This window comes from Amphiprion ocellaris, chromosome 14 (assembly GCF_022539595.1).
Source record: "Amphiprion ocellaris isolate individual 3 ecotype Okinawa chromosome 14, ASM2253959v1, whole genome shotgun sequence".
Taxonomy (NCBI): Eukaryota; Metazoa; Chordata; class Actinopteri; family Pomacentridae; genus Amphiprion; species Amphiprion ocellaris.
Genome location: NC_072779.1, coordinates 34,418,317 through 34,474,615, shown reverse-complemented (window position 1 = coordinate 34,474,615; position 56,299 = coordinate 34,418,317). Strand labels below are relative to the sequence as shown.

At 37.9% G+C, this 56,299-nt stretch overlaps 3 protein-coding genes across 13 annotated transcripts in view; all 3 read left to right on the top strand.

Annotated features, from left to right (window-relative positions):
• Positions 1–12,824: 12,824 nt before the first annotated feature.
• slc13a5a (solute carrier family 13 member 5a) lies at positions 12,825–47,192 on the top strand. The gene is made up of 13 exons (XM_023269470.3): positions 12,825–13,077; positions 21,375–21,503; positions 22,214–22,350; positions 23,352–23,569; positions 23,790–23,915; positions 25,419–25,602; positions 27,340–27,462; positions 29,418–29,630; positions 40,935–41,038; positions 41,331–41,452; positions 42,881–43,042; positions 45,202–45,339; positions 45,435–47,192. Exons 1-13 carry the CDS (start codon positions 12,964–12,966, stop codon positions 45,561–45,563), a joined length of 1,899 nt encoding a protein of 632 aa, XP_023125238.1. The 5' UTR covers positions 12,825–12,963; the 3' UTR covers positions 45,564–47,192.
• A 1,229-nt stretch (positions 47,193–48,421) lies between these two features.
• Positions 48,422–50,882, top strand: med31 (mediator complex subunit 31). The gene is made up of 4 exons (XM_023269486.3): positions 48,422–48,621; positions 49,624–49,698; positions 50,204–50,300; positions 50,432–50,882. The coding sequence occupies exons 1-4, from the start codon at positions 48,612–48,614 to the stop codon at positions 50,643–50,645; spliced, it is 396 nt and encodes a 131-aa protein (XP_023125254.1). The 5' UTR covers positions 48,422–48,611; the 3' UTR covers positions 50,646–50,882.
• Positions 50,883–53,675: 2,793 nt separating this feature from the next.
• Positions 53,676–56,299, top strand: part of LOC111568032 (uncharacterized) — a 21,502-nt gene continuing 18,878 nt past the window's right edge. For 5 of the 11 annotated variants that reach the window (XM_055017521.1, XM_055017523.1, XM_055017519.1 and 2 more), the window contains exon 1: positions 53,676–53,829. The gene's annotated coding sequence lies outside the window, so the exon portion shown is untranslated. The remainder of the gene's footprint in view (positions 53,830–56,299) is intronic. The other 6 variants (XM_055017524.1, XM_055017520.1, XM_055017518.1 and 3 more) reach the window with 4 other exon arrangements.

Genomic DNA, 56,299 nt, shown 5'->3' with positions numbered 1-56,299 from the left:
GAGATGGACAGGAGGATTGGTGCAGCATCAGCAGTAATGTAGACGTACCGAACCGTCATGGTGAAGAGGGAGCTGAGCCTCAAGGAGAAGATCTCAGTTTACCATCCCTCACCTGTGGTCATGAGCTCTGGGTAGGGACTGAAAGAACAAGATCAGGGATACAAGTGGCTGAAATGAGCTTCCTCCGTAGGGTGGCTGGGCTCAGCCTTAGAGATAGGGGGAGAAGCTCAGACATCCAGAGGGAGCTCGGAGTAGAGCTGCTGATCTTTCACCTCTAAAGGAACCAGCTGAGGTGGTTTGGACATCTGATTCAGATCCTCCAGGGAGACTTCCTTTGGAGGTTTTCTGAACACGTCCTCCTGGGAGGAGACCCCGGGGTAGACCCAGAACTCTCTGGAGGGATTATGTATCTCATCTGACCTGGGAACGCCTCGGGATCCCCCAGGAAGAGCTGGAAAGTATTGCTGAAAAGAGGAACATCTGGAATGATCTGCTTCATCTGCTGCTTCCATGACCCGACCCTAGATAATAGGAAGAGGATGGATGGATGGATGATGGATGGATGGATGATGGATGGATGGATGAGGATTTCTATTTTGTTCCCTTGTCTATCTTTTATCTATACCTGGGAGTCATCAATGGGAATTCCGCTGTGTGGAAACTTAATGACAATAAAGATTCTTGATTCTTGACCTTCAATCTTCTGCTGACATCAGAACTCATCAGGAAGTCTAAATCATCCACCTGTCAACTAGACCTCGTCCTTGTCATCTGGTTCTGTCCATCACCTCTCAGATCTGCTGCATTTATTCTACGTTTCCACTGGATCTGTTTTTCCTGCATGTAAACAAACCGCATCTGAAAATGTCCAGTCAGTTAAACGTCACAAATAAACATTAGTTTACATGTTGACTGTTGAAAAAATTATTAAAAATCTGGGGGTAGTAATACAAATATTATAATTTCTTAAAAAGTATGAAAGGTAACTTAAAAATGTAAATGGAATGATTTGAAAACATGTTTTTGAGGAATAGCTGGAATATGAAGTAAAAACAAATTTCATTACAAAGATATTGTAATAAAACGACCTGACTGGATAAGTTTAGACCCATTGATGCATCTAAGGGTTAATAAATTGAAACGAACAATCAGAGCTGTTAAAGTGTTTAGTTCTGATGATAGAATCTGAATAAAACCAAATATTAGGGAGTTTATCTCGCTGTAGAGTTGCTTTTAGAATCCTTCCACACACTAAAGGTTTGTTTAAGTTTAAGCTTCACTGAGCTGCAGCTGAGATCATTTCCAGCCTGTTTATTTTAATAAAAGTCCAACCAGTCGGTGGGTTTTGTCCTCTGGGCGGCAGCAGAGGATAAACTGGAGAACTGGCAGCTTTTATCAACTCTGATGGACAAACGCTGAACAACTGAAAAGGTCATTTACATTAAAAAGATCACAGAACTGCAACTAAAAATAGATTTTAGTTTAGAGTTGACACAAAGAGCTTTACAACAGAGAAATAAGATTAATGTATTAATTAATCAGTGTGTAAAATATTAACACACTGTAATGTTATGTATTAAATAAATGTAGTATTTTAGAATGTCTCCGATTCCTTTTAACATAAAATAAATATAGAATGTTCACTGCAGATCAGTTTTAGACAAAAACTTCAAATTAAAGTTGTAAAATAAAACAATGCTGCAGAAACACACACTGCTGTTAAACAGTTTGGGGTCACTTAGAAATGTCCTTATTTTAAAGAAAAGCAGTTTTAGACATAGTTAATGTGGTAAATGACTACTGTCGCTGGAAATGTTTAATGGAATATCTCCATAGGGGTACAGAGGAACATTTCCAGCAACCATCACTCCTGTGTTCTAATGCTACATTGTGTTAGCTAATGGTGTTGAAAGGCTAATTGATGATTAGAAAAGCCTTGTGCAGTTATGTTAGCACATGGATAAAAGTGGGAGTTTTCATGGAAAACATGGACTTGTCTGGGTGACCGCAAACTTTTGAATGGTAGTGTATATTTTACTGTATTTTAACTGTATTTTTGCTATATTTTTGCTATATTTTTGCTATATTTTTGACTGTATTTTGACTATATTGTTGCTGTATTTTTATCAAATTTTTATTGCATTTTTATTATATTTTTACTGTACATTTATTATATTTTTTCTGTATTTTTATATTTTTACTGTATTTTTACGATATTTTACTGTATTTTTACTATATTTTTTATTGTATTTTTATTATATTTTTTTAGAATATTTTTTACAATATTTTTTGCTGTATTTTTATTGTATTTTTACTGTATTTTGACTATATTTTGCTGTATTTGCATTTTATTTTTACTTTATTTTGACTATATTTTATTGTATTTTTACTATATTTTTACTGTATATTTATAATATTTTTACTGTATTTTTTACAATATATTTTTTTACATTTTTACTGTATTTTTACTATATTTACATTTAAAGTTTAATCATCGGTTTGTTCTTAACCTCCTGTTGGGTTCGTTTCTCAGGAACAGCAATGATGTTAATCTGTCAATTAATTATCTAAAATATCAGAAACCAAAACATCGCAATAAACATAGTTTATATCTCATTATTAACTCCATCAGTAATCATTTTTATCAATATTTAGTTCAGTAGTGTTCTTTAATTCTCACAGATCATGGTTCAATGAGAATTCACTCATTTTTCATTGAAAAATTCATGTTAAAACTTTTTTTAAAAATGTACATTGGACAGAACTACATATAAAATATAGTAGTTTTACATGACATTGATTTTTTTTTAACCCTCGTGTCGTCCTGCGGGTCAAATTGACCCGTTTTAAAGTTTGAAAAGGTGGGAAAAAATATATATTTCACAGTGAAACTTCTGATGTCCACATTTTCAACATTTTGGGGAAATCTTTGAACATTTTTTGGTGGAGAAAAAGAAACGTTAAAAATGTTTAAGAACATTCACAAAAAAATCAACCAAAATCCAGCCAAATTCGCTGGATTTTGGTTAATTTTTATGTGAATGTTCCTAAAGAAAATACCAGAAGTTTTACTGATATATATGGAATCACTTTAGATATCTTTAGGATTTTTCTGGAAGATTTTTACTCATTTTTTGAAAATATTTACAAGAATCTTCTTGCCAAATTTGGGGATGTGTTTTTTAAAATAATAATTTTAAGGGACATTTTTAAGGAATTATTGGAATTTTCTTCCTGAAGGTTTTGCAAATTTTCAGACATTTGGGGAAGTTTTTTGCTGAATTTTTGGATTTTTTTCAGACAAGGAAACAATATTTTTCAGTGTCCGTAAATGAAGACAGCAGGAGGGTTAAACAAATTTTTAAATTTTGATTTTTTTTCTTTTCATGAAGTTGATAAATTAACACCTCTTCTGTTCAGGGTTCGGTTTACAAATACAGGCGGTCCTCGACTTATATCAGAATTCTGTTCCTACGGCGCGATGTAACTCGATTTTTGCCCGAAGTCAGAACTCACATACTGTGACGTACGTGGCGTACAACCGGCGAATGGAAACAAAGACGTCTTCCTCGTCTAGAACCAATGCATTCGTCCATTCCGCTCACCAACTAGCTCCCACGTGAAACTTGTTTTAACGTCGTAAACGCTATACGTCGGATTGATGGAGCAAGATTTTGTTAATAAATTTATGGGAGAATTCAACGTAACCACGAAACGCTGTAGGTTGAGGACATCGTAAACCGAGGACCTACTGTACATGAAAGTATTCCATCAAGGAACGATGGAATTATGTGACGATCGGTGTACGTTTGTCTGTCTGTCCGTCTGTCAGCAACATCACTCAAAAACAGACCAATGGATTTGGATGAAATTTTCATTAAAGGTCAGAAATGACATAAGGACCAAGAGATTAGATTTTGGCAGTGATGCAGCTTATAGTCTGGATCCATGGATTTGTTAAAGATTTCTGTATCATTGCCAGATGGCGACACAGCATTGCTGTAACCATGACAACAAGTGAACACTACGTCAGTTGCCTGCTGATGATCACATGATTGTGATCCTACTACAAATCCAACGCCAAGGACTTACCAGGATTTATCTGTCAGAAATTTTACAAGGAACAATTGATTCTTTTGTCATTTTGTGTCTCATTTTGTAATATTTTGTCTCGTTTTGTTGTTTATTGTCTTTTTCTGACTTTTGTCGTTGGTCTCGTTTCTCTCGTTTTTGTCATTTTGTGTTTTTTGTCTTATTTTTGTCATTTTGTATTTTGCTTCATTCGTTGTTTTGTGTGTCATTTGTGTTGTTTTGTTTCACGCTTTTATCATTTTGTCTCGTTTTTGTGTTTCCTTTTTGCCTCGTTTGTTCATTTTTGTCATTTTGTGTCTCATTTTTTAAATATTTTTGTCTTGTTTTTGTTGTTTTTTTGTCTTTTTTGGTTGTTTTCTGCCCTTTTTTGTCTGACTTTTGTTGTTTTGATCCTCCAGTAAATCCTTTATGGTTCAGTTCCAGATGACTAAATGTTGTGTTCCTTTGTCGACACTGTGATCTGGAAGTTGTGATGTGGAAATGATAAACTGAGGCTGAGTGTTGGTGAAACTGAGTTTATTTTTCTTAATAAATTTCAGGTTGTTCATAATGTTTCGTAAAAAGATAATTCCTTAAATGTAAAAATTTTCAGAATGACTTTTTTTTTTGCACTAAAACAAAGACATATTAGGAATTGTGGTTATTTATAGGTTATTATGCTGTGATTTTACTGGTCACTGGAGATGAGACTGGACTGAGTGTGGAACCTGAACTAAGATGATTCTTATACCCTTCTACAGGGTACAATTCTGCTATTTTTTTACATTTATTTAACATTTACAGTTTTTTTATACTGGAGACTCAGCATTGATTGTTACGATTTCTCAGAGGCTCAGGAACAGGAAAAGAGAGGAGCAGATGCAGATACAATGATTTATTTACAACGAGAAATATGTACAAGGACTACAACTCCCAGCGGAAGTGTTTACCCAGAAAGGGAAACGGAACTAAGAAAACCACAACTGAGAACTCAAGCGCCACTAGTGGCTGGCTGTCTTAAACAAAGGGTTTCTATAAACAAGAGAACTGACCCACAGCCGGTATAACCTGGGCAGGAAAGCAGATAACCAAAGGCTGTCACCTATAAAGGTCACAACTACAAAAATTCTGCAAACACCAAGCATATCTTATAGAAAGGAAACGGAAGAACAACTATGCTCACAAGGAAATACTTCTCTAGGAATAAAATAAGGAACAAAAGAGCGACTACGCTCACAAGGACCTCAAAATAGCAAAATGCCTGAACTAGGTTAAAGCAAAAGCTGCAGGAAATTATGCAACGAAGAAGTGACTAAGCTCTAAGGTAAGTACAGGAACTAGAGTACAACAAGATACGAACCTGAACTGGACTAATCTGGAAAACCAGACAGATCAACTACTCCACTGCTACAACTGGACAAAAATTAACATTATATTAACCTATAAATGATTAACATGACTCTAACCCAAGACTGCTCGTACTGGGACTTAACTGATGGCAGAACAACAAGGGAACTGGGAGGCTGTGAGCTGGACAAGGAAAGGGGTTCTGCAGGCTGGCGACGGATGATCACGGCTGCGACGGCAGATGGAGGCACGGATGGTGTTGTGGACATGGCGCAGATGATCCAGGAGACTGCCCAGAGGTGTAAACTGAAGACTGAGGAGTTAACGGATCCAAAGGGCCAGAATTGGTAGTTTGCAGGAACTGGTGGTGGTCTGGACTATAAAAGAGCAGAAACAGGTTTTACTGGAGGTCTACGGGAACACAGCTAGGGTGAAATGGTCAGAGACTGACTGTTGGCATTCCCGATCCAGCGTCGAATGGTGAACGGAGTCAGGTTATATTGTGTCGAGGTTGTAGATTGATTGGCTCTGGCACACCTGCTACTGCTTCTGCTGATAACCAGGATTGCCCTCACCTGCCGCCGCCTCATATACCTAAAAAGGAAGCAGGGGAAGGAGGGGCCCTACCCAGAGCCTGCAGTGGCAGGCCAGACATTGATACTAGCAGTTGTCCACTAGTTAGTGCAGAAAATGTTGAATCTCTCAGATCGTTGGGTTGAGGTGACTCTATTGATCTAAGGTGTAACGTTTCCATATCGGTTTCTCTTTGACACGTTTTTCCAGTTTTCTCCAAACACGGAGGGTGTTTGTGAGGCTCGGGGAGAATCCATCCTGTTGAAACTCTGCAGGACAACAACAGAACAAACAGAGAGGAGAAGGAGAGGTAACTGTAGGGCAGGAACAGGATGGCTGAGAAACAGAAGAAAGGGTGTTTGATTCCAAGAATAAGGACCTTAAAGACTTCCTTTCTGGCTTGGATTCAGAGATTCTTTGGGAATATATTGGTTATTTGGTGTTTAGGACCCAAAACTAAGATTTATACAAACATTTTGTACAATAATAGGTGATAAACTATCAAAGGATTGATTGGCTCAGCTTCCACATCAATGGTAGCATTTTTATTCCACGTTTTCTGTGTTGTTTGCTAACTCTACTCTAATCCATGCTAATGTGATCTTTTTCTCAGCAGTAGAAGCTAGATATTTAGCTGCTGTTACTGCTGACCAAGAGGACAAACTGACTGATGGAAAACAGTCCAAAGAATTAGTCTGATCCTAATAATATGAAGTAGAGGGAGACATTCAATCAAGACTGACGATGGGAAGAAAAGATGGAAAATACAAGCGAGGACATAGCTTTGCTCTACACATTCTTTAGGAAAACTGTTTGATGATGTAAACCACAAAAACAAGACACAAAATGACAAAAATAAGACACAAAACAACAAAATGAAGACAAAAAATGACAAAAACGAGACACAAAATGACAGAAACAAGACAAAATGACCACTATAAGACACAAAACGATTGAAAAGGAGACATAAAACTATAAAAACGAGACACAAAAGGACAAGAACGAGACACAAAATGACAAAAACAAGACACAAAACGACAGAAAATGACAAAAACAAGACATAAAATGACAAAAACGAGACACAAAATGACAAAAACAAGACACAAAACAAAAATATACAGAAAACAATAAAATAAGACAGAAAATGACAAAAAGAAGACATAAAATGACAAAAACGACACAAAACAAAAAGAAAAAAACGAGAAAAACAAGACACAAAATGACAGAAACGAGACACAAAATGACAGAAACGAGACACAAAATGACAAAAACAAGACATAAACCGACAGAAATGAGACACAAAATGACCACAATAAGACACAAAACGATCAAAATGGGACACAAAACGACAAGAACAAGACAAAACATCGCATTGACATTTTCTAACCCTAACCTAAGCCCCAGCCAGTGCGTTGGAAAAGCATACTCTCCTTCTAAACCCTAAATGATCAACATACCTTCTCTTTGACTCTTACAGGAATCGAACATGGCAGAACCAAGACAGCTGAATGATTTCCAACACTTGATCAGAGCATTTTACCAATAAATCAAGGCATTCCACCATAAGCAACGTGAAAATCTCACCAGAATCCAAAATGCCGGCACGCACACAGGGCATCGAAAAGGGCATTACCCAAGCAAGCCGACCCTATCAACCCATACAGGAACTTAGAGACCTGACAGTAGGAAATGCCAAAAACTGGTCTATAACATCCCTGCAAATCCTAGAACAACACTATAGCAGATTAATGAAGGAGGTTCAATCTGACATCGCCTCCCTCACAACCACCGATTGGGAGCGGGCCCTCAAAGCAGCAATTAGATGGTCAAAAAGAGACCTGAAATCCCTAAAGGTCAAAACTCTGACAGAAGCTATGGAAAAACTCAAACAACTCATGAACCCCGATCAACCTGGACAAACTGAACAACTTGAACAACCTGAACAACCAAGACAACCTGAACAACCGGAACAAAATGAACAACCGAGACAACCTGAAAAACCGGAACAAACTGAGCAACCGGAACAACCGAAACAACCGGAACAAACTGAGCAACCGGAACAACTGAGACAACCTGAACAACCGAAACAAAATGAACAACCGAGACAATCTGAACAACCGGAGCAAACTGAGCAACCTGAACAACCGAGACAACCTGAACAACCGGAACAAAATGAACAACCAAGACAACCAGAACAAAACGAACAACCTGAACAACCGAGACAACCTGAACAACCGGAACAAAATGAACAACCTAACCAAATCGAACAACTTGAACAAACCCTAACCCTAACCCCCAAACTAGGTACCTCACCTACAACAGAACCAACCACATGGCCGGGAAAAGACCAGCTGGACCAAGACCAGTCCACATTGGGTTCTTGGAACCTGGACGAATTCTTTGCCCAATCCGGAGGTCCGAAAAACCCAGTAAGAAACGCAGCCTTAGCCCATCTACAGTCAGATTGACACCTAGACTGATCCTGTTGTATAAAAAAACAGTACACCTTGCCTAAGGTGGAAGAACCAACAACTTCAAGTGGATATACTATACCAGAATAACTGAAAACTTCCCTTTATACACTCCACGACCACTTGGGAGACAAGCTCTGCAACTGGAATCTAACACCGAACAAACCCACGAGCAAAAGATCCCCCTTTGCGGCTCACCTCACGGAGTATCACAGGTGAATAAAATTATGCGGCCATTACGGTCCCTCAACACCAACAGCCACAAAGTCCTTCACTCCGAAATCCGCCTGGGAACCTGATCCAACTCAACTGCCTCCACAAATATTAGACCTTATAGAGGCAGACCAAAAAACAACCAACGGACTGAGACCATCTGGAGACAAGGAAAACCTGACAACTAAAGAACGAACAGTCTGGGAAGAGCTTAGAAAAAATACATCCATTGTCATCAAACCAGTAGACAAGAGTAGCGCCACCGTGATAATGGACAAGGTGGACTATGTCCAAGAAGCCCTACACCAACTAAATGACCGCAACTATTACATACCACTCCAAAAACCCATCTACCAACAGACAACAGGCTGAATTCGAACCATTCTGGACACACTACACCAAAAAAAATACCTTACCAAAAAACAATGTACATAAGAGGTGAAGACACTCCCAGGCCAAGATACTTCTATCTATTACCAAAAATCCACAAACCCCCTGAATCATGGACAATACCTAACAAAATACCAGCGGGATGACCTTTTGTGTCCGATTGCAACAGTGAAAGCTATACATTCTGTGGCAGAATATCTGGACAGCTTCCTCACTCCCCTATCAAACAGGCACCCAAGCTACATAAGAGACACACAGGATTTCATCCAACACATTCGGAATATGACACTATGAGAACCATGCCTCTTGTTTACTATGGATGTCACCAGGCTATGTACAAACATCAACACAAACCTTGGATTGACAACAGTGAATAAATATCTTCAAAGATACCCGGCGGAGAACCAACCACACACAGAAATCCTTAAACGACTTTGAATTCGATGGAAGGTTCTTCTTACAATTAAAACAAACAGCCATGGGAAAACGATTGGCCCCTGCCTACGCCAACATTTACATGGCAGATTGGGAAGAGACAGTCTTCCAGAAATGTAGTAAACTACCAACGCAGTACTACAGATTTCTGGATGACATATGGGGGGGTCTGGACCCACACCAATGGAGATTTCCAAGCCTTCGTTAACACCCTAAACAGTCACCACTCCCTCATCAAAGTCAAACCCGCAACTCACCACACACAAGTGGAATTTTTGAACACAGTAGTCTTCAAAGGACCAGACTTTCAACAGACTGGAAAGTTAAACACCAGGATCTTTTTCAAACCAACGGACACCTATGCCCAGCTGCACAAAAAATGTTTCCACCCTAAACACACCTTCAAGGGTATACTAAAATCCTAACTGCTGCATTTTGACAGGATCTGCTCACAGAAAGAAGACAGAGAGAAGGCAATAGCTACACTCTTCCAATCCCTGAAAAGAAGGGGATATCCCAGAACCCTCCTGAGATCGACCCTGAAGGAAACCTAGGCAAACAAACCAGACAGTTCCACACCACCAGAAACCAAAAAACAGGCCATCCCACTAATTTCAACCTACTCCTTGTACACCAATCGGGCAAATTTCGAAATCAAAAAGAACTTCCAGACAATACTTGAAAACACAACACTCCCCACAAATTTCAAAGTAGTCTCAGCCTTCAAAAGAAATCCCAACGTCAAAGATCTCCTAGTGTCAACTAAATTAACAGACCCCAACAAAAACAAAAAAATCACCTTGAGTAATGAACACGATTAGAAACAGAATGACTGGGTCCACCTACCCCCTACCAAGGAGCATCCCACTCAACCGCACCAACTGCATATACATCATACAGTGCAAAACTGCCCCTTCCAGTACATTGGGGAGACAAAGAACACCTTTAGACAACGCCTCTCTAAGCAGATACAACATCAGAACTGATAAGAAGACACATACCCACCTAGTATAGCATTTCCAACAACATGGCCTGAACAACTATATCTATATCTGCGAGGACTACAACACAACCCACACTGGACAACCCCACAGAGGAAACACATGGAAACCCAATGGACTAGGAAACTGGACACAAAATTTCCAAACGGCCTCAATCACTGACTCCATACCAGATGAAACCAAATGAACTGACCACAAACCAGAACAGGAACACTACATAGTTATTGTTATTGTTATTAAAGTTTGACTCCAATTGAAGTGGTTTAATCGTTCAATGTTTCACATATAGAATGTTCAAGAACAAAAATCAAAAAATGAGTAGGGGGATAGAAAATGATGTCAAGAAAAGGGGTCTAAATTCAAAGGCACTAACCAAATGGAGACTCTGGAGTCTCCTTTGGGAGCCAGAACTAAACCCTGACCTGATTCATCCCATTATATACTCCAACAACTAACTGACCTCTCCTACCTGCTCCTCCCCAGCGCTTGGAGGACTGAGGGGTAGGTAGGGTAAACAGCCTCCTAATGGCGGGGGAGGGTGAATCCTACCCCAGGCGGCCCTCCCTGACCCTACCTCCTCAATCTGTCTGATTCTATCTGGGAACAACACTCACATACAGAAATACCTGAAAGAAAGAATAAAATCAGAACAATTAGACCAGGGTGATACTAACAAATAAATTACTTATTAATTTGTAACACTCACCTTTCAAAATAATAAATAATAAATACAAATAACACACAAAAACAAAAAAAGCTTTCCTTTTCTTGCAAGCATCAGAAGATGCGCTTGGGAGCCGTAATGAAGGGCTAAAAGTTAGTGAATGTAGGACAATCCAAGGTGGCGTACAACCAGAGAATGGAAACAAAGCCGTCTGATAGCGCCCCATGATGATCCATTCGCCAACTAGTTCCACGTAACCAGTTCTGACGTAACGACGAAATGCTGCAAGTTGATGATTTCGTAAACCGAGGACCACCGTACGTATAATCGTCACCACAGTGGAACCAAAGATATTATGGAGGTAAACAGACGATGTAACTTTCTTACAGTTAACCCTCATGTCGTCCTCCGGGTCAAAATTGACCCGGTTTAAAGTTTGAAAATGTGGAAAAAAATATGTATTTTCACAGTGAAACTTCTGATGTCCACATTTTCAACATTTTTGGGAAATCTTTGAATATTTTTTGGTGGAAAAAAAGAAATGTTAAAAATGTTTCTTAAGAACATTCACAAAAAATCTATCAAAATCCAGCGAGATTTTTTTGTGACTGTTCTTAAAGAAAATATTTGAAGTTTCTCTGATATAGGCACTATATGTAATCACTTCAGATATTTTTAGGATTTTTTGGAAGATTTTTACTCATTCTCTGAAAATTTTTAGGATTTTCTTGCCAAATTTGGATGATTTTTAAAAAATAAAACTTTTAAGAGAAACTTTTAAGGAATTATTGGAATTTTGTTCCTGAAAGTTTTGCAAATTTTTAAAAATTTGGGGAATTTTTTGCTTAATTTTTGGATTTTTTTCAGACAAGGAAACAATATTTTTTTGGGTGTCCATAGTGAAGACAACAGGAGGATTAAAACACAATATGGTGTATTTAAACCAACACACTGTAAGAGAACGACAAACAGGAGAATCAAACGCTGTCATCTCCGCTGATCCCAACTCCGACTACAATGGAACGTTGCTTCTGTTTAGCGTGTTAGCATGCTAACAAGAAAGTCCCAAAACCCTGGGACACATAAATGTTTAGATGGTTGTTTAGGAGGAGGAACACCAGAACTCAGAGCCGGTCGACTTTCTGTCCAGTTTGATCATGAAACCTAAAAACATAAATCAGTCAAAGCTACTTTTAGTTCAGCTTGTTCCTGTTTTAAAGCTGCAGTTCAGAGTTTTGCATTCGAAGTTAAAACTGTAATCAGAAGTTAATACCAACAATAAAATTATTTCTTTTTTCCAGGTCACTCTTGAGCAGATCTGTTGATTCTCTGGAGATCAGAGGTGAGTTCAGCCTGACGCAAACAGATCTGATTTCCACTTCTCTGTTTGTTCTGGTGAGAGTTTAGATAAAGTCTGCAGGGGCACAGTGTGTGTGTGTGTGTGTGTGTGTGTGTGTGTGTGTGTGTGTGTGTGTGTGTGTGTGTGTGTGTGTGTGTGTGTGTGTGTGTGTGTGTGTGTGTCTGTGTCTGTGTGTGTGTGTCTGTGTGTGTGTGTGTGTGTGTGTCTGTGTGTGTGTGTGTGTGTCTGTGTCTGTGTGTGTGTGTGTGTGTGTGTGTGTGTGAGGTCACACACTTAAAGTTAATATTTAGTGTCGGCCGTGAAGTGCATCACTAATGTGTTGGACGGAGCAGCAGACGGAGCGTGAGCAGTAGAGGTTCTCCTTTGACCGGTTTCCTTAAAGGATCTTTCAGATTTCTTTGTCTTCATCTTCGTCTTGGTCATCCTCATCCTCTCCTCATGGCGGTTCTTCCTCTGCGGGTCAAAATGCTGCGGCAGGTCTGGAGGTTGAAGGGCGTCGTCATCCTGGTGTGCAGCCCGTTCATCCTGCTGCCGCTGGCTGTCAGCACCACGGTGAGCTTTAAAAACCAGTATGAACAGTTTACTGAGGCCTAACCAACCAGTATGACCTGTTTACTGTAGGCTAACCAACCAGTAGAACCAGTTTACTGAGGCCTAACCAACCAGTAGAACCAGTTTACTGAGAGCTAACCAACCAGTAGAACCAGTTTACTGTAGGCTAACCAACCAGTATGACCAGTTTACTTAGGGCTCACCCACCAGTATAACCAGTTTACTGAGGGCTAACCAACCAGTATGACCAGTTTACTGAGGCCTAACCAACCAGTATGACCAGTTTACTGAGGGCTAACCAGTATGACCAGTTGACTGAGCAATAGCCAGTCTAAAAAAACAGTTTATTGAACAGTAACTAACTAAAGCAGTCAGTTTATAGAGAATTAACCAGTCTAAATGTCACTGACCAGTTCAAATAACCAGTATACTAAGAACTAACCAGTTTATTGATCACTTACCAATCAATAGCACCAGTTTACTGAGTTCTAACCAGTCTAAAGAACAAGTTTACTGAGAATTAACCAGTTCAACGAACCAGTTTACTGAGGGTTGACCGGTCCAAATAACCAGTTTACAGAACAGTAACTAACTAAAGCTACTAGTTTATAGAGAACTAACCAGTGTAAATGTCATGAACCAGTCTAAAAAAGCAGTTTACTGAACACTAACCAGTCTAAATAACCAGTTTCAGTGTTTTTAATATTCATTTCCGTCTCATATAAAACAGTTTTGTGCTCCTCAGTGATAAATATAAAGTTGAATTTATTAATTAGTAGCTTTATTGTCTGTATTTATTGACTGTGTTGAATCTTGTCCCCTCTGGGCCTCCGTATAAATCCTTCGTACAAATCCTCCGTACGAATTCTCCGTACAAATCCTCCGTACAAATCCTCCGTACGAATCCTCATACTCTCATTGATCAGTAACTCTAGCAGCTGGTCTGACCACTGATTGACTAACTATTAGAAAAGGTCGCGGTCAGGTTTTATCTGGGAGGAAAAGAGTTTGAAGCATATTTATTTACCAACGTCTGGAAGTCTGTTTTATTTAGTTTTACAGATTTTATTTAATGCTCAGTATTCATGAGCTTCTCTGAATAAAGTCTTAAACAAATTTCAACAAACAACTTTAAAATAAGAATAAACCATTTTTTCTTTAAAATATCAGCAAATATCTCTAAAATAACTCACTTAGGAGCATTTAATTTGAGAATTGTTGTCAAAAATGCATCTAATTATTGTTCCAAAGTGGATATGTTTTATGTGGGAATAATTTAAAAGTGTTTTCTGATTTGTTTTATTTTATAAAAAACATTTTTTTATAAAATGGTTTCTTTAAATTATTAAAGCTACACAACTCTGCAGATTTAATTATATTTATATAAATATAGATTTTTGATGTTGACGTACAGTTTTGTAAATTATTACTTTTTACTGTGAATTTATTTGTTGTTTTCTGAGATTTAAATGAGGGAATCTGTAAAATAACAGTAACAATTATTTTTCAAACCTTAATATACACAATTTTCCTTTCAAATAACGAGAAATATCTGCACAAACCCCTTAACGTTACAGTTTTGGCCTGTTTTTGTTTCACAGTTAACATGTAAATAACGTGTCAGTTCAGTAATATCTAAATAAATAGCTGTAAAAATAGTTTTTATTATTATTAAAAACTTTAATTTGCATTTTTAAAATTCAAATTACAGCAAATTTCTGTCAGAATAATTCAAATACAGATTTATTAAAATAATGTGGACTTTATTACACTTTGGTCTTTTTATTAAGACTAAATTATTTATGTTAGTTATGTATATTTTAATATTAGTAATATAAGTAATCTCTACATTAACTACAGTAAATTGTGAAAGAAAACAAACTAAAAAATGCAGTTAGAAACCGTTTGAAACAATATTTTAGAAAAATATTTTTCTCTTATTTTTTGTTGTTTTTTTATTGTCTCATTTCTCTCGTTTATTGTCTTATTTCACTCATTGTGTTGCTTTTTTCTCATTTTATTTCATTTCTTATTTTGTTTCTTGTTTTTTTTATTTTTTATCAATTTTTTTCTCATTTGTCTTATTTCACTCATTTTGAATCTTATTTTTCTCATTTTGTGCCTCGTTTTTGAAGTTTTTGTCAAATTTTTCTCATTGTTACAATTTTCTCTTATTTTGTTTGCTGTTTTTCTCATTTTGTGCTTCATTTCTCTAATTCCTCTTACTTCACTCACTTTTTTCTCATTTTTTTGCTTAATGTTTCTCATTTTGTGCCTCATTTTTCTCATTTTGTATGTTATTTCTCTCATTTTATGTCCCGTTTTCTCATTTTATGTCCCATTTTCTCATTATTTACTTTAATGTTTCTCATTTTGTTACAGTTTTCTCTTATTTTGTTTGTAGTTTTTCTCATTTTGTGCCTCATTTCTCTTATTTATTGTCTTATTTCATTCATTTTGAGTCTCATTTCTTTTCCTCATTTTGTCTCATTTTCTCTTTTTTGTTGTTTTTTCTCATTCTGTGCCTTGTTTCTCTCATTTTGTGTCATTTGTGTCTCCGTCTGTTGTTGTCAGTTGAGATCATTAACCCTCCTGCTGTCTTCATTTACGGGCACTATAAAAATAGTTTCCTTGTCTGAAAAAAATCCAGAAATTTAGCAAAAAAAATTCCCCAAATTTCTGAAAATTTGCAAAACCTTCAGAAGAAAATTCCAATAATTCCTTAAAAGTTTATCTTAAGTTTTTTGTTTGTTTGTTTTTAAATTCCCCCAAATTTGGCAAGAAAATTCTTGTAAATATTTTCAAAAAATTACTAAAAAGCTTCCAAAATAAATCCTAAAAATATCTAAAGTGATTACGTATATATCAGTAAAACTTCTGATATTTTCTTAAGAACATTCACACAAAAATCAACCAAAATCCAGTGAAATTCGCTGGATTTTGGTTGATTTTTTTGATTGATATTTTGGGAGGATTTTTTGGTTGATTTTTATGTGAATGTTCTTAAGAAACTTTTTTAACATTTCTTTTTTTCCACCAAAAAATGTTCAAAGATTTCCGTAAAATGTTGAAAATGTGGACATCAGAAGTTTCACTGTGAAAATATTTTTTTTTCCACATTTTCAAACTTTAAACCGGATCAGTTTTGACCTGCAGGATGACATGAGGGTTAAACAGCTTTTATTTTGATTTGATGAGATTTTGAGGATTACTCCAATATTGTGCTTCCGTAACACCAAAGAATACCGACCAAAGTGATTTTTTAATTATTGAAGAATGGTTTAAAAGCAGCTGAACAGTTACGTAACTCTGAGTTAAATATTCAACGCTTCAGACAGAAAACCTGTTTTTGTTTGACATTCCTGCAGCTGAAAGATTTTAACTAATATTTAGTTCAGATTTGGTTGTTTTCAAATCACACGTGGTCACTTCAAGGACCATCAGAAAGTTAAAAATCTTCTAGTTTCTTGTGTTTTTAAAGTTTCTGGCAGATAATTAGTAGAAGAAAACGTTATAAAACGTTCTATCGTGGAAGTTCAGACACAGAGACTCACTGGAGACTCAGATGACTGAGGTTGAGAGGAAGGTTTACTGATATCGACAGAGCAGCAGTACATGTCAGCATCAGTCCTGAGGATTCTCTCTGGTCTTTGGCTTTATATTGTAGTTGGAAGAAGGTCAGATTTAGATTACAGACCAATATGGAGACAACTAGTCTACTTAGTCACATCAGAATCCATAATGTCTAACCTCCTGCAGCGTCTTCCCATCTAAAGACCATTATGACCTGAAGGTGCATGTCCATACGATCCGACAGTTTCCTGCATCCCATTCACTGTCTCTAGTAGAGAGGTAGAGATAGAGGGGTAGAGATAGAGGGTTACAGGTAGAGGGTTAGAGGTGGAGGTAGAGGGATAGAGATAGAGGGGTGGGGGGACACAAGGACCATAAAACAAACAGTTTAATACATGCATGATAAGACAGATGATACATGCAAAGTACAACTAACATGGAAACTGATTATAGTTTACTGCTATGGTGTACAGCTCTGGCATTAAATATACTACATATATAGCTGGTGGTAAATTCAAAAATATGTAGATGAGCAAATCAAGTACAATAAGGGCAATGCAGAGTACGTCAGTGGAAATGGGCAGCTGGAGGTGGAAGAACAACCACACATCTGAAGCATCCAGCTCTGGGACCAGGGACACTCAGAGAAAGGACACAGAAAGAAACAGAGTGAATGTAATGCAATAATGGTATATATAGTAAATACATAGGTAGTTAGAGAAGGGCTCAGTGCATCAAGAGAGGTTCCCCAGCAGCCTAGGCCTATAGCAGCAGAACTAGGGACAAACTAAAGGGACGTCAAGAGGGGAAGTCAGTTGTGCAAATGAAAACACCAGCTCACCCCGTCAGGGTCCCTCAGTCAGCCCCAACTATAAGCTTTGTCAAAAAGGAAGGTTTTAAGCCTGGTCTTACAAATAGAGAGGGTGTCCGCCTCCCGAACCCAAACTGGGAGCTGGTTCCACAGGAGAGGAGCTGATAACTGAAGGCTCTGCCTCCCATTCTACTTTTAGAGATTCTAGGAACAACAAGTAAGCCTGCAGTCTGAGAGCGAAGAGTTCTGCTAGGATAATATGGTACTATCAGGTCTTTAAGACATGATGGAGATTGGTTGTTAAGAGCTTTATATGTCAGAAGAAGGATTTTGAATTCTATTCTAGATTTAACAGGAAGCCAATGAAGAGAAACCAATATAGGAGAAATATGATCTCTCTTGCTAACTCCCGTCAGTACTCTGGCTGCAGCATTTTGGATCAGCTGTAGATGTTTCAGAGAGCTTTTGGGACAACCTGATAATAAGGAATTACAGTAGTCAAGCCTAGAAGTAACAAATGCATGGACTAGTTTTTCTGCATCACTCTGAGACAGGATGTTCCTGATTTTCACAATATTTCTCAGGTGGAAAAAGGAAGTCCTACAGATTTGTTTTATGGGTGAGTTAAAGGACATGTCCTGGTCAAAGATAACACCAAGGTTCCTCACAGTAGTACTGGAGGCCAATGTAATGCCATCCAGAGTAACTATATGCTTTGAAAACAATTCTCTAAGATGTTTGGGGCCAAATACAACTGTTTTCATACTTAAAGAGGAAGTTTGTGCCACCATGTTGGTCCAACGTTTCAACCAGACTGAAGCTCAAGTGCTGTCATGTGACCACCTGGTAAACCCAGAAAGAGGAAAGAATCGTTTTACCTTCAGTCATCCGAGGCTTAGATAGCATCTGTGGAAGGTTTTTTGATTGTCAGTTTGAGAACTTTCTTCTATTGTTATCATGGAACATAATGAGAACGTTTTATAGAAGAATGCTCTTTAATGCAGGGGTGTCCAACATGCGGCCCGCGGGCCAAAAGCGGTCCTCCAGAGGGTCCAATCCGGTCCTCAAAGTGTAAAAATTACAGAGAAGACATTAACTGCAGATTGTAAATTAGTAAAACTATACATTTAAAATAATTTCTAGACCATACTAGATTGTTCACTGTTCTGTTGTTGTTTTCTGTCTCATTTTTGTAATATTTTGTCTTGTTTTTGTTGTTTTTGTCTGACTTTTGTCGTTTGTCTCATACTTTTGTCGTTTTGTGTTTCCTTTTTGTCTCGTTTGTGTTTTTTGTCTTATTTTTGTCATTTTTTCTTTTGCTTTATTTGTTGTTTTGTGCATCATTTTTGTTGTTTTGTGTTTTTTTGTCTTATATGTCTCATTTTTTTGTCATTTTGCAACTTTTTTGTCAAATTTTTTCTCTTTTGTTTCAAGTCACTTGTCTCATTTTTTAGTCATTTTGTTTCTCGCTTTTTCCATTTTGTGTCTCCTTTTTGCAATATTTTGTCTTGTTTTTGTTGTTTTTTGTCTTTTTTGTCTGAGTTTTGTCATTTTGATCATAAAGTAAAATACTATATCATTCAGTTTCTGATGACTAAATGTTGTGTTCCTTTGGAGGAACGGTTATTCATAATGTTTTATAAAAAGATAATTCCAAAAATGTGACCATTTTCAGAATGTACGTCTTTGCACTAAAACAAACGTAAACTCTGATTTTACTGGTCCGGTCCACTGGAGATCAAACTGGACTGAATGTGGAACCTGAACTAGAATGAGGTTGACACCTCTGCTGTAAGGTGTTCCCTCAAGAACATCCCCAAAATGTATTCAGAACATTGCAGGCAGAATGTGCCACCTTTGTTTATAAATCACATTAGAGGATCGCTTCATAAAAATCATCCGAGGCCTTGAAAACATCTGGAGAATGTTTTTTGAATGTTGGTTTCGAACATTCTTCCTATAATCTGTGTTCTTGAATACATCTTATGAATGCTGACTGGAAATGGAAACGTTTGATTGGAACATAGTATCATATCTTGCAGGTGACATTTTCTGTATTGTGGAAACGTTCCTTCCCATAGTTCCTTCAGGAGGAGGTGGAGACGAAACATGGAGCTAGAAGACAGAATATTGGACTCGGGTGGATCCAAACGTGACTCCGTGTGAACGTTGTTCTGCAGAGTTCACGGCAGGAGTCTGCAACAACACATTTCCTATTTTATAGAAAAACAGCTCATGTTTGGACAGTTTTATATGTTATATAAGAACAGTGGTGGAATGTATCGATGTATATTTACTCAAGAACACTTCAAGTTCTACACCTAAGTCTTTTCTATTCAGCACCAATATCTCAGGAGCTGTTAAAGACTAAACCCTGATATTTTCACTATTATTTCTCATCATGGTTTTGGTTCAGAATCTGTAATATTGGACAAGTTGATTAAATAATGTCTGATTATGGGTGAGTAGAAGTATGAAAATAAATATTTAGGCCGCCATAAAAAGTCTCATCTTTGAGCTAAAATTAACAAAACGACATTAAACCGGCCTGATTCTGTCATATTTCATTTAAACGACTTTTCAAAGCCCCAAATTGTCAAATAATACACGTATAGACAAATGTAAACATATATGTACATAAAACACATACAATCATGGAAAAATTGACTAGACCACCCTTGTTTTCTTCAATATCTTGTTCATTTTAATGCCTAGTACCACTAAAGGTATATTACCTGAAGAATACAATGAACACTCAGACCTCCAGGACCTTAAAAATGAGTGGACACTGTGGAGAAATGGGACTTGTTGGACAAGGACAGTTGGAAAGCGACTTGTTGAAGCTGGTCTGAAGTCACACAGAGCAGGAAGAAGCTCTTCATCAAGGAAAGGCAGAGGAAAGCTGGTTACTCTTTGCTGGGATCACAAGGATTGGACTGTTGATGATTGGGCTGAAGGTTCTCTTCAGGGATGAATCCAGTTTTCAGTTGATGCCCACTACAGCCAACTTACTGGTTAGGAGGAAGCCTGGAGAAGCTACAAACCAGACTGTCTGCCCCTACAGTAAAACATGGGGGTGGATCAGTGACCATCTGGGGTAGTTTCAGTCTGGGTGGAACAGGGCAAATGAACCAGGTCATGTTTGGGGCTACTCCAGAAAACAGTCTTCTTCCATCAGCTGGAAAACTCTTTCCTGCCTCCAATGACTGGATTTTCCAACAAGACAAGAGAAGGTCAGTTAAAGCCTGGATGGAGAACCAGAACATTGGAACCATGCCTTGGCTGCTCAATCACCAGATCTAAATCCAATTGAAAACCTGTGGAAAATCATCAAACTCTAAATGGAGAACCACAAGTCCAAAAACAAAGCAGATCAGTTAGAATTAGTGCAACAGGAATGGGCTGCTGTCATCAGAAGCTGGTGGAAAACATCCAAGACGCATGGCTGCAGTCATCAGAAACAATGGTTATGAATCAGTACTAACTCCTGAGTGGATCATCGGACTAAAACACACAGTAAAGAAAACATGGAATCCTAAAAGCTGTTTCTGGCAGAACAATGCCATAAATATTGATGGAAGAACTGAAGGAATTTTGGTTATTATCTAGAAAACCATGAAAATGTCTGATACAAGGTCTGAAATTAAACTCTTATCAGCTATTTTTCATGTTATCATTATATTTGTCCAAACAAATAAACCTTTAGTGGTTCCAGGCATTAAAATGAAAATGAAATTGAAGAAAACAAGAGTGGCCTCACGACTGTATGTGACAGTCGACAGAAGCTAAGAGTCTGCTTTGTTTTTTCTGTTTGATAGCCGATCAAGACAAAAGTCACTAAATTTAAATGTTAACGTGTGTGTGCATGTGTGTGTGTGCGTGTGTGTGTGTGTGTGTGTGTGTGTGTGTGTAGGAGGCGGCCTGTGCTTATGTCATCGCCCTCATGGCAGTCTATTGGTGCACTGAAGTTCTACCTCTGGCGGTGACGGCGCTGCTGCCGACCATCCTGTTCCCTGTCCTCGGCATCATGGAGTCCAAAGATGTAAGACTGGAGATGAACACCGACCAATAATAATAATCTATTTAATGTTTACTGCTGAGTTGCGCCTGATCTCCTGGTAGATGACAACATTATTCAGGATTCTAATCATCTCTTCTTGTTGTTCAGTTCAAATTTTGTTTAGTTCAAGATTAATTATCGCAGTTTGTACCTTCAGAGAAGTTTACCTCATTGTTTTTACTGACGAGGTCCAAATATGAAGAGGACAAAGAATCATCAGAGCATTTCTTTTATTTTATTCTGTTGTTTGTTGTTGGATTCCAGTTTCTTCTTATTTTTTAGAATAAGCTTGAACTGTAATAATCTGAGCTTAGAGAACATAGTAAAATGAAGTCATCATGATGCTGCCACCACCATGCTCCACATCATGATGCTGCCACCACCATGCTTCGCATTATGATGCTGCCACCACCGTGTTTCACTTCATGATGCTGCCACCACCATGCTTCACATCATGATGCTGCCACCACCGTGCTTCACATCATGATGCTGCCACCACCGTGCTTCATATCATGATGCTGCCACCACCGTGCTTCATATCATGATGCTGCCACCACCGTGCTTCGCATCATGATGCTGCCACCACCATGCTTTATTAAATACACTGAAGTTTCTGTAGATAAACAGTCAGCTGGTTCTGAGGGAGACTCTGATTGGTTGTTCTTGGACTGACCCTATGATGTGTTGCTCAGGTGTGCATGCAGTACCTGAAGGACACCAACATGCTGTTTGTCGGGGGACTGATGGTGGCCGTGGCTGTGGAACACTGGAACCTCCACAAACGTATCGCACTCAGAGTTCTGCTGCTGGTTGGAGTCCGACCTGCCCTGTGAGTCACCTGATCCACACCTTCACCTGATCCACACCTTCACCTGATCCACACCTTCAGCTTCACTTGATCCACACCTTCAGCTTCACCCGTTCACACCGAAACCACTCATTCAATCATGTGTTTACAGAAAAATGTGTCCAGACAGTGGAAGAAATCCGAAGTCTGTGAATTAGAGAATGATTCAGGAATACTCGTATGATTTTGGTCTTTGTTGTGGTAAAACAACAATCAAAGGTAGCACACAACGCATATTTTACTGAACAATAAGAGAGAGAAGAACAACAAAAAAGGAACTCAGCATGAATAATCTGCAGCCATCTCAGCTGATGTTTTAACTCAGTACTGGAAAATATGTTAGAACTTTAGAATAATGATGGTTTTACTTGATTTAAATGCAAAAAACCGTCACACATTGTGAAAGAACTTCTGTTTCCAATAATACAGATTTTTGACATTAAACACGTCACTGAACTCCATTCTGGGTTTATTTCCAGAATCCTTGAAGATTCTTTTAACACAGTCCTGGCTGGACAACAAATTATTAGTTTTTTTATGGTTGTGAAACTTTAACTGGTTCATTTTTTCATGGCAACACAAACACTGAGAGGATATATAACTATTTTCATTTACTTTTCATCTTGTTTTCTAAAACTTGGCAGTCAGGATCACATCATGATCACTTTTGCTCTAAATAAACCATTTCACTGTCAACTTTCCTTTGAGAAAACAACGTATTTGACTTTTTGTTGCCCAAAGAAAGCAGGTAAATTTAAGAACATCTTTTTTATCCAGGTGTTAGAAGAATCTCTGCAAACTGTGATTAGTTAAAACCAATTAGCATAAATGGCTAAAGTTCTCAAAGCTGCAGTAACAGTTCCTTCATGTGTCTGTAAAGTCAAACATCAAGCGTCTCCTCCTGAGGGTCAGTTTGTCTTTTGTCTCTGGTGTCATTTGTGACTGAGGACGGTCGTGTCATCGTGTTTTCCGTCGTCTCTCAGGCTGATGTTGGGTTTCATGGGGGTGACGGCCTTCCTGTCCATGTGGATCAGCAACACGGCCACCACCGCCATGATGGTGCCCATCGTCCAGGCCGTCCTGGACCAGCTTAACGGCAACGTGGATCCTCAGACCTCCTCCGAAGGACCAAGGAGGAGCGTTGTCCCCCTTCAGGAGAAAACCGTCCTGCCGACTGACGCCCCAAACACCCTGGAGAAAGGTACCAGGTTCTCCTCACCGACTGACGTCCACAGTTCCTTGGAGGTTTCTTTAGTCTCCATGGTGTAGTTCTGTCCAGGAGAACTGGACTTTTATCTCGTTAGTATTGATGAACTTTACTGGAAGCCCCTAAAAAGATAAATTCCTCATTTCAGAAGTGTTTTAGGACACTTGGAAGATGGTAGATTCAGTAAATATCCACGTTTCTCATTTGTTTCCAGGTTCAACAAAGACAGAAGGCAACTCAGAGAAAACCAACAACCAGCAAGACCAGAAGGAGGCTGAGGCGGACAAACAGGAAGTCATGAAACCAACACCTCAAGACAAACCTCCTTCAGACAGTCCTGGTGAGTACAGAGAGCAAAAACAAACCCTCATCGGTTATCATCTGTTAGTGCCACAACAAGTTCATCAAAGTTCTAGTTTTAAAATACAATCTACAGCAAGATTTTAGTTTTCTTCTAAGAATGTTCTAAGAAAGTTCTGCAAAATTCTAGTAACGTTTTCAGCAGGAAGATGTTCTTTTAGTTATAAAGTTCTTGAAAGCAGGAAAATGTTCTCTAAAGGCGTGCTAAAATGTTTGGACTGTTATGTTTTAATGTTCTTGAAATGTTCCATAAATGTTGTTTTGTTCTCATGTGACATCATGGGGAGGTTGTAAAGGAGAACTGCAGGTTAAATGTTCCATTTTTGATAATAAATCACACATACGGGAACGTTTTTAAAGAACGTTCTGTCATCAGAGGACTCGATAACATCTGGAGAACATTCTTAAACTTGTTTTGAGAATGTTCTTTTTATCTTATCAGGTAACATAACCTGACACACAAGCTAAATATGTTAAAACGTGCTGTCTTAGCTCACGTTTAACCTCACAGAATATTCTCAAAACGTTCTGAGAAAGTTCTGAAGAGTTCTAGTAATGCTCTCAGTGGGAGGTTTGTTTATAGTTCCCAGAATGTTCAGAATGAAATTCTCTAAACACGTTCTCAAAATGTTTGGTGATAGCATTCTTGGTCTATTATGCCCAAACATTTTTATGTTGCATTGAAACCGTTTTTCCCCAAAACATCCTTCAGAATACTGGAGGCTAAATGTTCCACCTTTGTTAACAAATCACATTACAAGAATGTTTTACAAAGAATCATTTGAGGCCTTGAGAACATCTGGAAAACATTTTTTGAATATTGCTTGGAGAACGTTCTCCCTTTGTTATCATGGAACATTATCAGACAGCGTCCTCCAAACATCTTCTGAATGTTAAAAATGTTCTGTCTTAGTTTAGATTTAACCTAAAAGGAGCTTTTCTGGAAACATTCTTAATACGTTCTAAGAACAGCCTGTTCTAGTAGTGTTCTCCGTGTTGTTTGTTTTTAGTTCCCAGAACGTTCTTCATAAAGGCTCCTACAGATGTTCTAAACATGCTTGGTGATAACGTTGTTGGACTGTTATGCCCTAACGTTCTTAGAACCAGATGTTTCATTGAGAACGTTCCTTCTTGGTTATCACAGACCACTGTGGAGCATTGTGAGAACGTTCTATAAAGTATTTGCTCTCAGAACATTGGAGGTTAAACGTTCCACATTTGTTAATAGATTACATTATTGGAAGGTTTTATAAAGAATCATCTGAGTTCTCAATAACATTTGGAGAATGTTCTCCCTTTGTTGTCATGGAACACTATCCTCCAAACATCCTCTGAATGTTAAAACGTTCTGCATTAGTTCCCTTTTAAAGGTTTTTAAGGTTCCCAGAATCCCAACATGTAAAGTGTGAACATTTTCGGAACGTTCTCTGTAATATGACAAGAACATAATCTGAATGTTCTAATGATGTGTTTATTGACTCAGCCGTGGTGGACCTGAAGAACGTCTGCTGTCCGATGGATCTGGAGGAGCTGAGCGATGAAGACGAGGAGTCCAAGAGGATGAGTAAAGGCCTCCTGCTGAGCGTCTGTTACGCCGCCAGCATCGGAGGAATCGCCACGCTGACGGGAACCGGACCCAACCTGGTTCTGATCGGACAGATGAACCAGTAAGTCTCACGTCTGAGGTCCAACACAAAGAAGCAGGTCACTCATCTGAGGTTCTCTTCGTACGGAACATTCAGGCAGAAGCAGCAACGAGTCTGGAGCCCTTAAATATGTTCTGGAAACCAGAGAAAAGATCCTTTAACTCTCCATCTGAACTGTCTGTTCACTTTTAACACTCATTATGTTTTTATCTTTAAAAAAGTCCAGATTTTGAAGTTTTTAAATATATCTTTTGAAAACAGGACGCTACTGTAGCTGCATCTGAACATTCTGTGTTTTTTGTCTTAAAAATAAAGACACATTGGTGGAAATGGTTTTGAGCTGGTAGGAGACTCAATTTAGACTGGTATTAAACTGGTTTTGAGCTGGTTTTGGACTGGTTTTGAGTTGATATTGGTCTGGTATTAAACTGGTTTTGGACTGGTTTTGAGCTGGTTTTGGACTGGTATTAGACTGGTTTTGAGCTGGCTTTGGACTGGTTTTGTAGTGGTTTTGGACTGATATTAAACTGGTTTTGAGCTGGTTTTGTACTGGTTTTGAGCTGATATTGGACTGGTTTTGGACTGGTTTTAAGCTGGCTTTGGACTACTTTTGAGTTGGTTTTGGACTGGTTTTGTAGTGGTTTTAAGCTGGCTTTGGACTAGTTTTGTACTGGTTTTGAGCTGGTTTTGGACTGATTTTGTACTTATTTTGAACTGGTTTTGAGCTGGTTTTGGACTGGTTTTGTACTGGTTTTGAGCTGATTTTTGACTGGTTGTTGAACTGGTTTTGAGCTGGTTTTGTACTTGTTTTGTACTGGTTTTCAGCTGGTTTTTGACTAGTTTTGGACTAGTTTTGAGCTGGTTTTGGACTGGTTTTGTACTGGTATTAGACTGGTTTTGAGCTAGTTTTGGACTGGTTTTGTAGTGGTTTTGTACTGATATTAAACTGGCTTTGAGATAGTTTTGGACTGGTTTTGAGCTGGTTTTGGACAGGTTTTGAGCTGGTTTTCTACTGGTTTTGAGCTGGTTTTGTACTAGTTTTGGACTGGTTTTGTACTGGTTTTGAGCTGGTTCTGGACTGGTTTTGAATTGGTTTTGGACTGATTTTGTGCTGGTTTTGAGCTGGTTTTGTACTGGTTTTGAGCTGGTTCTGGACTGGTTTTGAATTGGTTTTGGACTGATTTTGTGCTGGTTTTGAGCTGGTTTTGTACTAGTTTTCAGCTGGTTTTGAGCTGGTTTTGTGCTGGTTTTGAGCTCATTTTGGACTAATTTTGTGCTGGTTTTGAGCTGGTTTTGGACTGGTTTTGGACTGGTTTTGAGCTGGTTTTTGACTGGTTTTGGATTGGTTTTGAGCTGGTTTTGGACTGATTTTGTACTTATTTTGAACTGGTTTTGAGCTGGTTTTGGACTGGTTTTGTACTGGTTTTGAGCTGATTTTTGACTGGTTGTTGAACTGGTTTTGAGCTGGTTTTGTACTTGTTTTGAGCTGGTTTTGGACTGGTTTTGGACTGGTTTTGAGCTGGTTTTTGACTAGTTTTGGACTGGTTTTGAGCTGGTTTTGGACTGGTTTTGGACCTTGACAGTGACGTCCCGCCCGTGATTGCTGGTAAGGTTTGAATTTTTGCTGAAACAGAGGAAGGTTTTGACGACACAGAGGAGCAGCGACTGATTTGTTTCCTCGTTTACATGACAGATAAACAGACATGAAATGTTTCTGTGCTGATTTCTGACGTTGAACGTTCTGGTTTGTTCTTGCAGACTCTTCCCTCAGAACGGTGACGTGATCAACTTTGCGTCCTGGTTTGCGTTCGCCTTCCCCACCATGGTTCTGATGCTGATGCTGGCCTGGTTCTGGCTGCAGTTCCTCTACATCGGGTGCAAGTGAGTCGCTTCACCAAGAGAAAAAAAACCTAAATTTCACCTCAAACTTCTGCTCGACCGTCTCCCATTTGACCGAAATGTTTTTAGTGTTTCAGAATAATGATCTCTGAAGATGTTATTCTGAACGTTTTGGGAACTAAAGGACAAACAGACTTCAACTGAAAACATCACTAGAACTCGGCAGAATGTTTGAATAATGTTTTTAAAAATGGACTAAGACAGAACGTTGGAACTTTAGAGGATGTTTGGAGAATGCTGTCAGGTTATGTTCCGTGACAACAAATGGAGAACGTTCTGAAAGCAATGTTGAAAAAATCTTTTCTAGATGTTCTCGAGGCTTCAGAGGATTTGTTTCATAAAGCATTCCTATAATTTAACAAAAGTGGAACATCCAGCCTGCTGTTTTGGGAAACTTCTACAAAATGTTCCCACGATGTTCCGTGAAAACAGTGGAAGAACATTCTCAGTGCGACATACAGTTTATGTTACAGGCGGGGGAAGCAGGAGAACCCAAGCGCAGACACACAGAACTGGCTGACAGGTGAATAACTGAAAAATTTATTTAAACAACAACTGAACCAATACATTAGTGGGGAACTGAACTGGGGGGAACAGAACTTAACCAACTACTAAAACTCTAACTCTATAAATACAAAAAAGGGAAGTTTACAAAACTGAACTGAATTACAAAACTAAGCTGGGTAGGGGTACTCACGACATGGGGAAACTGAGACCCGAGGGGGAAGACAGGCTGGGGAAAATCCATGAACAGGTGGGAGCAAAATAGAGTCCAAGAAAGGGAAAACCAGGAGGGCGGAAAGCAACAGAGTCCATGGGCTAAAGCAGTCCGGAGGTGGCAGGCTTGGTGGGGGGAAACAGAATTGAAGTAGGATGTGAATCTTTGAGGGCATGTGGGTCGATGATCCGGCAGGGAGTGAATGAATGAGCAGGGTTTAAATAGTGGAGGTGAGGTGGAGAACAGGTGAATGGTGTGAACTGATTGCTGCAGCTGAAACTCATTGTAGCAATCAGCAAGACAGAGTGCAGGCAGGTGAAGCAGGTGAAGCAGGAGGGAGAGAGACAGGGAGAGAGAGAGAGACATGAGGGAGAGAGACAGGGAGAGAGAGAGAGACATGAGGGAGAGGTGACAGACAGAGGGAGCCAGAGAGAGAGACAGGTCAAAACAAACAGATGAGGAACAATGGGAGAAAAGAGAAAAGGAGGAAGAAGGGCAGAGGCTGGAGCAGGATCATAACAGTTTAAGGAATGTTTAAGGCAAAGTAGTCCAGCAATGTTAACACCAAACATGTTTACAACCTCTTTAGAGAATGTTTATCCTGCCTTTAAGAACTCTGCAGGAGTGTTCCTGTGAGATCAACGGTGATCTAAGACAGAACATTTAAACATTTCAGCTGAAGGTTTTATTTTGGTGGCCAGAATGTTCTTCTTAAAGGCAGGATAACTCCACGTTCTAAAAATGTTTGGTGGTAATATTGTTAATGTTCTCAAAACTCAACATTGCACTGAGAACGTTTTTCCTTTGTCATCACAGAACATTGTGGGAACGTTTTATGGGTTCCACAATGTGTTCCCTTAGCAATATCCCCAAAACATCTTCAGAACATTGTATCCAGAGTGTTCCACTGTCGTTAACAGAAGAAGAACATTCTGGGAACTAAAAACAATCTTCCAATTGAAAACATTACTAGAACCCTACAGAATGAGGACGTTAGAAAGATGCTGTCAGATTATGTTCTGTAATAACAAAGAGAGAACATTTTGAAAGCAATGATTAGAAAAATATTTTCCAGATGTTCTGTAAATATCCAAAGTTTACGATAATAAAGTTCCGATCAGAGATGGTGGAGCAGAAGGAACCAGATGGTTCCAGATGATTTAATCTTTAATATTCAGATCATTAATCATACAAAGACTAACATTCAGACGTTCCTCAGCCTGCGGAGAACGTGGGGTTGCGGCGCCGCCCAGTCGGAGAAAGAACGAGCGGCGTACGAGGTGATCCGAGAAGAACACTGTCGACTGGGACGGATGAGTTACGGAGAGATGAGCGTTCTGGCGCTCTTCATCCTGATGGTGGTGCTGTGGTTCACCAGAGACCCCAGGTTCATGGACGGCTGGGCCACCAACGTCTTCAACGCCAAGGCCGAGTGAGTACCAGAAGCACCCTAGGGGAACGTAGAACAGTAGAATGCTGATGCTCAGGATGCATCAATAGTTAATTGATGGTTTTTGATCTTCGGTTCTTAACAGATGTTCTCTTCACAGTCGCTGAGGTTCTTCAGTCAGCGGGACTTTAGGTTGTGAAGCTAAAATTCTTTTGTTATTTAAATGTTCTGAGAAAGCTTTGCAAAGTTCTACAATTTTTTTGTAGTTCCCAGAAGTTCTCCTTAAATTCACGATAACTAAAGATTTTCTACAAATATTTGGTGAAAATCTTTCTGACCGTTCTGTCCTCATGTTCTCAGAACGGACAGAATAGTTTTCTTCTGTTATCATAGAACATTGTTGAACATAATGGAACATTTTATAGGTTCCTCTGAACATTGCAGCCATTATGTTCCACCTTTGTTAATAAATTATGTTACAGCAGTGGTTCTCAAATTTTTTCTGTCGGGCCCCCCTTCGGAGGACAAAAAACTTCCGTGCCCCCCCACCCATAACTTTGTATTTCTTTTTATATATATATATATATATATATATATATATATATATATATATATATATATATATATATATTTATATATATATTTATATATTTATATATATATATATATATATATATATATATATATATATATATATATATATATATATATAAATAAACTGTTTTAATATTAAAACGTGAATATGCAGGGCTGTGTTATTTTATCTGATTCCATTTTGTTGTTTTTCACAGTAAAGATCAGGGGTGTCAAACTCATTTTAGTCCAGGGACCACATAAACCCCAATCTGATCTCCAGTGGGCCCCACCAGCAAATCACAGCATAATAACCTATAAATAACCACAACTCCAACTTTCCACTTTGTTTTAGTTAAAAAAAAGTACATTCTGAAAATGTTCACATTTAATGAACTATCTTTTTACAAAACATTATGAACCTGAAATTTCTTATGGAAAACACGTTCGGTTTCAACAGTAGCCTATTATGCCTCAGTTCATCATTTACACATGCATTCTAACTGCCAGATAACAGTTTATCTACAAAAACACAAAACATTCAGTCACAGGTATCTGGAACTGAACAATCTAGTATTTTACTTTATGATCAAAACAACTTGTCAAGGTCTAGAAATTATTTTAAATTTACAGTTTTACAAATTTACCATTTACAGTAATTTTTATCCGACCTGCGGGCCTAAATGGACCGTCTGGTGGGCCGGTTTTGGCCTGCGGGTCGTATGGTTGACATTGCTGGTAAAAATAATCGGAGGAGATGAGAGGAGTACGTGATGTGATCAAGTACGCTGGTGTTCCGACTGCACATTAACGATACGTTCTCCCGTTCTCAGGAGTCTGTACTTCGGAGTCTGAACGGCCAGTGCATACACCATAGATATATACAGAAGATCATTATTATTATTATTTATATCTATGGCATATGCAGTCTATGGGCCAGCACAATTTCAGTATTGTTGTACGCCGCGAAAAACATGCTGACGTTAAAACAATAGTTCAGCTAATTAGTTCCGTGTTGAAGGACCTTTTCCTCCCAGTCGCTCGTGCCCCTCTTGACATGCCTCTGCGGCCCCCCAGGGGGGCGCGCCCCACTATTTGAGAAACACTGTGTTACAGGAACATCTTATAAAGAAAATTCTGTCATCTGAGGTCTTGATAACATCTATTAAAAAAAATGTTGGAAATGTCTCATAGGACAACGTTCTGTAAAGTGTTGCCTCAACAAAAAGCCAACAAAAAGATGTTCTACCTTTAATATTTTAAATTACAGGAACGTTATAAACATTCTGTCATTTGAGGTGTTGATAACATCTGAAAAACATGTTCTTAATGTTGGTTTGAGAACGTTCCTCCATCATCTGTGTTCCTGAGAACTACTGATGTTACTGGAACATTATAGAAATTTAAAATATTTAGAGCGAACGTTCAAATGGCGACAATGTTCTACCTTTAATATATCACGTTACAGGAAAGTCATAAAACGTTCTGGATTAAAAATATTTCATCTGAGACTTCGAGAACATCTGGAAAACATTTTTGGATTTTTTGAAGTTTGGGTTCTCCTTTGGAACATAATCTGTGTTTCTTAGCACATCCTCCGAATGTTGACGTTAAAACATCGTATTAACTTCATCGGAACATCACTTGAGATGAAAATGTTCTTTAGACATTCTTTAAATGTTTAATTGTAACATTTTCTTTAATAATTATGAGAACTTGTAGGTGATCCAACGTTGTGGGAACGTTCCTTCACTTTTTATCAGACACATTATTGAGATTTCTTTAATCTGTTAGCGTTTTTCTCTGGTTCTCGGTGAAATGTTCCTTCAAACAGAACCGCTGCCTGGAACAAATCCTCTGGTCCTGCATTAATGCAAAGTGGGAATAAAAGAGGAACGAATGAACCTGAACGACGGTTTAACGGCGGCAGACTTTGCCTGGAGGCGAAGAGCAAACAGAGAGAACGTGTTCTGAGTACAAATGATGAACTTTAGCGTCTCGTCAGCAGCAGCCTGATGGACGTTCCACCGACTGGACGGAGTTCATTAGAGCTTTAATCTCACTGTTGTCCTGCAGAACTTTTAGATCCTAAAGAGCTTAAAGTTACTGATTTAATCATCAATCTGGGAATGAAAACATCTGAGTTCTGCTTTAGAACTTTAGTTTACTGAAGTAAAACTGCAGAAATTAACAGTTCGTAGTGTTTTCAGTCGTTCAGGAACCAAAGAGCTTCGATATTTTTGTTTTAGAAATAAAATGAAATAAATGTGACAGAAACAGCAGCTTTATTAAAAATCACCACAAGTGTCCCAGTTAGAGGAGAACGTTCCACAACATCGTCATCTACGAGTTCTAATAACATTTTAGTCTAATGTTTGAAGAGCGTTTTAAGGCTATTTATCAGTTCACATGATGTTCCTTTGAGGTTAAAAGTTAACTGAGGCAGAACAACAGGTGGTTTAAAAAAATAATCATAAAACATTCCTGAAATGTGATCTTCAACAACTGTGGAACCCTTAGCCTGCTGATTTTGGGGAACACTGTACATGATGTTCTTGTTTTGTTGACAAAATGAGTCTTACTTTTGCAGGTCCCGCTAACCTAGCATTAGCATTAGTGTTAGCATTAACAACACTGAGATGTACTTAAGTTTTTGTCTTGAAAACACAATGTCACGGACTAGTATATTAGTGTTTTGTTGACAAAATGAGTCTTACAGGTTCCGCTAACCTATTATTAGCAGTAGCATTAACGTAAAATGTTCTTAATGTTCCGTGAAAAAAAGGCAGAAGCTGCCATGCAAGGCGCTAACCACAACCCATCAGGAGCTGTTAGGGGTTTGGTGTCTCACTCAGAGACACCTGGATATGTGCTCTCCAGAGCGGGATCGAACCAACAACTCTCTGGTTACAAGACGGCGACTCTACCCACTGAGCCATGCTGCCCCTTTATGTGTTAAGAATGTTTCCAGAAATGTTCCTGTGAGATTAAATGTAAACTAAGTATGTTTTTTAAGTTCAGAAGATGTTTGGAGGATGCTGTTAGATTATGTTCCATGATAACAAGGGGAGAACGTTCTCCAAGCAATATTCAAAAAATGTTTTCCAGACATTATGGATGTTATAAATGGAGAAACATCTTCAAGAAGAACGTTCCATAATGTGTTCTCTCAGCAGAAAGACAAAACTGCTCCCCCCTTAGTATATCACATTTCAAAACTGTTCTGTCTAAAAAACTCCATCTGGGAGTTTGATAACATCTGCAAAACAACAATGTTGGTTGTAGAACATTCTTCCTTTGTAATCCTGGAACATTGTGGGAGAACCTTCTATAATGTGTTCGCTCAGTAACATCCCCAAAACATCGTCAGAACATTACAGAAAGAATGTTTCACCTTGGTTAATGTATCACATTACAGGAATGTTTTCAATAACATGTAGAAAGCAATTTTTGAGTGTTGCTTTGAGAACGTTCTTCCTTCATTATCAATGAGCAACGTCAAGAACGTTCTCTCAGCAGAAAGACAAAATATTCTACCTTTAATGATGTCACATTCAAGAACCGTTACAAAACATTCTGCATAAGAAACATCTGAGGTCTCAAAAACATCTTGAAAATGTTTTTTTAATATTTTGTTGAGAACATCCTTCCTTCGTTATTTACGAAGAAAAGTCTTCAAGAAGAACGTTTTCTCAGCAGAAAGACAAAATGTTCCACCCTTAGTATACCACATTTCAGAACCATTCTGTCTAAAAAAAAAAAAAAAAAACATCTAAGACCTTGATGACATCTGGAGAACAGCAATGTTGGTTGGAGAACGTTCTTCCTTTGTTATCCTGGAACATTTTGGGAGAACCTTCTATAATGTGTTCCCTCAGTAATATCCCCAAAACATCCTCAGAACATTGCAGAAAGAAGGTTCCACCTTTGTTAATGTATCACATTACAGGAACGTTTTCTGTATCACCTGGAACACAGTTTTTGAGTGTTGCTTTGAGAACGTTCCTCCTTTGTTATCATAGAATATAATCTGTGTTCCTGTTGAAAAACATTTAATTAATGTTACAGGAACATTTTGGGAAACAAAAACGTTCTTTAAACATTTGATTAAAACATTTCCTTTGATAAATTGCGAGAACATGTCGGTAACGTTGTCGGGAACGTTCCTGTCAGATCGTCCTGTTCCACCCCTGCAGCTGCAGAGATCCCATCCACTGTTTGTTCACGTTCTGTTATCAGAGGTTTGTTTTTTGTTACACCTGGCGTGACCTCGCCCTGGCTCCACCCCTTCACCTCTCACCTGCTTCCTGTCAGTTTATTCATAAACAGAGAACCGGGTCACCTGCAGATGTCACCATCGACCTGTTTGTCCGGTTTGGCCTGGAAATAGAACATGAACCTGGTCTGTTTCTGGGAACTGCAGGCGGAACGTTGATGAACTAAACTCACTTTCTAGATTTCAGTCTGATTTTATTTTGAAAGAACTTGGCTCATATTTAGGATTTTCAGGAGAACTGTTCTTACAGAACATCAGAGTTCCTGATGTGACAAAAAATAAACTAAACTCTTCCAGACAAACAGCAAATATTCAGTTTGCTGGGAAGTTTTATTCTTTCAACAAACAAAATATTTGGAGCTTCTGGACGTTTTGATTTAGTTATTGCTCCTCACACAAACCAACGTTCTAAATATGTTCTCCAGATGTTATTGAAAACTCGCACGATTCTTTATAAAACTTTCCAATAATGTAATATTTTAACAAAGGTGGAACGTTTTGCCTCCAATGTTCTGAGAGCAAATACTGTACAGAACGTTCTCACAATGTTCCACAATGGGCTGTGATGGCCAAGAAGGAACGTTCTCAATCAAACATCTGGTTCTAAAAACGTTAGGGCATAACAGTCCAACAATGTTATCACCAAGTATTTTTAGAACATCTGTAGGAGCCTTTATGAAGAACATTCTGGGAACTAAATTGACAACTGCGTTATTAGAACTCTGCAGAATGTTCTCAAATTCTTTAAAAATGTTCCTGTAATGTGATTTATTAACAAAGGTGGAACATTTTTCCTGCAATGTTCTGAGGATGTTTTGGGGAAATACATTATACAATGCTCTTCTATTAAACGTTCCCACAGTGTTCCCAGATAACAGAAGAACAATGTTTTCAATGCAACATACAGTTTGAAGAACGTAATGGGCATAAAAGTCCAATAATGTTATCACCAAACATTTCGAGAACATCGTAGAGAATGTTATTCTCAACAATCTGGGAACAAAAAAAAAAAAACTCCCACTGAGAACATTACTAAAACTCTTCAGAACTTTCTCAGAACGTTTTGAGAATATTTCTGTGAGGTTAAACGTGAACTAAGAACATTTTAACATTCGGAGGATGTTTGAAGGATGCTATCAGATCACGTTCCATGATAATATGAAAAGAACGCTCTCAAAAAAAGTTTAAGAATGTTTTCCAGATGTTTTCGAGTCCTCTGATGACAGAACATTCTTTAAAAATGTTCCTCTAATGTGATTTATTAACGAAAATGGAACGTTGAGTCTGTGATGTTCTGAGGATGTTTATACGACGTTCTGTAAAGTGTTCCCACAATGTTCCATGAAAACAAGAACATTCTCACTATTTTTAGAACATCTTTACAGAACGTTATCCTGCCTTTAAGAAGAACATCCTGAGGACTAAAACTTCCAGCTGAAAACATTACTAGAATGTTTAGAACAGGGTTGTCGGTATAAAGTGAACATGTAGTGGAGAATAAATTTAATTAAATGTAAATAAAGTCCAGTGATGTTCTTTATTTATAGTTTTTTAGTCGTCACATTTATTTCTTTTCTAACTCCAGTTATTTGGATTTCTTTGGATTTGATTGATGCTCAACAACTTCTCGTCTTTTCCTGTAAAAAGTGTTGAAATTGTGAGTTTTTGATGAAACCGATGAACCACAAGGCGACCTAAAACCAGATAAGCCGAAGTCTAAAGGTGGTCGGACATGAAGCGTTCTCCTGACCTGGTTCTGAAAACGCTCTCTGGACCTTTGAGCAAACAGAAGATTTCAACACGTTTCCTGATATTGAAGCTTAGACGCCCTGAACTCCATGAAAATGTGAAAGCGGTTCATCAGCTGACAAATCAGGACACGTCAGGCAGCTGGAAATGAAAATATACGCAGAGATAACTTCTATACTTCCTTAATTCTTAATCTTCTTCTTTAAAGACGTTCAACTGTAAACAGCCACCAATAATAAAACACCAACGGAATAAAACTGGTTTTAATTCACACAATCATCACTGGAAACACATTTAAAGGGACAGTAACCTGCAGGGAACGTTCCCACAACGTCAGAGAATGTTACCTACAAGTTCTAGTATTCTTTTAAAGAAAACGTTTTCATCAAATGTTCAAAGAAACAATATTTTTGATAACGGAGGAAGAACGTTCTCAGAGCAACATTCAAGAAATGTTTTCTAGATGTTATCGAAAAACGTTCCTGTACTGTGATGTATTAACAAAGGTGGAACATTCTGTTTGCAATGTTCTGAGGATGTTTTAGGGATGTTGTTAAAGGAACCCATTATAGAACATTTGTCTATAAAACATTCCCACAATGTTCCATCATAACAAAGAAAGAACATTCTTAAACCGATATTTAAGTAAAGTTTTCTAGATGTTATCAAGGCCTCAGATTACAAAACGTTTTCATTCAGAACATATAAAACGTTCCAGTAATCTGATATATTATAGGTGGAACATTTTGCCTTTTTGTTGAGGGAACATGTCATAGAACGTTCTCGTATAGAACAGTCTCACAGTGTTCTATGATAACAAAGAAAGAATATCTTCAATCCAACATTCAAGAAATGTTTTCTAGACGTTACCGAGGGCTGACAGAACATTTTAAGTGCAGAACATTCATAGCGTTCCTGCAATGTGTTAGATATTAAAGATGGAACATTTTGCCTTTTCATTGAGGGAACATGTTATGGAACGTTCTCCTACCAAACATTTCCACAATAGCCCTATTCGCATGGGATTAGTATTACCGGGGGACCTCTGGTAATTTGTAGTAATTACCGAGGAGGTCGGTGATCTTAATCCTGTGCGAATGTGCCATGTAATTGGTAAAGTAATAATTCCCCCGCTAATTACCTGCTATATTTCACCAAACACCAACGTCCTGGGATAATACTAGTCCCGTGCGAATCTGCATCTCAGTGACTGGGGGGTATTTTAGTTGTTTTTTTTATTGCGCGTATTTTTCTACATCTGTCTCGATTGAATTATGGAGGCTGCGGTGGAAATTATTGACAGAATTTTAGGAGCAAATGCAGCAGTAGGCCGATACACAACAGGCTGATGGAGCTTTCACAGAAACGGCAAAATCAGATCAACAAGAAGAGGGAGATCTGAGAGGATATAGAGATGGATGACATGTGTAGCAGTGTACAGTAAGCATATCCTTGAGCAGGCTGAATCCAATCGCCCTGACGGCCCGTTATCCCAACATCGCTGCCTGCTGTTCAAAAGTCACGTTGCTGCTTTAACATATTTACTGTTGCCATGACGACTACATACCACGTTAAATGTGGTCATTTTATCCCGAACGACAAGCTTTCCATGAACCTAACCAAGTGGTTTTTATGTCCAAACCTAACGACACACTAACAATAGCGTTGTTACAACATAGGCTTTTAATTTTTTTAATGTTTATTCGAGCAACCGGTGTCTGTTTTTTTTTTTTGCCAGTAGCAGCCGACACTTTGCACATGGACATCATATGTCTATGATGGACATCATATGTCTATGATGGACATCATATGTCTATGATGGACATCATATGTCTATGATGGACATCATATGTCTATGATGGACATCATATGTCTATGATGTCCATCATATGTCTATTATGGACATAACAACAGAGGATGTTCCGACCTGCACAGATTTGACATCATATCCAGGCTGTAATGTCAGTAAATTCAAGTAAAATACAGACTTTGCTTATCCCGTGCGAATGCACCGCGAGAAACACTGATGTCCTGGGGTAATTCACAAACTACCATACGTCCCCAGGTGATACTAATCTCATGCAAATAATACAGATGACAACAAAAGAACGATGTTCTCAGTGCAACATTCTAAAAAGAAGTTGTCAAGATGTAATTGTCAGATGACAGAACGTTCTTGTACTGTGGAAGGTGGAACATTCTGTTTGCAATGTTCTGAGGATGTTTTAGGGATGTTGTTAAGGAACCCATTATAGTACATTTGTCTTTAAAACATTCCCACAATGTTCCATCATAACAAAGAAAGAACGTTCTTAAACTGGTATTTAAGTAAAGTTTTCTTAAACTGGTATTTAAGTAAAGTTCTCAGATTACAAAATGTTTTCATTCAGAACATATAAAACGTTACGGTAATCTGATATATTAAAGGCAGAACATTTTGTCTTTTTGTTGAGGGAACACATCATAGAACGTTCTCCTACAGAAGAGTCTCAAAATGTTCTTTCATAACAAAGGAAGACTATCCTTAAACCAACGTTCAAGGATTGTTTTCTAGATGTTTTCAAGACCTCAGATGACAGAACATTTTAAGTGCAGAACATTTATAACGTTCCTGCAATGTGTTAGATATCAAAGATGGAACATTTTGTCTTTTCGTTGAGGGAACACTTCATAGAATGTGCTTCTACAAATAATTTCCATAATAAAATCAAAATAACAATATTCTCTGCGCAACGTTCTAAAAAGAAGTTGTCTGGATGTTATTGTCAGACAACGGAATGTTCTTTATCGGACGTTCTTCTACTGTGATGTATTAACAAAGGTGGAACATCTTGTTTGCAGTGTTCTGGGGATGTTTTGGGGATGTTGTTGAGGGAACACATTGTAGAACGTTTGTCTTTGCACAATGTTCCATCATAAGAAGGGAGGAACGTTCTCAAACCCCTATTTAGAAATGTTTCCGATTTTATCGAGGCCTCTTTATAACGGTTCCATATTGTGATATATTGAAGGTGGAACATTTAGTCTTTCTGTTGAGGGAACACCTTTGAGAACGTTCTTCTTGAAGATGTTTCTCCATTGATAACGACCATAGATGTTCTCAATGCAATTTTCCAAAAACATTTTCAAGATGTTCAGACCTCAGATGACAGAACGTTCTTGATAAGATATTGAAGGAACACATTGCAGAGGAAGGATGTTCTCAGCGAAATATCCAGAAAATGTTTCCGAGATCTTATCAAGACCTTAAGTGACGGGACGTGTTTTTAAACAGTACGTTCTAAAACATTCCTGTAATGTGATGTATTATAGGTGGAACATTGAGCCTTTTTGTTGAACACATTATAGAACATTCTTCTATTAAACATTCTAACAGTGTTCCATGATAACGAAGGAGGAGCTTCCTCAAACCAATAATAGAGAAACATTTTCAAGATGTTCTCGAGACCTCAGAAGAGAGAACATTTTTCAAACAGAACATGTTACAACGTTGATGCCATCTGATAACCTCAAAACAGAACACATTATGGAATGTTCTTTCATAAAACGTTTACATAATGATAAAACATTCTCAATGCAACCTTCAGAAAAGATGGCAGAACATTCTTTTTAAGACATAGACCATTGCAGAACATTTTTTCTTTGCCTTCAGGTCGTCTGTCTGCAGGTTCAGATGGTTTAACTTTTATAGAATAAATAAAAGAGTGAAGCCATGAAGACGTTAAACTAAACCAACACTGAGGTTTGGAACCGTTCCATCTGGTCATCAGGTTCATTCAAACACAATCACTGGTCTAATCTGGATCTGTGACCGCAGCAGCAGAATCTGACTCGATAAGAGTTTTAGAACATCTGGAGAAACAAGTAGCATCTCTGCAGCTTCTTCAGGAGTTTCTTTGTCCTTATGTTGGCTGGAAAAACCTTTAAAACCAAAAGTACTTTTACATTAAGTAGTTTTTGGTTAGAAAACATGGCGACTACTAGTTTCCTCCAGAGGGAAACCAGCTCTTTTAGCCCACAGACACTGGTAAAAACATGACTATAAACAGTTCTACATGATATTAACCTGAAAAACAAGAGGTTCTTGGTGAGAAAGTAGTATTTTGGTACAACAAACCATTAAAACTCTACGTAGTTAGAGAGAAAATTGCATTTTGAGCGGAACAAACCTTTAAAACCATTAGTAATTGGACAGCAAGTAGTATTTCAGGTGGAATAAACCTGTAAAACCAAAAGTACTTGGTCAGAAAGTGGTATTTTGAGTGGAACAAACCATTAAAACTGTAAGTACTTCGACAGATAGGACTATTTTGGGTGGAACAGACCTTTAAAACCAAATGTACTTGGACAATAACTAGTATTTTGGGTAGAATATACCTTTAAAACCATTAATAGTTGCACAGAATGTAGTGTTCTGGTGGAATAAACATTTTAAATCAAAAGCATTTGGACAGAAAATAGTACTTTCGGTGGAACAAACCATTAAAACTATATGTACTTATCGAGAAAGTAGTATTTTGGTGGAACAAACCTTTAAAACCAAAAGTACTTGAACAGAAAGTAGTATTTTGGGTTGAAGAGGTCATTTACAGTATCAGTACTTGGACAGGAAGTAGTATTTTGGTGGAAGGAACCAGTCTGACTGTTAATGAGGTGTTGAACGTCTGTCAGTATCTGGAGAATCTTTCTTTGTGTTTTTTGATGTGGAATATTAGAATAAAACTCTTTTTTTCTGTTTCCATCTGCAGGTTCGTGACCGACGCCACCGTCTCGCTGTTCGTTGCTGTTCTGTTGTTTGTTCTTCCGTCTGAGCCGCCGACGTACCTCTGCTTCTGGAGGAGCTCCAACTCTGGTAACACTTTAACCAGAACTTCCTGCTAGAAGATCAGTCAAACCTGAGAAAAGTTCCTCCTGACTCCCTCTGGTTCTTTAGTGAATTTAATGAATTCATACAAAGTTCTACCTTCAGACTACAAATATTTCCAGAGTTTTCCATCATTTCTGAGCCTCAGCACTTCATCAGTAGAACAGATAGACTCATGAAATTTAGTAGGAAAAACACTTTATTTGAATTACAAACTTGTGGAATAAAGTTTGACCTGCAGCTGCTGCATTTATGTGTTTATGTGTTTCTGTCCAATCAGAGTCCCAGGTGTCCCGAGGCCCCGCCCCTCCTCTACTCACCTGGCAGGTGACTCAGAAGAAGATGCCATGGAACATCGTGCTGCTGCTGGGAGGAGGATTCGCTCTGGCCAAAGGCAGCGAGGTCAGTTCTGCTGCAAGAAAAACCTTTCTGCAACTAAAAATTCAGCGCTTTTTACTATAAGTTTTAAATGATTTACTGGTACTTAGTTAATATAGTTAATGTCTGGTAAAATCACAGATACAGATGTTTTGTTTTTAGAGAGGAAGTTGTATTTTTAGCGGAACAAACCTTTAAAACCAAACGTACTTGGACAGAAAATAATGAAATCAAAATGATATCCGCATCAAATTTGACTGTAAAGTTACACTATTTTTACTGTAAATAAATCAGCAAAAAATACTTGTATATTACAGATATTTGCCATTATTTGAAAAAAGTATGTTAAGGATAGAAAAATTGTTGAATAATTTAAAATAATTAGATTCATATTTTAAAATTCCTAATAATTATTTTGATTTAATTAGTATTTTTTAACTGTTGTTTTACGGATTTTCCTGTTTTGTTGATTGTGTGAATTCACACTGCAATGACAATAAAGGAATTCTATTTAAAATTACAGATTATATCTAGTAAAAAAAAGAGAAAAAGCAGTAATTTGTGAGACAATAAAATGACTATAAAATTATTGTAATTTAACTGTATTTAAATCAGCTAAAATATCTTTATTCTACAGATATTTGCTGCCATTTTCATATATTTTACAGTTTTCCCATCATTTTTATATTTTTCTGATGCTTGCTGCCAGAATTTCATCACTTTTTTATCTTTATTTTTAATGTGCAAAGTGAAATTGATTTTAATAAAAGAGGACATTTTAACAAATTAAGAACATTCAGGTTCAGTACTTTTAATTCTGCAGCATCGACCACAGAGGTCACACATGCAGCCATTTCCTGAGAGTTTCTGAGTTAAAATTCCACAGAAAGGTCAAACAACTTCTGGTTTTCTTTGTACGAACGCGACACAATGTCTGTCTGTCTTTCTGTTTATTTGTTTGTTTATTTGTCTGTCTGTTCTTTATTTGTTGTTGATTTGTTTATCTGTCTGTCTGTTCGGTTTTTTATTTGTCTGTTTGTTTGTTTATCTATCTGTTTGTTTTTTGGCTGTTTATTTGTTTGTTTGTTCATCTGTCTGTCTGCCTGTCTGTTTATTTGTCTGTCTGTTTGTCTGTCTGTCTGTTTGTTTATCTGTCTGTCTGTTTATTTGTTTGTTTATTTGTCTATCTGTTTGTTTGTCTGTTTGTTTATTTGTCTATCTGTTTGTCTGTTTGTTTGTTTATTTGTCTGTCTATTTGCTTGTTTGTTTATCTGTCTGTCTCTCTCTGTCTGTTCATTTGTTTGTTTATTTGTCTGTTTGTTTATTTGTCTGTTTGATTGTTTGTCTGTCTGTCTGTTTATTTGTCTTTCTGTCTATTCATTTGTTTATCTGTCTATCTGTATCTCTGTTTGTTTATTTGTTTGTTTATTTGTCTGTCTGTCTGTCTGTCAGGAGTCCGGTTTGTCCCGCTGGCTTGGTGCTCAGATGACTCCACTACATTCTGTCCCTCCGTGGGCCATCGCCGTCATCCTCTGCCTCCTCATCGCAACCTTCACCGAGTGCGCCAGCAACGTCGCCACGGCAACGCTCTTCCTGCCCGTCCTCGCCTCCATGGTAACAAAACTCAAATGAGCCTTTGTTTACACCTGCTGTCACACATTTCAATCAGTAATTATTTAATTATCTTCTTTATCAAAGCAGCATCATTAATCAGAATTTGAAAATAAAAACCGATCAGAGGTCATTAACAACCACAGAAGTCTCTGTCATGGTACCTGTTGCTCGCTAAACTCCCACAATGCTGTCTGCTTTAATATGAACTGTTGGTCTCTGCAGTGCTAAAGAGTTAGAGGCTCCACCTGGTGGAACAACCAGGAACTACAGCTACTGCATCCATTCAACACTGAGTATAAAGTCTCTCAGCTATATTTAAATGTGGAATCTCTGTAACAGTTCCATCGTCAGTGAGTCAGTTCTGGTTAGAGGTCATTAACAACCACAGAAGTCTCTGTCATGGTGCCCGTGGCTAAATTAATTCACAATTACAAATTAAAAAACTGAAACTCAGAGAGAGCAGTCCTCCTCCAAGGCTACTCAGTCGCATCATTTCTGACAGATGAAATCTTAAAAAAATTTGTGACCGAAATCACAGCAACATAGAATGTGTCCATTTAATATAGACGTACCCATAAACAAAATGACCTTGCGCTGAGCACAGGTGTGTGTTCTGCATGTGTACGTTATGTATGGATATCAGATCACGTGACCTAAATATGTAGCAGGCGGCAGGAATTGATGGGACTCAGAAACACCCCCACAATTTAATCAGTTGTTCCTTGGATCATTTCCTACAGATAAGTCCTGATAAGTCCTCAGTGGTGGATTTGTAGTAGGATCACAATCATGATCGTCAGCATAAGAAAGAAATGGAGAAAAATGGAAATTATCTGTAAAATAATCACATTTTTGCTGGTTCAATAGATGAGAACAGTGTGATTTTACAGCCAAATATTATTAAAGAACAAATTACTTTTTACATTTTCATTGATGTGGAGCCAATTTGGACAATATCTGAGTAATTTGTGGCGTTTCTTTAGTAATTCTGAATAATTGTCGAATAATTTTGGGTCTTTTTTGACAAGTTTTGGGTAATTTTAATAATTCATTCTAAACAAATGTTGGGTAATTGCAAACCAATTTTAAAGCCGTTGTGGATGATTTTTGATTCATTCTGAACAAATTTTGATTGCTGAGCCACTGAGCAAATTTCATGTCATTTTAACAAATGTTGGTTTATTTTAGTGACATTTTTAATAAACCTTAACTTTTATCCTTTTGGATATTTTTTGAAAACTGGCCTGGATTTTGTCAGTTTGGCAAATTTTTAAAAACTATTTGCCAATTTTGAGTACATCCTAGTATTATGGGATGTATCCTAGTGTGAACAGTTTAATGTCTATGACATAGAGTCATAGAAACAATCATTGGTGCCCTGGATATGTTTGATTCAGTACAAAATTACTCAAAAAATGTCCAAATTGCATCAAATTCTTCCCAAAATGACTTGAAAATTTCCCATAAAAACCGTCTCATGGACTCAGAAACACTCCCACAATTTAATCAGTTGATCCTTGTATCATTTCCAACAGATAAGTCCTCAGCGGTGGATTTGTAGTACGATCACAATCATGTGATCATCAGCAGGCAGCTGATGTAGTGTTCACTTGTTGTCATGGTTACAGTGACGCCATGCCGCTATCTCACAATGATATAGAAATCTTTAACAAATCTGTGGATCCAGACTATAAGCTGCATCACTACTAAAATCTAATCACTTGGTCCTTGAGTCATTTCTGACCTTCTCTGAAAATTTCATCCAAATCTGTTAGTCTGTTTTTGAGTAATGTTGATGACAGACAGACAGATAGACGGACAGACGGATGGATAGACAGACAGACAGACAGACGGATGGATAGACAGACAGACAGATGGACAGACAGACAGACAGACAGATAGACAGACAGACAGATGGACAGACAGACGGACGGATAGACAGACAGACAGACAGACAGACAGATGGATGGATAGACAGACAGACAGACAGACAGACGGACAGATAGACAGACAGACAGACAGACAGACCAATGCCGATCATCTCATAACTCCACCGTTCCTTGGCGGAGTAATAAACAGAACTAACAAAAACCTAGGCTTTTATTGTGAAGCTCCTCAGACCAGGATGTTGCTGGTGTTGACGTCTCTGTCGTCTCCAGTCTCAGTCCATCAGCCTGAATCCGCTCTACGTGATGATCCCGTGCACGCTCAGCGCCTCCTTCGCCTTCATGCTGCCGGTGGCCACGCCTCCCAACGCCATCGTCTTCTCCTACGGCCTCCTCAAAGTGACCGACATGGTGAGTCCTGCTGTCTTTACAGACCCACCATCATCATCATCATCTTCATCAGCTTCATCATTATAACCTCCTCTCTCCTGCTGCACCCCCTGCAGGCTAAAACCGGCGCCGTCATGAACATCATTGGAATCGGCTGCATCAGTTTGGCCATCAACACTTGGGGTCGCTTCCTGTTTTCTCTGGACACCTTCCCATCGTGGGCCAATGCCACAGTGCCCGTCTGACTTCCTGCCTCTCCGTTGTTTTTATAAATAACAACACAAACAGTTTGTTAATGTAGGAACATGTTCAGGGTTTGGGTTGAAATGGGAACTTTAACCTCCAGAGAGACGAACCATCGTCTGATGAGTTAATATTGGAGTTTAATTAATATTAATAATGACCCAAGTCCCAAATAACAGCCGTGAATAACTTATATAAATCCTATAAACGTCCTTCATGGTAACACAAATCCAGTTTACTTTCACTGAAGTCGTCTCATTGATCGTTTTCATCAGAGAAACTCAACATTTTTTACACGTTTCATTTTTACAGTGAGCAGAGAAATTTTCAAAGCCAAGAGGGAACGTTCCCACAATGTTAACTAACGTTATCGACAAGTTTCAATCAGGTTTTAAAGTTTTAATCTAAACCAGGGGTGTCAAACTCATCTTAGTTCAGGTTCCACATTCAGCCCAGTTTGATCTGAGGTGGGCTGGACCAATAAAATCACAGCATAATAACCTATAAATAACCACAACTCCTCATTTTAATCACAAGTATCTGGAATTGAACAAAATATTACAAACATGAGACACAAAATGACAAAAACGAGAAAAAAATGACAAAATATGAGTCAGACAACATGAAACAACAAAAAAGAGACAAAAAATTTGACAAAAAAGTTACAAAGTGACAAAAAAATGGACAAACGACAAAAATTAGACAAATTTTTTTACAAATGACATAAACAAGACAAAAACCCAAGCAAGACAAAATGACAAAAACTTGTGACAAATGACAAGTCAGACAAAAAAAAAAATAAAAAACCTCACCAAAAACAAGACAAAATATTACAAAAATGAGACACAAAATGACAAAAGAACAATCTCGTATTTTGCTTCATGATCAAAACAGCTTGTCAAGGCCAGGAAATTATTTTAAATTCAAAACTTTACTATTTTACAATCTGCAGTTAATGTCTTCTCTGGAATTTTTACACTTTGAGGGCTGGATTGGAGCCTCTGGAGGGCCGGTTTTAGCCCGTGGGCCGCATGTTGGACACCCCTGATCTAATGTTTAAAGAATGTTGTCATTTCAAACAATGACGTTCCTGTAATGAGATATTTAACTAAACTATTTGGGGGAAATACATTATATGCTGTTCTTCTGCAATATGTTCCTCCTATTTTTGATAACAAAGGAAAAACGTTTTCAGTTTTTTAAGAATATTTCCAAAAAAATCAGTGTTCAGATTTGATGATAAAACACAGAAATTAGACGTAAAGGTCTGTCAGTCATGTAAGTTCTATGAAAAGTGAAATAAAGTTCCTCTTTCAGCCTTGAAAAGCCGTTAATGCATGAAGGTCGGTTAGATATTCGTCTTTACGCAGACGATGCAGTTTTCTATCCTGTTGCTGATTCTCTTCAACCCACGGTTTAAATGTTGTTGTTGTTTTTATTTACAGCTCTTCTCCTCTTTCTTCCCTGTCAATTGGAAATAATTAGTGAACATACTGTGTGTTTGTATTGTTTTCTATTTAAACAGTTGGTGTGAGTGTGTTTGTTGTGTACATAAGTAACCTCCACAGTTTTGTACCATCGTGTTGCTAACAGGTTTATTTGGTATTAATAAAAGTGGATCTTTCAACAAACGTGTGACATTTGTAACGCAACATTATGCAAATATCTTGATTGATATCTTTAAACACCTCAAAGACAAACACAAAAGACCAATGAATGCCAAATGACTGAATGATGCAAAACGACCACAAAGAGACGCAGAATGATGACAAATAGACTCAAAACAACAAAAACGAGATCCAAGATGAACACCAGTAAATGCAAAATGAGCACAAAGACACAACGTGAACACAAAATGCTGCAAAATGATAATAAATGCAATCAAAATGAGCAATAAATGCAAAATAACCACTGAAAGATGCAAGATGAACAAAAAGAGATGCAATATTACCATACAGACACAAAAAAATATCAAAAAAGAAGCAAAATGAACACAAAGAGATGCCAAATGACCACAAAGACACACAACTGACCAAAAAGATGCAGAAAATGATCACGAGGACATGCAAAATGAACACAAAAAGCTGAAAAATGACCATAAGGAACCATCAGTGATCAAAAACAGATGCAAAATTTAAAATTAAGTGTCATAAAATGAGCAATAAATGCAAAGTAACGACTAAACGATGCGATATTACCTTAAAAATTAAAAAAAAATTACCAAAACGAGAAGCAAAATTAACATTAACAGGTGAAAAGTGACCAAAAACAAACAGAAGATGAGCATAAAGACACGCAAATAGTCATAAAAAGATCAAAAACGAACACAAACAGGTGAAAAATGACCAAAAAGAGATGGAAGATGAACACAAATGAGTGGCAAAATGATGATTAAGTCACAAAAATGATGATAAACATGTTCAAAATGACCATAAAGACCCACAAAATGAGCAATAAACGCAAAATGACTCCAAAAGCATTCAAGATTAAAACTTAAGAATGCAAAATGACCAAAGCTAAATTATAACTGACTGAAAGAAACCCAAAGTCAACACAAACAAACAAACATGAATCCAAAACAACAGCAGAGACAGAAAACAGAAACTTTATCTTTTTAAATAATGGAAATACTGATAAATAATGATTCATTTATAGAAAAAAATAAAACAAATCACCTCATATTTGCCAAAAATTAGTAAATATTTCTCTCTCGTCCATAATTAGTTTTGTTTTATCAATGAAAAGCATCGATCTGTTGAGAATTTCCGTTAATTAGTGGAATCAGAGCGTGTTGTTGTCAAATGTCTCCCTCCGGCTGTTGGACTATAAACCGCCGCAAACCTACGTGAGTGTCGCAAACACGGTTCAGATTTCCGTCAAACATGTTGACTTCCGTTTAATGGCGACGAGTAAACATCGACAAAGAGCCGAGTGTTAATATTTAGTTCCTGTTAGTAGTTTGTAAATTATTTGTGAACAGTTTTTACTCGTTTTCATCCAGATAAAGAATCTCTGCTGCCTTCAGGATCTTCTGTGGTCAAGCGGCTGCCATGGAAACAGGTCTGTAGCCGATAGCTGTTAGCTTGTTAGCATCGGAAGCTAACGAAAGTCCGCCGGTAAATCAGTCGATTTTAAGGCTGCGCAACACTCTGAGGTGTTTCAGTGTGTGCTTTTGAGCAACTGGAGAGTTTTTCTGAATAAATGAAGCCAAATCTTTAACTCGGCGAACATTTTAGCCTTTAAATAATTAGATTTGTGTTTTTAATTCAGACTCCTTTGCCGTTGTCAGTCCGCTAAACTGTGCAAAATGTCGTGTTGAGATAAGAAAAAGGCAACAGAAGATGAGCTCAGAGGACGGAAAAATGTTAAATTAATAAGATCACATAATGCAGTACGATACTAACATTTATGGTACATTTTCTGAAGCTTCCAGTAGTCAGCTGCTAGTAGGAGGCGTTAAATTGACCCTTATTTGAATGGAGTCTGGTTTGTAGAGAAATGTTTTTTTAAAAGGGATTTACTGATGTTTAAATACTGCAGTAGTATTGTAGTATTAGAGGTATTTAACAGTTCACATGAGTACCTGTCTCCCTGCATAGAGACAGCGCTATTCAAAACTCCTGAAATTATTCTGGTTAATGAAAACATAAATTTTCGACTAAAATGTGTGTTTCTGGACACAATTTGAGGTTGTTTCTGAATGGAAGACTGTAAGGCTTTAAATCGGCTCTATCTTTACTCATCAGTATATTTAATTTATTGATCAACTGACTGTTTAAAATGCACGTCTGCCAGAATAAAGCAGGGTTAAATGGCTAATTTTTTGAACGGAATCTGGTTCAGTTAGATTTAACTTTGAAGGCTTTTTCTCAGGGATTTGTTTAAGACAGAAAACTACAAGTTTAGGTTAACTCAGATTAGAACTGTCTACATAAATACATGATGAAGTATATTTAGTTTAATTTATTGGGTATGAATGCAATAAAAGTGCTGATAATAATAATAAAGATTAAGATGTGGTGCTACTGGTTTAATGGGTTCTCCTTACTGGTGGGTTTCCAGAGGAACAGGCCAGGAACCGGTTCCAGTCGGAGCTGGAGTTCGTCCAGTGTTTGGCCAACCCAAACTACCTCAACTGTGAGTGACAGAAACATTTATTAGTTATCTGTCAGGATCAACTGGTTCTTTACTGAAATTTTCTTTATTTTTACCTAAATACTGATTAAATCCCCTTTTAGTGATCAGTGTTGTTGAAGAATAAACAGATTTGTGTGTTTTAGTTGTGTTTTTTCTTTGTAGTCATTTAATCTGTGTTTTTGATCATTTTGAGTCTTTATGTTGTTGTTTTGTGTGACTTTCTGATTGTGTTGTGTGTATCTATGGTTGGTTTGTAGTCATTTTATGTCTATTTTCTCTTAATTTTTTTGTCTCTTTGCTTCTTTAGTATCATTTTGTGTCTGTTTCTGATGTTTTTGTGTATGTTAGTTATGTAGTTTCTTTGTGGTCATTTTATGTGTGTTTTTGGTCATTTTGTGTTCGTTTTGCATCTATTGTGTTTCTGACAAAGTGTAGTGTCTGAAAACAGTCAGGTTTCTAGACTAATCGTGGTTTTCTGATGGATGTTTGATGTTTTTGTGTCCAGTTTTGGCTCAGAGAGGATTCCTCAGAGAACGACCGTTCATCAACTACCTGAAGTACCTGCTGTACTGGAAGGAGCCCGAATACGCAAAGTTCCTCAAGTAGGACCAACATCTGTTAAAAGAACTGAGTTTATTTAGATGATACATACAACTGACTGGTTTTCTGACTGGTTTGTGGTTTTCTCTGTCTTTCTAACTGGTTTTCTGCTTGGTTTCCTACCTGTCTCCAGGTACCCCCACTGCCTGCACATGCTGGAGCTGCTGCAGTACGAACACTTCAGGAAGGAGCTGGTCAACGCTCAGTGCACCAAGTTCATCGATGAGCAGCAGCTGCTCCACTGGCAGCATTACTCCCGCAAACGGACGCGGCTGCAGCAGGCGCTGGCCGAGCAGCAGCAGCCGCAGCAGCAGCCGCCGCCGCACGGAAACGCCGCCGCCAAGTGACGAGTTCGACGTCACCATGGAGGGATTTTCTAGAAACGATGGGAAGGACGAATCGGAGATGATGAAACCTGAATGTTGGTGTTTGAGGAGCTTCACTCTGGACTCAGGAAGATTTAATGAACTGTTGGAGAAAAGCTTCTCCCTGAAACCGACCCAAAGGAGCAGGGTATTTCCGGGAACGTCTCAGATTAAAGAGTTCATCTGGGTTTAATCTGAAAATAAATCTTTAGAACTGTTTGTTCTGGTTCTGGTTTTTCTGCTGACTTCAGTCTAAACTGAGTTTTTACTCCATCAAGGAACAAGGAGTTATGTGACGATCTACGTACGTTTGTCTGTTTGTTTTTCTGTCCGTCTATCTGTTCGTCCATCAGTCTGTTTGTGCGTCCTGTAACTGAATAATTCCTACTTTTGAAATAAGTTTTAATAGTCTGAAGACATTTCAAAGTCATTTTGGACCAACTTTAGTAATTTTTTTTAACCCTCCTTATGTCCTTGTTTACAGGCACCAAAAAATATTGTTTTCTTGTCTGAGAAAAATCCAAAAATTTCTGAAAATTTGCAAAACCTTCAGGAAGAAAATTCCAATAATTCCTTAAAAATTTCCCTTAAAAGTTTTATTTAAAAAAAATAAATAAATAAAAATCCCCCAAATTTGGCAGAAAATTCTTGTAAATACTCTTGTAAATGAGTAAAAATCTTCCCAAAAAATCCTAAAAATATCTAAAGTGATTCAGTAAAACTTCTAATATTTTCTTTAAGAACATTCACATAAAAATCAACCAAAATCCAGCGAAATTCGCTGGATTTTGGTTGATTCTTTGTGAATGTTCTTCAAGAAACATTTTTAACATTTCTTTTTTTCCATTAAAATGTTCAAAGATTTCCTAAAAATGTTGAAAATGTGGACATCAGAAGTTTCACTGTGAAAATATATTTGTTTTCCACATTTTCAAATGTTAAAACGGGTCAATTTTGACCCGCAGGACGACACGGGGGTTAACCCTTCTCAGCCATCCTAGACCATGAACTCATCTTGGACAGGTTTTGAACAGTTAAGGAGGATTTTTTGAGTAAGTTCTGGACAAATTTGAGTAATTTCTAGTCATTTTCCACATATTTATGGTGATTTTTGACAAAATTTGAAAACATTGTGAGAACACACTTATTTTATGAGGTCAGATTGGAGTCATTCTGGACGTGTTTTTATAGTTTTTAGTCATTTTTGGAATCCTTCTAAGCCATCCGAGATGTTTAACTCATTTTGGACAGATTAACAGGAAAAGAGGATTTTTGATCAAGTTTTGGACAAATTTCTAATCATTTTGAACAAATATGGAGATTTGTTAAAGATTTCTGTATCATTGCCAGATAGTGGCATGACGTCAGTGTAACCATGACAACAAGTGAACACTACGTCAGCTGATTGTGATCCTACTACAAATCCACCACTGAGGACTTATCAGGACTTATCTGTCAGAAATGATACAAGGAACAACTGATTAAATTGTGGGGGTGTTTCTGAGTCCCATCAATTCCTGCCATCCGCTACATATTTAGGTCACGTGATTCGGTATCTGTACATAACGTACACATGCAGAACACACACCTGTACTCAGAGGAAGGTCATTGTGTTTGTGGGTTCATCTATATTAAACGGACACATTCTATGTTGCTGTGATTTCTGATCATCAATAACTAATAAAAAAAATGCTGCATGTCTGTCAGTGCCATATGGGGGAATGAGCAGCCTTGGAGGAGGACTGCGCTCTCTGAGTGCTTTTCTAGTTACTATTATTATAAACTCTTGTTTATGGTCGATTGACTGGTAGTTATTCCAATTTCTACAGTTTAATTTATCTTTTATCCAAAGCAACAAACATCTGAGAGTAGATCCAACACATCAAGGATCTAGTCAGGAGGAAACAACCTGGAGAAGAGAAATGAATCCAGAAAAGTTTCAGTTGATGGACGTTTTGTATTTTCTGGTGAAACTTTTCAGGAGCTCTGAAGCTGAACAGATCAAAATGGTTTAAAATATGAAATAAATCCTAAAAAGTGGCAGCTTTGTGAGCAGCAACGACTCTGAAATGTTGTTTTGTTTGTTGACTGTTTTCTTCTGATGTCAGATTGTTGTAAACAAACATTAAAACCACAAACTGAAGTGTCTTAAATGTCATTAACAGATGATATTTATGGGAGCTAAAGGGTGAAAACAGAACCACAGTTTGGAGCAAATAGAAGTAAAATGTTGTTTTGACTGATAGAAGTTTCTGGTTCATTGACTTCAATTCAATTCTCTCTTCATTTCTTCCTCTACCTGATTTTTTATTTATTTTACAATTTTCTGTTTTTAAATTAAATGTTTAAAGTGTAAAAGTTTTCTTTTTCCACTCATCTTCATTGATTTGATGATAAATGTAATATCTGAGGCGGGTTAAACGGCGGTTATTTAGAATCGTGGTTTTAAATGTAGCTGCACTATGATTTCCTTTACAGAAATCGTAATAAACTTTATTTACACATTTTATAAAGTTGCAAAGTGCTTTACAGAAACAGAAGTAATTAAAAAGACTAATGACATCAACAAAACTAATAATTCCACTGATAGTGTATCACTGGGCCATTTTAAAGGGAAAAAACTGACAAAACACAGAAATAAACAGATATTTATGGATTTTCCGTTAGGTACCAACAGTTATTTATGCATTTAATTGTACAATTACTTTCATTATTAGTCAAAAATGGTCAAAACTCAACTTTAAATCCCATTTCAATTATTATATCATTGCTTTATTATTATATATGAAGCTATTTCTTGAATGAATGGTTTCTTTAATACGTTAATTTTGTGAGAAATATAGTCTAAACCACCCCGTGCAATTTTTTGTTTAGTAGCAATAAACAATAACTGCCAGAATTTTCTTAGAATATTTTATGTTTTTATTTTTTACTCGTTTCGACTGTAAAGAATATCGTTTTTGTTCAGGCAGTTTCCTGGGCAGCCTTCAGTGGAGCAGCTCGACACTGTGAACCAGTTGAAGCGCTACACCGCTGCCGTTCTGCTCTAACGGCTCCGGTGGTATGACCGGTTTTGTAGCCCGGAGCAGAACGAGTGTACCCCTCCACCGATTTATTTCAGCGATGTTTCCTTGATTTCTGCAGCTCCACAGCAGGGACACCGACGGTAACGACAGACGTTAGCTCGGGCAGCGCGTTTCTTATGGATTATTGCTGATTGATCGGAGTATTTTGTGTAAAAGTGTGTATTTTAATGCCGCTACGTAGCAAGCCGCACAGCTAGCTAGAAAGTTTGGAACAGTTAGCGGTGCGCATGCGCAGTTAACAACTTCATTAAGATTCGTCTAACGCTAGTTAGCTTGTTTGTTAGCCGAAAAAACAGATAAATAACTGACTTTATGTTTGATTTTTCAGTGGGTAATTTAGAGGCGACCTGTTCCTGCGCTCATTTAGACAACACTAAGTAATATGTCGCCGTTTCATCTTTAAATTACAGCTTCTTTGAGCGTCAGCAGCTGAAAGTCAGGTGTTCCAGATTAATTGGTGTTCCAGATTATCTGGTGACATTTAGTGAGGGAGGCGGTAACATAGATCATGTGACTGTGACGATGCCTGTTCAAAACACACAGACGTCAATAAACTGTTCCGAAATGTTCTTGTTGTCAGTGTCAACTAGTGTTACCACCTTTCAGAAATGAAAATAAAGGACGCCCACCACGGCTCCTCGGGGCCACAGTTCTGTAAAGTTGGAAAGATATTCACAGATTCAGACTTCTGGTATCAATAACTCATTATATCTAATGAGTTATTGATACCAGAAGTCTGAAGTCTGGTTATCAAAACATAAACGATGCCTCTTTCCCATCGTTGTAAGGTAGACAATGTGCTAAAAGCCCAGTTTTATCAACAGTAGCTGTCTTTCAAGCTGCAGGAATAACATTGGTGTCAACAGGAGCCAGTTGAAGGCTGCAGTAATTTTGGTGACACTACAGAGTATCAGAGTGAAGTTATTGAATATTTGTGTCTCTCGTCGCTGTTTGCAGCAGTTTTGCATTTTGCAGATTGTCCCTGTTCACTCGTTGCACAGCCGGCTGCTCATAGACACCAATGTTATTTCTGCAGTTTGAAAGACAGCTACTTTTGATAAAACTGGGCTTGTAGCATATTGTCTACTGTACAACAATGGGAAAGAGGCATTGTTTATGTTTTGACAAAGTATATCTAATGAGTTATTGATGCCAGAAGTCCAAATCTGTGAATATCTTTCCAACTTTACTGAACTTGGGGCCAGTACCACCTAAGGAGTGGTATATTTAATTTTGAAAAAAGCATTTAGTCATACCTAAAAGTTTAAGTGCTTTATTAACAAGAAACTAAAAATTTTGTATTGTTTTATTATCACAGGTTCTGTCTGAAAATAAGTGGCATCATTTTAAACAGTGAAGCCAAACTAATAAAATGTAATGAGCAACCAGTGAACAATACTGGATTCTGCAAAAACATAAACAACTGAATGCAGAATACTGGACAAACAAATTCTACAGACATTTTTCATTCATCTAAATGTAAACCTAATGTTAACACAGTTAATGTATTGACTTATTTATGTGTGTATGCATGTATTTATTGATTTATTTAGTACTGTTAACAAATCAGAGTTCTGAGTGAGTTTTTCTTTAGATAGGCAAAGGCCATTTATTGATTACATATAGGCTATTAAATGTTTATTAAAAACTATAAAGCATTAAAAATAATAAACAACATGCATTTACTGTCATTAAACTAGTGTAGAGTCTACGACCACATCAGCATGATTATAAGCATCCTGTGGTAAATTCACAACCAGATACTGGTGTCTCTTACCATATGGACTTCAGGAGATGATTGGGGATGATAAATATTATAAATGTCGTAGACCACAGACGGTGGTGTTGATGACTGACGTAGACCACACACGGTGGTGTCGATGTCTATGACGTAGACCACAGACGGTGGTGTTGATGACTGACGTAGACCACACACGGTGGTGTCGATGTCTATGACGTAGACCACAGACGGTGGTGTTGATGACTGACGTAGACCACAGACGGTGGTGTCAATGTCTATAATGTAGACCACAGATGGTGGTGTCGATGTCTATGACGTAGACCACAGAAGGTGGTGTTGATGACTGACGTAGACCACAGACGGTGGTGTTGATGTCTATGACATAGACCACAGACGGTGGTGTTGATGTCTATGACATAGACCACAGACGTTGGTGTTGATGTCTATGACGTAGACCACAGAAGGTGGTGTCGATGTCTATGATGTAGACCACAGACGGTGGTGTCGATGTCTATGATGTAGACCATAGACGGTGGTGTTGATGCCTGACATAGAGACATAGACCACAGACGGTGGTGTTGATGACTGACGTAGACCACAGATGGTGGTGTTGATGTCTATGACATAGACCACAGACGGTGGTGTTGATGTCTATGACGTAGACCACAGACGGTGGTGTTGATGACTGACGTAGACCACAGACGGTGGTGTCGATGTCTATGATGTAGACAACAGACGGTGGTGTTGATGACTGACGTAGACCACAGACGGTGGTGTTGATGTCTATGACATAGACCACAGACGGTGGT

Bases quoted from the DNA above. Each gene is read 5' to 3' on its own strand.
- slc13a5a (XM_023269470.3), top strand. From the start codon at position 12,964: ATGGCGGTTCTTCCTCTGCGGGTCAAAATGCTGCGGCAGGTCTGGAGG. The intron at 27,463-29,417 runs GTGAGTCGCTTC...GACGTTCCTCAG, and splicing joins TTCCTCTACATCGGGTGCAA to CCTGCGGAGAACGTGGGGTT. The intron at 41,453-42,880 runs GTCAGTTCTGCT...TCTGTCTGTCAG, and splicing joins CTCTGGCCAAAGGCAGCGAG to GAGTCCGGTTTGTCCCGCTG.
- med31 (XM_023269486.3), top strand. The intron at 49,699-50,203 runs GTGAGTGACAGA...TTTTGTGTCCAG, and splicing joins CAACCCAAACTACCTCAACT to TTTTGGCTCAGAGAGGATTC. The intron at 50,301-50,431 runs GTAGGACCAACA...ACCTGTCTCCAG, and splicing joins GAATACGCAAAGTTCCTCAA to GTACCCCCACTGCCTGCACA.